We start from the raw sequence: 52,656 nt of genomic DNA on the forward strand, positions 1-52,656 counted from the left end.
GCGTGCTTATTCCCCTATGAGTAATTTCATCACACTGGAGGCCTGAAGGCATCTCAAATATTCCAGCAAAACAAGTCAAACAAATTCCTCGAATTCATTTCAACAAGGGGACACAAAAAGCAAAATGATCAATGGGAAAGGGACAGACGAACAGGACGGAACCCAGCCTAAATAGACTAAGATGGACTCGTTTCCGGCCATGTGATCCGTCAACCAATAGCCATCATGACGCCCTGCTCCGATCGCCCTGCCTCCTCAGCCACCATCCTATCGGTCATGTAGTGAGGAATGAAATAGAAGGTTTTGTTGAAAAAAATTTGGGAAAAAAAAAATGTTGCACAAATATGAATAATATTTGTATTGAGATACCCCACATTAAACAATCTTTTGGCATTTGAATAGCAAATTAAATGGAGACCATTCTTTGAGGAAAATATTCTGTATTGATACTTGTAGATGTCGCCATTTCAGGGGACACCATGTGTGTTGTTAAAAGATTCTGGCAGTTCTTTCCCAAAAAAGCCTTTTGTTCAACAAAACCAAAATAGATGGACTCCATTACTTGCCTAACAATTCTTTTTTTATATTTGTTACAAACACGAAGGTAAACATTCATGCCTACTTGCCACTGGATTGGTCAGTGTTGTGATATACTTCCACCAATGCAGATTTGGGAAATGGTTCGAAAGAAACCTGGGGACAGCCAGCCACTGGATTGCCTAAATTAACATAGAGATGCAGTATGAGGGTCAGAGCTTTCAAGCTGGGTTGAGTGGTACACACCATGACAGAATGAAGGGCCATCTCTTTATTCTGTGTTGAAATAGGGCAGTAGTTTAAGGCCATTATACCCATGTACACCCCCATCCACAATGGAACTCCCTCAAAAACCCTCACTAATCCTCTCCCCAACCTACCCCCTCCCCAATTCCCATTTTCAGGGATGTTAAAGAAAATGTATTTGCACCAAAAAGCTCCTGCATAAACCCCACCACTACTTTTAAGTTATTTCATCCAACAGTTCAGGAGTGCATAAATAAAAACAAGCAGCATGATAATGATATGGCCACAGGTTTCGGGGTCTACGATGAGGAGGGTTGCCTTAGTTCCTCCCGGAATACCGGACTTGAGGCCACCGAGTATGGATAAATCTGCATACAGGCGGATTGCTAATCAACTGCTAACACCAATTAGGTGATCATGTGGCCCAGGGTCCTCCGTCTAATTACTGTTTACCTGGGGTGACGTGGTTTTCTAGCTGGGGAACGCACACTCGATTATGCACTGATCTTACCGTATCTTCATATCTTAATTGGATGCAGCCGAGCAAAACTGCCAGTGCACATCGGACATAGATTGGAGCCATTTAGTTGGGGAATTAAAATCTCCCAGTCCAACACTAAACGCGGACAGTGCTAGATCATTGGAAGAAAGGAGAGGCACAGACAGAGAAGAAGAAGAGTTAAACAATAGGGGGATTGTTTACAATGTGGGGTAGACGAGGAGCATATGGTGCAGTTCAAACCAATTTATTATGTAAAGAAATTTAAATGTTCGGCAATCAAAAATTGTACACGCAATCAAAAAGGTAAGCAAACATGTACAAGGGGGAAATGTGCAAGCAATTAAAATGTACAGCAAAAAGGACAGACGAAGAGTAGAGTTACACCGATCTATCTAACTTATACAATTACCTATCTAGAACCATTACAAGGGCGCACATTCAGAATCATCCGTGGAAGGTAGCGAAAGTAAGATATTAGAGCAGGGTGAGGTGGTTATGACCACTTTGCTTAGAGTGAGCGGGCCGACGAGCCTCAGCCATTCACTGAGGGAGGGGTAAAAAGGAGGAATACTGGTTGGTGTCTATGGTGCGTATTGAAGAGGTGCGGGTGAGGTGTGAGGAGGAAACTGGAAAGAGCTGTGTATCTGTGGGGTCATCCTGAAAAGTATGGTTTGTGGCAGTGCCTTCGTTGAGCTCCTGTGTCCAAGGCAGACAATTAGAAGAGAGAGAAAGAATGTGTGAGGAGAGCTTACTTACTGTGTGAGGTGAAAGATTAACTTTGTGTGTGTGTGTATGTGTGTGTGTGTATGTTAATTTGCTTGACTTTAATGAACACACCCTGCATGGCACCTGGTTCCTGGATTGACCGCTCACCCTGGGCTCCATCCCGCAAACTCCGTTCCACAGTTCCAGGTCCTTTCCATCCAGCAACGACCCACATTCCTCGATATACTGCCAAGCAAAAATATCCTCTTACATCTGGAATACACTACTTGTGTAGCTGCTTGGCGGAGGCGGGGCTTTGGTGCAGATCAAAGGCATCGCTTGGTGTGGTTAGCGGCGCGCCCATTGGTGCAGACCAGATTTCTCCAGGGTTGGCACCGCCCACGTGAGCCTTCAGTCGTGAAAATGCTGCCATTCTCATCAAAATTGTGTGTGTAGTTTCGGAGAAGAAAGCAAATATCTGTTTCGGGGGGTAAACCCCCCACACATCCCCTTAAACCCTGATCTTTTTAATACCGCGAACAAACGTTGATGCATCACAGGTGATAAAGGTTGTGGTCAAGTTTCATTGAAATCATGTGTGTAGTTTCAGAGAAAAGGGCAAATACCTATTTTAGGGGGTGCACCCCATCTCCCCCCCCACCCCCCTGGTAGACCTCTTCAGGACGGTTTGATTCAAGGACCTTCAGGCCTTGATTTTTTTTTAAATGCTGTGAATAAACTTTGGTACAACATGTGTGATAGAGGTTGTGGTGAAGTTTCATTGAAATTGTGTGTGTAGTTTCTAAGAAGAAAGCAAATACCTATAGGAGGGGGGGGGGGCGTTCCCCCACTCCCGTCCCTCCTTATTCCCCACACCCAATCGTACACGCCCTTCGGGCCTGATTTTATTAATGGGTGTTTGTACTGGTGGTGGTGGACTGGTGGTGCACCCTCATCTGGATGTCTTGGCACAGTGCCCGTAGCTCTGGAGTGTCAGGAATATCCAGTAGGCACATATTTGCCTGGCACATATTTCTCTTCCAAGTCATAACAAAGAAGACGAAGTAACATCATTTGTAGTCTGGGTGATGCTCTATGAAGCAGTTTTTCCAACGATGGTCATCAGTGGCTTGTGGTCTGTTTGCACCTCCGTCTTATATCCATATATGTAGTGGTGGAACCTTTCTACTGCAAAAAACACACACTAAGCAATTCCTTTTGTATCTGAGCACAGTTATGCTCTGCCACTGTTAGTGAATGAGAGGCATAGGCAATTTGATGTCCTTGTTGTAGTAAACATGCACTTAGGCCAGTAGATGATGCGTCAACTTGGATGACTGATGGTTTGGAAGGCCCAAAAAAACTTCAGGACTGGTGTGTGGGAAATTGAAAAGAGGAATGAAAGAGTGAAGGTGAGCAGAGAATCTTGATTTTGGCAGTTTAACCAGAAGAGGGTTGCTGGCAGATCTTGTGCGACCTGTAGGAATATTTGGGGGACAGAGCACAGAGAGAGCTGGGGGAGCAAGGCCGGAGAGGAGTCGGTAGAAGACGGAAAGACCACCAACCTGCCTGTGGTGAGTAAGTGAAAGGCCCTCGGAGTTAGCTTCATCGCAGGAGATTCCAATGATTCTGAACGCTTTGGTTTCAACAGCGTGAATACGAGCTCGGTGTGAGGCAGGAGCACCAGCCCAGAGGGGAGAGCAGTATTCCATTGAGCTGCGGATGAAAGCCTTGTATGTGGTGAGGAGCTCAGGTGTGCCAAGGAAGGACCTCGCACGACGGAGGATGCCCAGTCGGCGACTGGCTTTGGAGGCCAGCTTGGAAATGTGGTTTTCCCAAGAAAGATCATGGCAGATAGTGAGACCCAAAAGCTTGAGTGACAGAACTTCTTGGAGAGGATTGTTTGAGAAACTAAATGGGAGGGTTGTCCAGTCGATATTTTCGGAGAGACATTGTGAGAGTGTGAGGGCATTGATGGCATTTCCTAGAAAATAATAAAATGTCAAAACAAAAAACCATGTCATTTCGCAGTACAGTTTACGTACCAATGTCTCCGTTCACCAATTAAATATTGCAATTTAATAAGACTTTAGAATTGACAAACACAAACCCTTATAATCCTAATTAGGTGTTGAGCCTCAACAGGACTGGTGGCACACCACCAGGTGGTTTCCTAAATGTGAGATCAATGTAAGTGGTAACTGCCTTTGGAATGCCTTGTATAAATCAGGTATGTAACGGGTACTCAAGTATTGTCCTGCTCAACAAGCTCAGATTGTGCATCAAAGTTCACGATCCTCCATCGCTGTGATGGGTTTCCCAACCATCTCCTGTTAGAATGAGTATCATTCGATGTTGGAAACAGGTGTCCTGGGTTCAGATTAACCTGTAAGTGGAAGAAGGTTGAGGTCGGTCAATGGGGCACATTTCGCAAAGCCATGTGCCAAGCAGAGTATTTTACAACATGAACAAACCATTCATCAGTCCTTCCATAAAGTTCAAGGTGCTAGTGGTAAATACGATGCGCACGAGGCTGCAAGTTGCAACACAGATTACCACGCATCACCTTCCCAACACTTACTCTTCAAACAAAAATGTTAATATTCCTTTTGCAACAACTACGCAGAATATGCAATGAGAAATTCTCCAGGAAAAGTTCAAATTCAAGCCAAATATTTGGTGCGGATGGGGGAAGAGAGAATCGCAAAGGGAGCGGATAGGTTGACGGAACAAGGTAGGAGTAACAGAGGTAGACAACAGTTGAGATGGGAGGATTGTGTGAAGAGGGATATCAGTAAGGTGGGGGTGCTGGCACAGTGGAGAGAGTTTTTGAGGACAGAGGGGAATGGAGGAGTATCGTGGTCTGCACAAACATCACCAATAGAGCTGTACATAAGTAAAACTTAGTTGTGCGAGGTTTGAATTTCAATGACAAAACACGGCTGGTGCATTTGAATGGCAGTCAGTGGAAAGCTTTGGGAATCCAGAACTGTCATCTATCCCCCACCTAAGTATTTATGTCCAATTTCACGAATTTTGTGCAAGATTCAATCTTTACTTCCACCGCTAAAGGTGTGCGGATGATATGTTTTCACCCGTGAGTTTGTTTGTCTGTTTGTGCACAGGATATCTCAAAAAGTTATGAACGGATTTGGACAAAACTTGGTAGATTGGTTGGGTGTGTGACAAAAACAAGCTGATTCGATTTTGGTTCAGGTCCGAATCCAGATCTGGCCTATCAGTCGATACAAAACGTAAACTGTTCAACCTGGCGGAAGTATGCGCTCTATCGAGTGCCGCTCTATCCAAGCACGTTTCCTCCCATCTTTTATTTCATAGCATTTTCACATTTCACACACCTGGTTGGTCGAGGTTTCAGTTCTGTTGAAATTTGTTATTCTCAACCTGAACAGTAACATCCGGTTGCACTCATGATAATCCTGCTGTTAATTCACGGCCCATCAGGAGCTTGGCGGGTGAGGTCCATCAGGAGCTTGGAGGTTGGGGCCATCAGGATCTTGGCGGATGAGGGCCTTCAGGTTCTTGGTGGGTGAGGGCCTTCAGGATCTTGGCGGGTGAGGGCCATCAGGAGCTTGGTGGGTGAGGACCAACAGGAGCTTGGCAGGTGAGAACCATCAGGAGCTTGGTGGGTGAGGACCATCAGGAGCTTGGCAGGTGGGGGCGATCAGGAGTTTGGCGGGTGAGGGCCATTAGGAGCTTGGTGGGTGAGGGCCATCAGGAATTTGGCAGGTGAGGGCCATCGGGAGCTTGGTGGGTGAGGACAATCAGGACCTTGGCAGGTGAGGGCAATCAGAAGCTTGGCAGGTGAGGACCATCAAGAGCTTGGCGTGTGGGGGCAATCAGGAGCTTGGTGGGTGAGGACCATCAGGAGCTTTGTGGGTGTGTGCTAACAGGAGCTTGGCAGGTGAGGACCATCAGGAGCTTGGTGGGTGAGGACCATCAGAAGCTTGGTGGGTGAGGACCATTGCAGGAGCTTGGCGGGTGAGGGCCATCACATGAGCTTGGTGGGTGATGGCCATCACAGGAGCTTGGTGGGTGAGGACAATCAGGAGCTTGGTGGGTGAGGGCCATCACAGGAGCTTGGCGGGTGAGAACCATGAGGAGCTTGGTGGGTGAGGACAATCAGGAGCTTGGCGGGTGAGGGCCATCAATAGCTTGGCAGGTGAGGTCCATCGGGAGCTTGGAGGATGGGGGCATCAGGATCTTTGTGGGTGAGGGCCATCAGGATCTTGGCGGGTGAGGGCCATCAGGAACTTGGCGGGTGAGGACCATCAGGAGCTTGGTGGGTGGGGCCATCAGGATATTTGTGGGTGAGGACCATCAGGAGCTTAGCGGGTGAGGGCCATCAGGAGCATGTCAGGTGAGGGCCATCAGGAGCATGTCAGTTGAGCGAGCAGTTCTTTGATGTGGTCTGGTGCAATGTTTGAGTCGTACACGAGCTAGACGACATTTAATGGAGCCTTCCTTGACACTGTTTTGACCGTTCTTGATTATCTGAACAGCATGTTCGGCCTGGCCATTGCTGGCGGGTTTCTTGGAGGCAGATGTGTCGGGCTTAATGCCATTCATTTTACAAAAGCCCTGAAATTCTGAACTCGTAAATGATGATCCCTTATCTGACACGATGCGCAGGGCTTCAATGGTTACTCCAGAGGATGAGGATGGCATGACAAGAGCTTCAATCCATTTGGAGTAGGCATCGACTACTAAAAGGAAAAGCCTTTCTTGAAATGAACCAGTGTGGTCAATGTGTAGCCTGGAACCCGGCTTTGATGGCCACGACCACATGGCTAGTGGACTCTGTGGTGGTGTCCTGGCATGGGCCTGACAAGTGTGACAATGGCGTGCACTGGACTCGATATCACTGTCCAAGCTGTGCCACCAAACATGGTCTCGGGCAATGGCCTTTCGGGCCAAAAACGATACAGAGCAGGATATCTCAAAAAGTTGTGGACGGATATGGACGAAACTTGGTGGACCGGTTGGGTGTCTGACAAGGACGATTCGTTTCGATTTTGGTGAAGATCTGAATATGGATTCGGATATGAGAATTATTTCTTTTTTAAAGTGATTCTTCACCATTGAGTGACATGGCTAAAACCAACATAGAGCAGGATATCTCAAACAAGTACAAAAAGTTTTAATTAAAACAAAAGCCGCGTCGATGTTACACAATGCCTAGATGCAGCTGTGCCTATAACGTCGATGTTATAGGCACAGCACATTCCTATTGATTCGATTACTTGATGTTATTTTTGTGCAAAGTGAAAATATATCTCGGCAATTTCCCGTGTGTGGCGACGAATTTTTAATATATCTCGGCATTTTCCCGTCTGTTATTTCAGGCGGTGTATGACTGACCATGCCGCGATTTAAAAAAATATATATCTCGGCAATTTCCCGTGTGTGGCGACACGTGAACGAAGCTATGCTCTTCTCTCCACATTATTGTGACGACGTATAAATTAAATATTTCATCGTGACGATTGTCATCAAATAGACGAATTTTTAATATATCTCGGCATTTTCCCGTCTGTTATTTCGGGCGGTGTATGACTGAGCATGCCGCGATTTAAACAAAATATATATATCTCGGCATTTTCCCGTCTCTTATTTCGGGCGGTGTATGACTGACCATGCCGCGATAAAAAAAAAAAAATGTCAATGGACTTGAAGTTACAGGCCTTTGAGAATTCATTTCGTTCTATAAAGGGCAACTTTCATCGGATTTTCTTCCCGTTTTTTTTCAACCGAGTCTAAAACTATGTTGGCGACTGTGAAAAATGAAATGATATATCGAATTTGATTTGAAAGAAAACTGTGTGAGAGGAAGACACCACGGGCCTACAAAACAGGCCTCAAAGCTATGCGAGTTAATAAAATGGTGGATATTTGTTTATATGAAGGCTCTGCCAGAATGGGTGGAGCTATGGTTCCCAGAATGGGTGGAGCTTTGAGGTTTTGTCTTCTCTGCAAGAACAACAACAGTAAGAAGAAGAAGAAGAAGAAGAGGTGGTAACAACAACAACAGCAGAGTGCACTATATGAGCAGCGTCTGCGACGCGGCTAAAAATATGGACGGATTTGGATGAAACTTGGTGAATATATTGGGTGTCTGACAAGGACTAATCGATTTGACTTTGGTGAAGATCTGAATATGGATTCGGCTGCAATAATTATTTAATTTTTAAGTGATTCTTCACCATTGAGAGATCGGGTGAAAACCGATATACATATAACATGATATTGAAGCACGCGGTACTACGCGTGTGACTTGCTACCAAGGAGGAAGCGGACAACGTGGTGAGTTTATAGTTCTTTATTCCAAAGAGGTCAATGTAGCACTGGCGCGCTCCGGGCTGCGTGCCCGGTGTATATCCTGAGGCCACGCCTACCCCTCGGGCGTGGCCGCCGCCCACTTGGTGCGCGGAATGATGTCACCACGCCAGTGGGCTTTCGTGTCCGCCACACGCGCCCCCCCAGAATTCCCGCGCACCTGGAGGGCCAGTTTTCGGGGCAAACGGATGACCCGGCCGAAGCGCCCTCTGGCGACCGGCGGCGTCCGGGGTGCAGGGATGCCAGGTGGGATGCCCCCGGCTGTACCTGGGATGGGTGCCGGGCCGGGGGGCGGCGTGCCTGCGGGGCTGGGCGGTGCCGGGGGTCCGCCCGCAGGGGGGCGGCCCCGACGCGGGGGCCGAGCCACCAGCGGTGGGTGGTCCACGTCGAGGTGGGCCGGCTTGAGGCGGTCGATGGAGACCCGGTCAAGAGTGCCGCCGATGTCCAGGGTGAAATGTTTCACCCCGGTCTCCAGCACGCGGAAAGGCCCGTCGTACGGGGGCCGCAGTGGTGTCCGGTGGGCGTCGTGCCGGACGAAGACGTACTCCGCGGTGCGAAGCTCCGGGGCAACGTGTGTAGGAGGGTGCCCGTGGTGCGCCGTCGGCACCGGGGCAAACCTCCGGGTGGTCTCCTGCAGCGCAGAACGCTCCTGCGCCGCGGACCAAGGTGCCGTGGGGTCGGGGAGGAACTCGCCCGGCACCCACAGCGGTTGTCCAAAGACCAACTCCGCCGCGGATGCGCGCAGGTCCTCCTTGGGCGCCATCCGGAGGCCCAGCAGGACCCAGGGGAGCCTGTCGACCCAGCCGCCGTCGCGGAGGGTGGCCCGGGGCGCGGCCTTCAACGAGCGGTGGAATCGCTCGCACAGGCCGTTGGCCTGGGGGTGGTAGGCCGTGGTTCGGTGCAGCTGGACCCCGAGCCCCCGCGCGACCGCGGCCCAGAGCTCCGAGGTGAACTGGGGGCCGCGGTCGGACGAGATGTCCGAGGGGGCGCCGAACCGGGCGACCCAGGTGGCGATGAACGCCTGCGCGACGTCTGCCGCCGTCATCGCCGCCAAAGGCACGGCCTCCGGCCACCGGGTGGTGCGGTCCACCATGGTGAGGACATGGCTGAAACCCTGTGAGGGGGGCAGAGGTCCCACCAGGTCCACGTGAACATGGTCGAACTGACGTTCCGGCACCGTAAACGGGGCCAAGGGGGCCTGGGTGTGTCGGTGCACCTTTGCGCGCTGGCACGCGAGGCACGTCCTGGCCCAGCCGCGGACGGCCTTCCGGAGGCCATGCCAGACAAACTTGTCGGCGACCAACCGCTGGGAGGCCCTCGTGCCCGGGTGGGACAGGCCGTGGATGGCGTCAAAAACCTGGCGCTGCCAGCCTGCGGGCACGATGGGGCGAGGCCGCCCGAGGGAGACGTCGCAAACGAGGGCCGTGCCCGCGCCGTCGAAGGGCACCTCGGTGACGCGGAGGCCCGTGACGGCGGTCCGCAGGGCCTGGACCCCGGGGTCGGCGGCCTGGTCCGTTGCCATCCGGGCATAGTCGATGCCAAGGTGGACTGCGTGGGCGATGGCCTGGGAAAGGCAATCGGCCACCGGGTTGTCCTTTCCCGCGACGTGCCGGATGTCCGTCGTGTACTCGGACACGGCCGCAAGGTGACGCTGTTGCCGGGCCGACCACGGCTCGGTGACCTTGCCCATCGCGAAAACCAGCGGCTTGTGGTCGACGAAGGCCGTGAACGCACGGCCCTCGAGCAGATGGCGGAAGTGCCTGACCGCCAGGTGAAGCCCAAGCAACTCGCGGTCGAAGGTGCTGTAACGGCGTTCGGGCGGGCGAAGCTGCCGGCTGAAGAACGCCAGCGGTTGCCAAGCTCCATGCACCCATTGCTCGTACACCGCGCCCACTGCGAAGTCCGAGGCGTCGGAGGTGAGGGCGATCGGTGCATCGAGCGCCGGGTGCGCGAGCATGGTGGCGTTGGCCAAGGCGAGCTTCGTGCCCGAGAATGCCGTGTCCATCTGCTCGGTCCAGGTAACATCACCTTTGCCCGGCTTCCCTCGAAGGGCCTCGTGTAAGGGGCGCAGGAGCTGGGCGATGCGGGGCAGGAACCGATGGTAAAAGTTTACCATGACCAGGAACTCCTGGAGCCCCTTGATCGTGCGGGAGAGCGGAAACCCCTTCACCGCCTCCACCTTGGCCGGTAGGGGGACGGCCCCGTGCCTGGTGACGCAGTGCCCCAAAAAGTCGATTACAGCAATACCGAACCGGCACTTGGCGGGGTTCACGATCAGGCCGTGCTGGCCTAGACGTTTGAAGAGCGTGCGGAGGTGACGAAGGTGCTCTTCGCGGGACGCGCTGGTGACGAGGATGTCGTCCAGGTAGACGTACAAAAAATCCAAGCCGCGCAAGATGCTGTCCATGAGGCGCTGGAACGCCTGAGCCGCATTTTTCAAACCGCAGGGCATCCGAAGAAATTCGAAAAGCCCGAATGGCGTGATGACAGCCGTCTTCGGGATGTCCTCCGGCCTGACAGGGACCTGATGGTAGCCGCGCACGAGGTCCACCTTTGAAAAGAAGGACATATTCGCCAAGCGGGCGGAAAAGTCCTGAATGTGGGGGACGGGGTAGCGGTCAGGGGTGGTGGCGTCGTTTAGGCGCCGGTAGTCCCCGCACGTTCGCCCGCCGGGCTTGGGCACGATGTGGAGCGGCGACGCCCATGCGCTCTCGGAGTGCCGCACGATGCCGAGCCGCTCCAGCGTGGCGAAAGCCGCTTTCGCTACCGCGAGCTTCGTCGGCTCGAGGCGCCGTGCCCGGGCGTAGACCGGTGGCCCGGCGGTGGGGATGTGGTGTTCCACCCCGTGCTTGACGGTCCCCGCCGAGAAGGTCGGCCGCGTGAGGGCCGGGAAACCCGCGAGGAGGCGGGCGAATTCGTCCGCTGCCGGAAGCGTACAGATGAACCTGGCCGGAACGGAACCGCTCAGCAAGCCGCTCGATGAGCCGCTCTGTGAGCTGCTCAACGAGCCGGGCAGCACACACGCGAGCGAGCTGAACGTCTCAGCCTGGACAAGCCTTCTGCGCTTTACATCGACCAGTAATCCATTAGCACATAAGAAGTCCGCGCCGAGCAGTGCCATGGGCACGTCGGCCAAAACGAACGACCAACGGAAAACCTGACCTCCGAACCGCAGGGAGAGACAGCGTTTTCCATACGTGCGTATAGACGTACCATTGGCCGCAAGCAGCGCGGGGCCCCGGCCCGTGGTGTGCTTGTAGGACGTACCGGCAGGAACGACACTCACCTGCGCTCCCGTATCGCACAGGTAACGGCGCCCGGACAAGGTGTCCGTTATGTACAGCAGGCTGTTGGAATTGCCGACGCTCACCGTTGCCACTGAGCGCTGGCTCGCCCGTTTCCCGACCTGCCGAATGAGCACGGCGGGCGACACTGCCGAGCCTCGTGGCCGAACTTGGTGTGGAAGGAACACCAGGCGGGCAGCTGCGGCGTCGGAGGCCGTGGTTTTTTTCGTGGCGGCGGCGGTGGTGGTGGTGGTGGGCGGGGCGTGACGGCGGACACGAGGTGCGGTGCATCGGGGAAAGCTTCGGGAGCCTCGGGAGCGGCAACCGCGTCAAGTCTCGCCTGCGTGTCCAAAACCGCGTAGTATTTGTCGGCCTCGGCAGCGAGCGCACGGGGTTCCGTTAACGCGGAACCAGCCAAAGCGAGGCGGACTTGTGCTGGCAGCTGGCATCGAAACAATGCCCGGAATCGAGCGTTCGGGGTTTCGTCGCCCATGAGCGCTAGCATATGGTCCATACTGACCGACGGTCGCGTGTCCCCGATCTCGGGGAGGTCCAAGAGGCGATAGGCCCATGCGTCCACCGTATGGCCGAACGTGGCGAGGAGGAGACGCTTGACCGCCTCGTACTTGCCATCGGCAGGTGGATTCCTTAGGACCGATACGACGCGGGTGGCCGTGCCGGGCCCGAGGGCAGAGACCACGTGGCAGTACATGGTCTCGTCCACCGTGATGCCTCGAAGTCGGAACTGGGCTTCCGCCTGCAGGAACCAAACTTCGGGTTGTGATTCCCAGAATTCGGGGAGCTTGATGGAGACCGCGTTGGTAGCCATTGTTGCGGCGGTTTCGGGGAGTCAGCGACGGCTGACTCGAATGTCGGAGGTCACCAATGAAGCACGCGGTACTACGCGCGTGACTTGCTACCAAGGAGGAAGCGGACAACGCGGTGAGTTTATAGTTCTTTATTCCAAAGAGGTCACTGTAGCACTGGCGCGCTCCGGGCTGCGCGCCCGCTGTATATCCTGAGGCCACGCCTACCCCTCGGGCGTGGCCGCCGCCCACTTGGTGCGCGGAATGATGTCACCACGCCAGTGGGCTTTCGTGTCCGCCACAATATTAAAAAAAGTTATGGATGATTTATGACTAAACTTGGTGGATGAGTTGGTTCAGTGACAAGAACAAGCCGATTCGATTTTGGTTCAGGTCCGAATCCAGATCCGGCCTATCAGTGGGATACAAAACGTAAACTGTTCACTACCGCCACCATGTTATAAGCCAGACAAAGGTTCGAGCCCAACTGTTTGCTATCTATTTATTATGTATGCAGATATGGTGACGTTTTGCCACTCCTTCCATACGTAGTTTATTCTAAAGTTAACTTAAACTGCCAGGAAGTCCCGGTATATGAGTAGAAATGCAGTTCTAACAATACCATTTTTTTGCTAATGCTTGCTTCAAGGCCTTAAACGCACTCTTAAACATGTCCTCGCCGACGTGTAAAAGTATCGTTGTTATTTAACCGCTTGTGAACGTGGTTTTGATCGCGCCTTAGATCAACACTCTTCGGCTATAGGTGATTAACTTTCACTGGGTGATTATCGCACCTTTAGCGATTCTACACACGTCTAACTCTTAAACCCCTTTAGTAAATTCGGCCCATTGCCTTTTATTCAGATTGACTATCTTCCCTTTCGTTTCGTGTCACACCTATATGTGACGTCAGACAATCCGACGAAGGGACGTGGCTCCGTCATATCTCTGGTACATATTATAGGCATCATGTCAGTGTAGTTAGCGGCAGTGCCTCCAGCGATTTGTCAATCCCCTTTACTTTGTTTTTCTTCTGTCCTCAGCGTAGCAGGCATTTATTTAGTTTCTGTACTTAGTTAATTGTGTACAAATACTTTTAGATGGGGAAAAGCAATTAAATTTCAAGTAAATACGAAGAAGAGTAAAGATGGCTGCTCAGGATGTGAATTCTGAGAAAGGTGAGCTTCATCCCTATAATAAAGCGCATTGACGTTCCTGAGAAATCTACTCATTTACATGACGTCATCATTACATAATTTCGTTGCTTCGGCTTATGCTGTAATACGTAATTATTTACTTTAACAAGTAGGTTACTGCTCTGGTGAAATGGCAACCCGCACTTATCTGTGGAGATTTCTTTTTGTCTCAGTTTTGTTTTTCCGTCGTTGTCGTCTGATCTGATCTTCATCTTGGCTTTGCGTTATGTATATTTTATAGAAAACTTACTAACCCTTGTTTTGCTTTTTTTTTGCATGCAATAGAGGGGTTTCAGTATTCATGGTGCTGTGCGCGGGCGCCATATTGGTTGGCAAGCTAAACAAGCGATAAAACTAAAAGGTAAATGAGGCCAAATAAGTAGCGTAACCTTCCATTTCCGTAAGTTCGAATAACGAGATGGAGGTACAGATGCTATCGTTGCCAAGGAAGTGAATACAACCAACATCGCGGCGCGCACGGCATTATGGGATAGCTGTGAAATCCCTCCACCGCATGAGCAGCAATTCTGGAACCTTGATAAAAGTGCATTGAGCTATACATTTATTACGTAGGCAAATATGGGAGGATATATATATATATATTACTTTTACTTTTTCTCCCCCTCCTTGCAATTCCTTCCCTTTCCTCTCTTCACACCCCCTCCGGCCCACCATTCCTCCCTTTTCCCATCTTACCCCCTTCTGCCCCTCCTTCCTCCCCTCCTTCCTCCCCTTATCGCTGTGCCTCTGTCCATCGTTTTACCCTTCCCACTGCCTCCTCTAACGTCCCTCATTCTTCCCCTTCCCTCTCTTACCCTGCTGTTCCTCCTTGTTTCCCTCTTTCCCCCTCCTGATCCTCCATTTCCCCCTATCGTTCCACCCATCCATCACTTTTCACTTCTCACCCCCCTAACATCCCTCCCCTTCCCTCTCTTACCCTGCTGTTCCTCGCTATTCCTTGCTTTCCCCTTCCTGTCCCTCCCTTTCCCCTCTATCGCTGCACCCATATATCCATCGCTTTTCCATTCTCGCTGCCCCCCTCTAATGTCCTTCATCCCTCCCTTTTCCTCTCTTACACTGCTGTCTCTCCCTTTTCCCCTGTTACCCCCATCCCCTCCTCACCCCCCCACCCCTCCCTCCCCCACATCTTTTCCCCTCTTCCTGACAATTGAATTATATATTTAATCCAAGCGTTTTCTCTCCAATATGAAACTGCTTGTTCTGAAGTTACCTGAGAAATCTATGTTCCACTTGACTTCCTTCATCTCCCTACTAGTATTGCTTAAAAAATTGTATGCAAAGTCAAATCTCGTGGAAGAGCTAGAACATCGAATAAGAATGGCTCAGGGCGTAACAGAACAAAAGGACCACTAACGTTGGGGTTGAGGGACAAAATAGAGTGAGACTTGGAAAAAAATAATGGGTGTGGGGAGGAATGAGGGTAGGGGAAGGTGCATGGGGTGGACAAGATTGATACAGATGCAAACTCTCAGGAAGGAAAAAATGGAAATCTGGAAAGATGTTTTTAGTCCAGGATCCAGTTTTCAAGAGAGGCCTAGAAAATGAGTTTTGTGCAACACCCACTACACAGTTGGTTTGTCATTTCAGGGTGCTTGGGATACATCTGTAGAACAAATCCAGCCCTGATGTACAGTTAAATTGTGGCAGCAACAATAAATGGCAGCCACTTTTCTATTAAAGGGGTAGCGTAAAGCTCAAAATTAACGATTTTTTTTGTATTTTTGTTTTTTCAGCTCTTCCAATAGGGATTCTTCAACATTATCTATATAATAATAGCGTAAGGACTCGACTTTGTTATCCCTTTTACGCCGCACCCAGTGACCCGATGCCCACGGCACTAATGGATTTACGATCTACGAACCGCGCTCTTTGTTTATCACGTACAGCCATACTCGAAAAATCTGAATTAGCCGACGTTGGGGCCCAAAAGCATCCGATTAACTGCCGATACGACGCCATCTTACGACGCCATCGTATTGGCGTCTGCTGGGCGAAGGCGAAGCAAGCCGTCCGCTGAGTGGACAATCCAGAGCATGCATTTGTGCCGGTGTCGGCGATCGTTGTTAATATACGCACTCTTCATTCTCATCTTTCTTCCTGACTCTTACTCGGACAAGCAAATCCCCTATGCCATCCATAATGGTACACTCTATCCATACACCACATCCTCCCTTCCGTGGATGTTCCACGGGTTGCGGCTCGTAAGTAAAAGGATAGTGGGAAGTATGAGGGGATTTTCGTTGTGCTGTTCAAGTATGATTTAAATTTTTTTTTATTATTATACCTTGTATTCTGCCCAAAACACACAAAATCGCTGAAATATGTAGTTTTTGCTTTTCGACTGTAATTATGCAATATCATCTTTATGTTGTTCAAATGCGGTTATGGTTGTAATATGATATATCTTTATGATCTTTTCAAGAAACAAAATTGGACAATCCTAAGTAAAGTCAGAAAAATATAGATTTCATTTCCCCTTAAATCATCAACCCCACTCCTGTTATGACCAAAAGTCCACAAGTAATCTCAGCAAAAATATCTCACCAGGTCAAATTTGGCTGCGTATCATAACCATAGTCATTCACTGAACATTACAATGTTAACATATAACTGTTATTTGTTGTATTCTTAAAATAAACACATATTTTGCTACTGAATCATCCTCTTAAGTGGTATAAAATCACCAAAATGTCATCATTAATCTTCCTCATCATCATCTTCTGAGTCGCTTGTGGTAGGTTCTTTGTTTGGGCTTTTGCATTGTTCACCTCCCATGCAAGTGCAGGCTTCTGTGCATGGCATGTTATCGTTCTTGCAGGCACATACGTGGCTGCGTTGACATGCAGACACTTTACACTTGCACGCGGACAGCTCAACTAGTCCAACTGGAGCAGGGTCTTTGGTCATGAGGGTGGGCTGGAGAGTTCCGTCTTCGATGTTCCATCCATTACCATCTGGCTTTGGTAGTGCTTGGTTGGGGAGCAATGACTTCTTCCAGATGAATGACTGATAGTTAGCTCGATAAATGTGTTGTCTAATACTGTCAGATGTTGGTGGTAGGCATTCACTCTTCTGCCTTTTCTGGCAGAACATCCAATATCTGATTTCGTCCGCCGTGTCACCTGCTGCCTGAGCTGTTGTGTACAGGGAGCATATGAACCGTTCACAAGCACGGACAGTATCCTCTGTCGGTGGGATAATATCTCCCTGTAGCCTGTAGGGGCTAAGAGAAAAAATAAATAAATGAAATCAGTCAAAATCTCAGATTTATGCCTCGGACACCACCCCCCTCATAGAAAAGTGGCTGCCATTTATTGTTGCTGCCACAATTCAACTGTACATCAGGGCTGGATTTGTTCTATAGATGTTCCACAATCACCTGGAAGTGACAAACCAACTGTGTAGTGGGTGTTGCACGAAACCATTTTGAGCAGATTCTGGCTCCTGGACTATTTGGATGGGGGACTATTTGGTAAGAGGCCAAATCTGAGATGGTGTTGAACAGTTATCTTGAAGATTTGAAGGGAAGGATGATATTGAAGAGAATGTGGAAGTTGGTTCCACAGGTGAGAAAAACAGAGGGACGAATGAGTGGAGGTGAGCAGTGATTCAGGATTTTATGAGTTTCACCTGCATGTGCCCTGCAGTTCAAGATCCGGCCTATCTGTGGGATACAAAACGTAAACTGTCTGGAGGAGGTATGTGCTCTATCGACTGCCGTTTTAGTTGAGGAATGGGTTCAGTTGCTATGGCAGAATAGTTCAGACAGAGGTAGTGCACTTGCCTTTTAGTTGTTCAGTTTGGGTTTGATTCCTGTCCTGACTGTACCTGGTGCTTTGCAGGCATGGTGCTGTATCATGGAGTATGCCGTCCTGTCAGATGGAATGTTGTGGAGAACTGTCTGCCAGTATTGGTAGCAGTTGGATGTTAAAGATCACACGTTGTCTTTTGCAAAGAACAATTGCCACCAGCATCATGACCAAGTTTCAAATTCCTGCCATAACTTGCAGGAGGAACTGCATCAGTGGTACAGCTGTGCTCCCAGAAATGATACAACCAGCAGGCAGAGACTGTACACAAATGAGTTGATCAATGTATTTTGTAAAGATTGTTTGCTGCATTTACTCATTGTATTATGGTTGCAGATTTGGAGCCGTCACTAATCAGCTTTGAAAAATTGGACCGTGCATCTCCAGACCTGTGGCCTGAACAGAGTAAGTCGTAATTGTAAAAATCGCTTTTGATATTAACGGAGCATGTTGAATTTTCAAATGCGTGTATCCTTCCGATTGTGAATTAAAACGTTGTGCCTTTTACTTTTGAAACATCGAACCTGTGGTTGATTATAAAAGAAAAGAAAATATCCACAGAGGATACTCTGCAAAAGGGAATGGTCGCTTGAATTGGTGGGGAAAAAGGACTGCATTGGTATACATTCTATAGAGAACAAGAACCAAAACAGCTCAAATCATAATCCTCCACCTGCACGGTTCCACAGGTTGAGGTAACATTCAATCACACGCAATGTTTACTTTGAAAAATCTCAAACATATCCCTGAATGGTATCCCATCCTGCTTTTCTGCAGGAGCAGGGAGTAAGACTGTAAGCACGAGGAAGGATTCTTCTGTCCCATGCCAAACTCTTCGCTCTTTCATTATCTCCCTCTCTCGCCATTCAAAGCTACCTTGCCACTAGAACAAAATGGCCACCTTTCCACAGGTTGAGATCAGACTCTTCCTGTGGCCATTTCAGTCTTTCATTGTCAACTGGCTTGGTTGTGTCAAGGTTCCGTATTTTTATTTTATATTTTAAATGCAAGTTGCAGCTCGTGGAAGAGCAGGGTGGCAGAGGGTAAATTTAAAGGGCAATGCACGAGTAGTGGAGCAGGGTGGCCACAGTTGGAGAAAATGCAAGGTATTGAACGAATTGGCAAATAAAAGAGGGGGGAGGAAACTAGAAACTGCAAGTAAGAGGGCCTAGTTTGGTAGGTAGGGCTTTTCGGGTGAAAAGATAGCCTGTAGGGAGGATGGATGACACGATGTGGCAGTGCACCACTTCCTTGAAGCCCTGGATGTGAAGAATAGGATTGAACAGTCAGTTCCATAAACAAGAGAAAAGAGGAGCTACAGAATTGGAAGTGTGCAGCAAGTCTGCATTGCGGGAGTTTAACCATAAGTCGGTTGCTGGGAGAACATGTGCGTCCTCGACGAGCAGAGGAGGGCTGAGAGAGCATAGCGTCCTCAACAAAAATAGAGGCAGTAAAATACAGAGGCCACCAACTTATTTGCCATATGGGTAAGAGGCCACCAACTTATTTGCCGTATGGGTAAGAGGCCACCAACTTATTTGCCGTATGGGTAAGAGGCCACCAACTTATTTGCCGTATGGGTAAGAGGCCACCAACTTATTTGCCGTATGGGTAAGAGGCCACCAACTTATTTGCCGCATGGGTAAGAGGCCACCAACTTATTTGCCGTATGGGTAAGAGGCCACCAACTTATTTGCCGTATGGGTAAGAGGCCACCAACTTATTTGCCGCATGGGTAAGAGGCCACCAACTTGTTTGCCGCATGGGTAAGAGGCCACCAACTTGTTTGCCGCTTGGGTAAGAGGCCACCCACTTGTTTGCCGCATGGGTAAGAGGCCACCCACTTGTTTGCCGCATGGGTAAGAGGCCACCAACTTGTTTGCCGCATGGGTAAGAGGCCAGCAACTTGTTTGCCGCATGGGTAAGAGGCCACCAACTTGTTTGCCGCATGGGTAAGAGGCCACCCACTTGTTTGCCGCATGGGTATGAGGCCACCAACTTGTTTGCCGCATGAGTAAGAGGCCACCAACTTGTTTGCCGCATGGGTAAGAGGCCACCAACTTGTTTGCCGCATGGGTAAGAGGCCACCAACTTGTTTGCCGTATGGGTAAGAGGCCACCAACTTGTTTGCCGTATGGGAAAGAGGCCACCAACTTGTTTGCCGAAAGGGTAAGAGGCCACCAACTTGTTTGCCGAATGCATAAGAGGCCACCCACCTGTTTGCCAAATGGGTAAGAGGCCACCCACTTGTTTGCCGTATGGGTAAGAGGCCACCAACTTGTTTGCCCTATGGGTAAGAGGCCACCCAAATTGTTGGCCGTATGGGTAAGAGGCCACCCACTTGTTTGCCGTATGGGTAAGAGGCCACCAACTTGTTTGCCCTATGGGTAAGAGGCCACCCAAATTGTTGGCCGTATGGGTAAGAGGCCACCCACTTGTTTGCCGAATGGGTAAGAGGCCACCAACTTGTTTGCCGAATGCGTAAGAGGCCACCCACTTGTTTGCCAAATGGGTAAGAGGCCACCCACTTGTTTGCCGTATGGGTAAGAGGCCACCAACTTGTTTGCCCTATGGGTAAGAGGCCACCCAAATTGTTGGCCGTATGGGTAAGAGGCCACCCACTTGTTTGCCGAATGGGTAAGAGGCCACCAACTTGTTTGCCGAATGCGTAAGAGGCCACCCACTTGTTTGCCAAATGGGTAAGAGGCCACCCACTTGTTTGCCGTATGGGTAAGAGGCCACCAACTTGTTTGCCCTATGGGTAAGAGGCCACCCAAATTGTTGGCCGTATGGGTAAGAGGCCACCAACCTGTTTGCCGTATGGGTAAGAGGCCACCAACTTGTTTGCCGTATGGGTAAGAGGCCACCCAACTTGTTTGCCGTATGGGTAAGAGGCCACCAACTTGTTTGCCGTATGGGTAAGAGGCCACCAACTTGTTTGCCGTATGGGTAAGAGGCCACCAACTTGTTTGCCGTATGGGTAAGAGGCCACCAACTTGTTTGCCGTATGGGTAAGAGGCCACCAACTTGTTTGCCGTATGGGTAAGAGGCCACCAACTTGTTTGCCGTATGGGTAAGAGGCCACCAACTTGTTTGCCGTATGGGTAAGAGGCCACCAACTTGTTTGCCGTATGGGTAAGAGGCCACCAACTTGTTTGCCGTATGGGTAAGAGGCCACCAACTTGTTTGCCGTATGGGTAAGAGGCCACCAACTTGTTTGCCGTATGGGTAAGAGGCCACCAACTTGTTTGCCGTATGGGTAAGAGGCCACCAACTTGTTTGCCGTATGGCTTAAGAGGCCACCAACTTGTTTGCCGTATGGCTTAAGAGGCCACCAACTTGTTTGCCGTATGGCTTAAGAGGCCACCAACTTGTTTGCCGTATGGCTTAAGAGGCCACCAACTTGTTTGCCGTATGGCTTAAGAGGCCACCAACTTGTTTGCCGCATGGGTAAGAGGCCACCAACTTGTTTGCCGCATGGGTAAGAGGCCACCAACTTGTTTGCCGCATGGGAAAGAGGCCACCAACTTGTTTGCCGCATGGTTAAGAGGCCACCAACTTGTTTGCCGCATGGGTAAGAGGCCACCAACTTGTTTGCCGCATGGGTAAGAGGCCACATGCTCGGCGTCATCACGACAGATGCTGATAACATTGAGAGCTTTACATTGTATAGAATCCAAGAGAGACGGATGTGATGCAGGTGCGCCAGCACATTATGGAGAGCCGTACTCCATTGAGCGACAGACAAAAGGACAAAAGCCTTGTGGGCAGCGAGTCATTCTGCTTTCTTTTCAAGGAATGGCAGAAAGATGCAGCGGTACCCAGTCTGCGGCTTTCAATCACTTAGATCATGGTAATGACTAATGTCGGTTTGATGTCTTGGTTAAGACAGATGATGGATAGTTTTGCAGACTGTAGATCTATGTGCCACATTCGTATCACCTTTCTCCGATTGTGGTGCTGAATTTGTAAGCGGTGAACCCGCTTCAATATTTATATTTGGCTATGTCCTTCCTTCTGTCCGTCAAAAATGAAGAAGAACAACCTTTCTAACTGTTGTAATTATAAAGGGTTCTTGAGGGTTCTAAAGGGTTTGGATGGATGGATGGATTCAAGTGAAATTTTGTGTAGAGGTTGGATGTGTGACAAGGATGAACTCATTAGATTTTGGTGAAAATCCAGATCTGGATACGAGAATTTTTTAAATTTGAAGTGATTCTTCACCATCAATTGAGAGATGGAGCCAAAAGCAATATACAGCATGATATCTCAAAAAGTTGTGGACGAGCTTTGACAACTTGGTGGATGAGTTGGTCGGTGACAAGAATAAGCTGATTACCCTCGCCAGAGGAGACGGTATTGCATTCGAGTCCATTTGTTACTTGCGATTACATTTATATTGGTTGGTCTTGTGTGTTATTCTGTCTGTCTGTATGTCGGTTGCCTGCAGGTCACAATTTTCAACCGATCTTCACGAAACTTCACCAAAATTTCTAAAATCCCTAATTTTCATCCGATTGACTTGATATTTCAAGAGGATTTGCATATTTGGACGCTGAATTCAACCACCAAGTATTTTTGAGGTCAACATTGTCCAGAAGGTCAAGATAAGCCAAAAGGTCAACATAGGCTAAATTTCTAAAATCCTCTTTTCATCTGATTACTTGAAATTAACTTGAAATTGAAGAGGATTTGCACACCAGGTCACTGAATTCAACAACCAATTATTTTTGAGGTAATCATAGGCCAACAACCTATATTATGGATTTTGCAACTATCGTGCTATGCACGACATATTTCTTTTTTTGAATGTTTGTTTGTCTGTCTGTCCGCACAGAATAAATATTATTTTCTCTTCAACCATTGGTCCGATTGACAGGAAATTTTCACCATAGGTGCACCTCCTCCTGTAAATTTTTTTTATCAAGTGTGACATCATAGGTCACGTGACATGGGCGCCATCATGGAAAAACCAAACAATTTGCACCTCTATCTCCGAAAACGCTGCATAAAAAAATTGAAACATGGCACATTGGAAAGAACTCTCCATGGGGAATAACATATGTTAATAATGATGTCATAGGTCCATCCATTTTGAAAAAACTTCATTACAAACCTTCATCCGATCAAGATGAAATTTCTTGAACGTCATCTATGGATAAATTTGTGGAGGGGAAAAAAATGACGTCATCAGTCACGTGGTTCGGCCGCCTTATTTGTTTAAACACAAAAGCCTTAAAAGCTACTAAAAACATCCTGGCAAGGGTCTGCAATCTCTGATTACTCATTCTTGTTAAATTTTGGTTCAGGTCCGAATCCAGATCCGGCGTATCAAGTGGGATAGAAAATGAAAACTAATCAGCTTGGTGGAGGTATGCACTCTACCGAGTGTCCTCGTTTTTATTTGTAAGCATTTTAAAGGAAACGAATCAAGTGCATTCGTGTAATGAAACTTTTAAAAATTTCCCTGATAAATCACGAACCTCCGTGAACCTATCCCCCTTTTTCCCATTGAAACATTGCCCCGACATTCGCGATAGTTTTCAAGAGCATAGTAAAAATGTTATACGTTTATGTATAAAGGAATAAAAATAACCTTGTGGAAAAGGAAATTTGTTCCTTAGTTTTTTTTGGACCTCCCTAAAGTTTTGAATTTTTTTATTTTTAACGTTTTTAATGTTTATCATGTTTTTGAAAAAAAAATGGAGGAATATTTAAATCTGCTGTCTGTTTGTCTCACTATCTCGTCCTAAAGCTAAACAGTCGAACAGAAATTCACCAAACTTAGTAGTTATGACTGTTCAAGTCGTTTTGTGATGCCATCACAATGGAACTGAGTGACTTAACCAGCACTTTACAGTGGCCTTGACATCATCATGGGAAGGATAATGTTCTCCACTAAGGTGTTCTTTGAGTTTGGGGAAGTGATGAAAATCTGACTGAGCCACGGCGGGTGCTGGAAGGTGGTCATACCGAGGCAACAAATCACTTCAGACATTCGTGCACTCATGTGAGGCCGTGCATCGTCATGCTGGAAGAGAACCATCAGCATGTCAGGACGAATCCTCCAAATCCGGGCCTATAGTTTCAAGATTGAGTTTCAATGTAGCGCTCAAAGTTAATGGTGGTACCTTTTGGCATGAATTCCAAATGTACTATCCCCTTCACGTCCCACAAAGCTGTGAGCATGACTTTCCTGGCAGATGTTTGCATATTGAATTTTTTATTGCTGGTGATCCTTTGTGGCGGTACTTCATTGACCGGCTCTTGCTCTCGGGATCATATTGGTGCACCCAACTTTCATCTCCAATCACAACATTGAGCAGGAACTTGTCTGCACGTTGATCTTCACGTTTCTCAATTCAATAACTGCACGCTGCTTTATCTTTTGGCATGAATTCCAAAAGATAAAGCATGTATCAATGATAAAGATAAAGATAAAGCATGATAAAGATAAAGATAAAGCTTTTCAAAAGATAAAGCATGTATCTGAGTATAATGTATCAATCTTCAGAATAGGAGGCATTTATTTTCAATATGTCTTCGTATACTAATTTACTTGTTTTTTTACCTTTGGAGTAAAAGGTCTTCAAAAGTCAGTCTCTCTCGCTGTCTTTTTTCTCGCTCTCGCTCTCTTTCTCTCTCTCTCTCTTTCTCTCTCTCTCTCTCTCCCTCTCTTTCTCTCTCTCTCCCTCTCTATCTCTCCCTGTCCCTCTCTCTCCCTCTTTCTCTTTCTCTCCCTCCCTCCCTCTCCTCCTCTCTCACTCTTTTCCTCTACTTCTCTCTTTCTCTCTGAAAAAACTGTATCAATGTCTGTTTTAGCAGAAGGGTTGGGGGGATATTACTGTTACTTGGTTGGCAGGGTAGGTTGGTGGGAAGGAAGGGAATAAAGAGGGTTTGCAAAACGCTCTAAATTACTGTCTGAGTATGTGTGTCTTTCTCTAAATTACTGTCTGAGTATAATGGAAAAGCAAAGTGTGTCTGGAGCCATGGATTGACCATTTGTGAAAGGTATTTGTGCTGTGCCAATATCACTTTCGACATTTCCTCTCCTCTTTGCAGTACCTGGTGTTTCGGAGTTCGCAGCATCTTTCAACACTGTAAGTCTCGGTCTATAAATGTTTATTTACTTCTTGATGCTCAAAATTGCATTATTATGTTCATTAAATCCTATAGGTTTAATTGTGTGCATCAAATAGTTCTGAAAAAGCTTTTTACATTGTTACTTGGTTTCGTTCCACTATTCCCTTTATCGTGTTGGTGTTGGGTTAGCGGCTAGGGTGCCAGCTTAGGATCCTATGGATCCTGGGTTCGAATCCCGTTCGATCGCTGAATTAACGCCAGGGGGGTTGACTCAGCCTGTCATCCTTCCGAGGTCGGCTAATTGAGTACCAGTTCACTGGTAATTCCCTGTTTGTCGTTAAAGGTGGCAAAAAGGGTTGGCGTCAGGAAGGGCATCCGGCCGTAAAACATTGCTTCAAAAAGGGGACCAAAAAACAACAACAACCACGGTTCCCGAAAAAGGCCAACCCCTGCTTTGCGGGGAAAAATGGCCTCTAAACGGTGGTTTTATTCCCTTTATCGATGGACTGCTAGAAAGGCACATTTCTAATGTTTATATTTGTACATAATGAGGTTCAATGACACCTTTTCATACTTTCCACAGTATAATAACACAGGTGGTTTTATTTTTATTGCACCTTATAACAGATAAATTTCCTTTGAATAGATACCTGGCATGTTCTGGGCCCCAAATGAGCCTGTGGCTTTTATCTCTTCTTCATTTTTGTTGTCCCTTCCCCTTCCTTGGTGTGCAAAAGATCATGTTCCCACATCTGTGGTTAGCTTTTTGATGAAGGCACTTTTTCTACCAAGGGTGAAAGCAGCTGTTGTCTTGTTTACCAAGACTTACTTGCAGCAATCCATTTTAAATAACGTATTACCTCCAGGTAGTGGACAAAAAATGGAAATGCCAATCTAAAGTCACTTAATAGGGTGTTGGGCCACCACATGCAGCCAATACGGCCTATATGCACCGTGAATAGAGTCCACCATCGTCTGGAATTCTGCAGGAGGGATGCGGCACCATTCTTCCACGAGAAAGTCAATCAGCTCTCACCTGTTTGATGATGGGGAAAACGCTGTCTCACGCGTCATTCCCAGATATGCCATAAATGTTCGATTGGGTTCAGATCTGGTGACTGAGAAGGCCATGACAAATGGATAACATCAGTGTCATGCTCATCAAACCATTGGGTGACTACAAGTGCTCTGTGGATAGGGGCTTTCGAGTGTCTCCTCTTGCAGCCATGCTAGCCATAATTATAGGCAACCAGGCATGTGCAGCATTCTTATACATGACCCAAAACATGCTGGGATGTTATTTGATGAATTAACACATGGGCCACACCTGTGTGGAAGCCGTTGCTTGGTGTCCCTCATTTTTGTCCCCTTCCTATTCGTGTACAGTGAATGAAAGAATCTGTTTTGTTGAAGCAAAAAACACGTTTTATTTGTTTCAAGTATGAAGTACAGAAGAGGGCCTCACTTGGACCTTAAGAGAATGACCTTGGTAAACAAGGGAAGGGAATGAGAGCCGACCATAATGAGTGGATTAGTGTCAGTAGACCAAAGTAGTTAAAGCAAGCAGATCATCTCCATTCTGAAGGTTGTTGAGTCAGTTGGAATTTTTTTGAAGACATTCTGAAAGTGGCACAGTAGTTCTCTGCAAACTAGCTCTACTTCCCAAAGCTTAGAATGCAGTTCGCCAATATTGCTGCAATGAGCAGGATTTGAACATACATCATTTGGGATACCAATCTTGTATCACCACCAACACCATTACCAAGGAGGGAAAGTTAATAGCTAGTGTTTCGCAAACCGGCTGGCCAGGCTTGCCATTGAACTGGTGGGGATGGGAATTTGTAATTTGTTCAGGGTTCTGCTGAAAACTTGCTTGCTCTTCCAGAAAAACACCGTGGGAACTTTACTATCCACGAAATATGCCAGTAGACCGGTCACCCATCTTGATGTCCATCGGTGGCACACTTTGTGATGCACCGCCCGACCTGCAAAGCATCAATCTGACAGTTTATGGTCGGTCAGGAATCTAACCCAGACGAGATGACTCAAATGAGAGTGCACAACCTCTGCACCATTCTATGGAACTCTATTAAGCCACCATTGTACCCCTTAACACTCTGAATTCATGCAATTGAGGCTTGCCAAAGCACCCTTCATATCAGCAGTCCAATACATCGGCACTTGTATCCTCAATCAAATTTCTCCATCACAACCCCTCCCACCACCCCCCTCCACTACTGCTCCATTTGTTCTGTCAAGTCCAGATCCGTTATATTCTCGCTCCTCCACGAACCTCGACTTTGTATCCAGAAAAAAAAACCGCAATGCGATGTAGTGCACTGTCATCGGATGGTCATCTCATGGATTTTTTTTTATGTTGAAGATTCCAGTCACGGACTCTAAAGTCTAAAAGTGGTTCATTCCAGTCACGGACTATATAGTCGTCATCTGGGCCAGGCCTTAAATAAAAGACCTGCACTGATAGAAAAGTGAAGAAAGAGAGAATAGGCTAAGAGTTTTTGAGGAAGTAAAAATTCTGCTTTCTGAAAAGGGGAAGGTCGTAAGGGTTTGCAAAGACATGAGAAGGTAAAGCGTTCCAGAGTTTGACAGTGGAGGGGAAGAAACAAACACCATTACGGCACACTCTTGAGTTGCCAATGGCCACACAATAATCAGGCGATGTAGTGGCTTGTTGAGTATTCCGCGGTCTCGCTAATGACAGAGATACACAAGCAGCAAATTTATGGGAGCAGAAACTGAAGTAATATCTGTAGAAAAGAGAAAGAGAACCAACTTTGTGTTTTTGTTCCAGTGGGTCGAGTTTTGAGGTCAGATTGGTAGAATTTTTCAGTCTGATTGCTTTGGATTCAATTCTGTCCAGTAAGTATGTGGAGCTCGAACTGCCCCAGATGTGAGAGCAGTACTCTATACAAGGATGAATCAATCCTTTATATAGTTGAAGCAACTGTTGAGAGGAGAAGAATCTTCGACATCTGAACAGGACTCCCAGTTTCTTCGAGGCAGATTTAGCTATTTGTGTAATGTGTGGATTCCAGGATAAATTTGAAGTTGGGGTAATACCTAGTAGGTTTATTGTATTCACATGGTGTAATTGTGGAGCTTTCAAATTAGATTGGAGAGTTGAGAGGAGTTTTAGAGAGAGAGAGGTGGGAAGAAATTGAGTTTTAGAAACATTAAACTTAACCTGGTTACATTTACCCCACTGGGAAATCTTATCCCACTCCGAATTTAAAGAGGTGGCTGTGATCAAACGAGATGTACTGCAGATCGAGTGAGGGAAGATGGGGCAGATGGAAAAAACATGGAGGAGTGTAATGTCGAGTCATTAGCATACGAGTGCATTTGGTTATTTGTAGAAGAAAGAAGGTCATTGATAAAAAGAAGGAAGAGTGTTGGAGACCGGACAGAACCCTGAGGGACACCGCTGTTGATAGGGAAGATAGAGCGGTCCATCAACAATTAGAGATAGAGCAGTCGGAGAGAAAGCTTGATGTGAGAGAGCAGAGTGAAGGAAGAAAGCCAAAAGAGGGAAGCTTGGATATCAGACCCCGATGCCAAACTCTGTCAAAGGCCTTTGAGATTTAAAAAAGCTTTTGCGTTGCCAAAATATCCCAAGTTGGCTGCTATTTACACCATAAAGGTGCAGACTATGTGGAGTGACGTTCTCAGGCATGGTCATGAATGATTACGGAATCTGACGGTGTGGCCTGCATTTCAAAGAGGATGCCTTCATTCTTTTTTTCTTTTTTTTCCCCTTTGACCCTTTTCATACAAATGGTAAGCTGTTCTCAAGCACCCAAGGTCCAAGCTGTTTGATTGAAAGCCAGCACCATTTATTAGGAAGTATTATACCAACTTTACTCTGGTGTTGTCCATGCCAGGTAATGTGTTAAGCCGCCTGGGACAAATTGGGAATATCCCTACCGGGCCTGTATGAGAGCTCACTCAAAGCATGCTGAAATGCTCTTTTGTTTTCCCATAAGAAAACGTGGTCTATTTACAACACCAGTAATGCACATTGATAAACTTGTATGAATCATCCTCAACATTGCAATCGGTGTTTGCAAAATCCGAAGTGCCATCTCCCACCCATTGTGGCTAGCTTCTGGTTCAAATTCCAATGCTAACTCATTAGTGGAACCTTCTTGGATTTGCCTTTGATCATTCTTTTCATATGAACGGTAAGCTGTTCTCAACATACAGGGGTCCCAAACAGTTTGATTGAAAGCTAGGGCCACCGTGACGCCATTGTATAGGGTTGCCTGAAAATTGTTTTATGTCTCCCCAGTAAAACATTCATTCCTGAACTATTTTAATATACAGGTTTTTTGTAGTACTTACAATAATTAATTCGTAAGCTTGGTGTTGGCTTAACGGTGAAGGTGGGTGCCTTAAGATCTTAGGGTCTTGAGTTTGAGCTCCTGTCGTGCCGTTGAAATAACACCAAGTGGGTTGACTCAGCCTGTCATCCTTCCGAGGTCTGCAAAATGAATCCCAACTTACTGGTGGTGACAGGGGGCACAGCATCAGCAGCACAGCCGTGCTTTCAGAAATGATGCAACCAGCAGCCATAGGCTGCATACAAAACAACAACAATAACAAGTACAGATACATTCAAAGTACACCGCCCCCATGCCAAATATATAAATAACATCCTCTTGCACATAGAGACTGCATTGGGAGGGAGAGGTGTACAATAATAATTGATTGATTAATTGCATAATTAAAATCAATAAATAGTGATAATAAAATATTTTCTTAATCAATTGGCTAATAGCATACCTAAACCACCAGTGCTTCTTCCGAAGCTGTAACTTTTTGAAAATTAATTAAAGAAGTCATTTGTGGAAAAAATTAAATAATTAATTGATCAATAAATAATTATTAATCGATTAATTGATCTACAAATCAAAATACCCTTTACAGCCACTGAAAAGTAGGCTCGGGAATCCTACGGTAAAGGCTAGCTAGTACGGAGGATAATAGAGAACAGTGGATACAGGAAAGGGGCCGTGATGAAACGGTTCGGACAGGATGAGACACTAAACTCCCTTTCGGCACAACATTTAATAAAACAAGGCAAAGATGGCGGCAATCAACTCGCTCACATGAGCCATCAGCAAGAAGCCGGAAGTCTCCTCCCTTTCCGGTGCAAATTATAAGAGAAAAAGGTAAGAATTACAGGCTCGCACTACACCAACATGGCATCAACATATTGCAAGAAAACATTCATAAGCAAAGCAGGAAACATTCACGTATATCGTACGCATAACATCAGAGACTTTCTAACAGCCACATCACTTGGTCACTGTCATGTCCAAATATCAGCTTCATCGCTCAAAAGGTGCCTGAGATATTTCCCAGATTAGAAAGAAAATAAATAAATGATTAACAATGAAAATAAAGAAATAATAATTATAAATTAATTAATTAATTGGCTAGCAGAATACCTAAACCACCACCGTTTCATCCGAATCTGTAACTTAAAAAAATTAATTAATTGAGTCATTAATCAAATAATTAAATAATTAATTGATGAAGCAATAAATCAAAAATAGCCTTTACAGCCAAATCACTTGGTCATTGTCATGTCCAAATATCAGCTTCATATCTAAAAAGGTGCCTGAGATAATGCCCAGAAGAGAAAGGAAATAAATAAGTACTTAATTAATCGATAATAATTAAGTGAGTCATCAATTAATTGATTAATCAAAAAACAAAAAATGCCGTTTTTGACAAAGGAGTTGCTCACTATTCTGGCGAAATTTCAGCTTCCTAGCTCAAAGGATGGCTGAGATATCGCCTGGAAAAAACAAACAAGTAAAACAAACAAACAAGAAACCAGAGTGAAAACTGAGTTCAGCCTTTCAGCGTGCGTCATTTCCGGGCCCCCTTTGGTGCCCGGCAATGATGGTATGCAGCACCTGGAGATGGCATAGGAAAGGAGCGGTGTACAATTAGTCATTGTATCTGTGTGTTCCATAATTCTCCTGAGTCAGTGTTACTTCATACCGCAGCAAGAGAGGGTGGAGGCGGAGGGATGGAGGGAGGTGAATTCAGCAGGGGGAAAGTGACTTTCAGGCCACCCTGTACATGCGATGTTGCAACGTGCCAGTTGCGAGTTACCGAAGTTGGAGATTTCCTTTTGGAAAATCTTGGAGATACTATTTGATTGTGGGAGTGGAGTGGAGTGAAGGAGGAAGAGGTGAAGGAGGAGGAATAGGTGAAGGAGGAGGAATAGGTGAAGGAGGAGGAATAGGTGAAGGAGGAGGAAGAGGTGAAGGAGGAGGAAGAGGTGAAGGCAGACAAGTGATTTCTTCAAAATTGAGCAGCAGCCGAAAAATTCCTTTAAAGAGATGGTTTTCTGAGACGTACTCTATCAATTGACACAGTCTTGGGCAGCTGCATGAGCCTTTTAATATCAAATCAGTGGTACAGACAGGGCTGACAGGATGGCCTGGGCCCTACAGGTATGCACACTGGCCTCTAAGCTGTGTAGCCTGGGTTTGAATCCTGACCCAACTACAAACTGTCATCCTGGTGTTTCGCAGGCAGGGTGATTCATCAACATGTGTGCCGTCCCTCGGATGGACGTTAGACGGATGTCCCATGTATCGGCATTAGTTGGTGGACGTTAAAGATCTCCCGGTGTCCTTTGCAAAGAGCAGACGAGCTATCATCGGCACCAGGAACAAATGACAAATTCCTGCCATAACCAGCAGAGAGCATTGCATCACAGCGGCACATCCATGCCCTCCGCCAACTATGCTTCCCTGCAGCCTCATGATGCACACGAAGAAGAAGTGGTACAGTTGCATGCCATTGCACAAAACACCAAAAAAAACAACTAATAACATTAGTTTTTAGTTTGGAGGTGAACTCAGCCACAAGGTTGAAAGTTGGTACAGGTGTAGATCAGATAATTATTTACCCAATACACTGAGTCATGATCGGCATTATTTGTCACATTTTTAAAATTGTGAATCTATCTTTTAATCCCAGCTTGCATTTCATAATTATTTGACTGATTCATGCTTGGAGTTCTGCCTGTAACTAAATTTTTATTTTATACTTATAACATGGAATTCCTCCGACCGCTTGTACCGTGCATTGGGTGAACTCCTGAAATTCATTCGATCCTTATGACAAAATGTTTGCTTTGAGATGCCTGTACCTTTAAAATAGCAAAAGAAGGGCCGAATCGGAAAGGTTTAATGGCAGATTCTGAGAGCTTTCGTCAAATGTACCAAAAATTCAAGGTTTCAGCTTCACATTATTACGAAAATTACTTGGGGATTAATTATGGGTTAATTGTTCATCACTTGTCTCTTGATGAATGTTCACATTTCGTGTTTGTAACCGCAATTAGTAACCACCTGAATAAGATATCTAGGTAGGTCTCCATCACCCTCGACCCCCGTTTCTGTCTGGTCTCCCCATTTTCTCTCTCTGTTTAGCTTTTAAGTCTCCCCCATTGTCTTTTCACACCATATGGTCCAGGAGCTATTTCCTGTAAAGGTCTTAGAAATAGGTGTTTGCTCAACCGACGCCACACACAAGGTTTTTTTTCTACGAGTCAATATTTTAATGGGGTTACCCGAACAGGTTCTTATGTCATTATGACTCCACCGACTTCGTCGCTGTGACAGGTTTTCGTTACCGCGATAACTTGAGAACGGCTGAAGGGATCCAAGTCAAAGTTGATACAGGTTTGTATAATGAGGTAAAGATGAACCGGTTCGATTTTTGGGGTCAATAGGTCAAAGTTCAGAGGTCATGTCAGGTAAAAATGTGATACTTGAGAACAGCTGAATGGATTTAAATCAAATTTGGTGCAAGTATGTATCGTGATGTAATACTCTTATTATAATAGAGCAAACGTATATGGTTATGTATGTTTATATTGGCTTAGCGGTTAGGGTGCCGGCTTGGGATCCTAGGATCCTGGGTTCGAATCCCGGTCGATCACTGAATTAACACCAGGGGGGTTGACTCAGCCTGTCATCCTTCCGAGGTCGGCTAATTGAGTACCAGCTTGCTGGGATGAATGATCCCGGTGTGTACCCCGGTTTAGAATAGGTACGCCGTATCCCTGCGCATCGTAAGAGGCGACTAAGGGGTTGGCGCCAGGAAGGGCATCCGGCCATAAAAACATTGCCTCAAACAGGGAACCATGATTGTCATGGCGCCCGCAAGGCTAACCCCCGCTCTAGCGGGGAAAAAATGGCCTTAAAACGATCATTCATTCATTCATTCATATGCGACCAAAATGTCGTCTTCTTCTTCAAATAAGATTAACACCAAAACACAGTACATGAACTCTTAATTACGTTTAGACTGCTGAGACCCCTCAGACCTTTGATGACCCTTTAAGTCCCCCAAGTCCCCCAAGACCACGAAGACCCAAAACACCCCGAAGACCCAAAAGACCCAAAACACCCCGAAGACCCAAGACACCCAGAATACCCAAAACACCCCGAAGACCCAAAACACCCTGAAGACCCCAAAGACCCAGAGTAACCAAAAGCCCCTGAAGACACCGAAGGCCCAAAAAACCCCGAAGACCCAAAATACCCTTAAAGGCCCAGATTATCCAAAATACCCAGAAGAATTAAATGGCTCCGAATAGAGTCCCTGTATAGAGAGAGTTACGACAACCCGGAATTAGAAGCCATTTTGTTTCCATTGTTTGCGCCACGCACTAGTGCACTGCCCGCTAGTGTGTATACATTGTGCGTAACCTAGTACAAAATTTGAGTGCCTGCATTGTGTAATTTGTGATTTGCACCGTGCCCCTCGCTTTTGATATGATTTTCTCTTAGTAGTGGGGCAACTTAGCATAACAATTGTGCATTTTGTGAGGAAAGCACCAAATTTGGCACACTAGTAGACGATCCTATTATGAACAGATTTGGATATTGGGCCATCTCAAATTCAGCCCCTGATGGCTGTGGCAGCCATTTTCCAAAATGACACCTTCAGCTTGTTCTGACGAATTGCATCATCAATTGGCTTGGTCCTTTCCACCAGGCATTCTCTGGTGAAAGCCTGGAACTGCTCTTGGCCAATCTTCTTCACATTCCTGATAGTCTCAACTGCAGCAGGACCTGCAATTTCCTTTGTGTCAAGGACAACCAGATCCATGCTCTCTTCCTCAAAGGGGTTGCCAAGCTCTTCTATGACGCTGACAAGGGCGTGGACATCCTTGGCGAAAGAGGTCTGCACACTTGGTGTCTGGTCATGATGACGTGTGTCCTCTCACCTCCCCCAGTGTTGATGGCCATCTTGGAACTCTTCTATGGCCCTGGCAACTTCTGGCCCGGCAATCATCCAACGCCGCAGGGCACTTGGGTTGTCAGTGAGGCCGACTGCTCCACCATCTCCTTTGATGCAGGCGTTATTCTGTTCATGCGCCTAGTCGATTGGGATCGAAGAGAACACCTTCTTCGTCTTCTGTACAGTGAAGTTGCCAGCCCTGAATTATCTGGCTACATCTGGGTGCTTCATTGGGAGTGCAACCATGTCCCTCAGGTGAACAGGGACCCACCTGGCATAGTGTGTGTGGTCTAAGGCATGGAACCATGGGACCAGCTCCGTCAGGGCATCAAGGTACATCGTGAATGAAGCCTGCCGCAGAGAACGCACGTAGACCAGTACCAACATCTCTAGTTCCAGCACAGTTGCCCAGTACTGAAAGTTGGGAATGTCTTCTCCTCTCTGGTGACACCAGTCTTCGAACTCAGGCAGGTCTTCTGCATCATCAGCATATGTCATACAGTGGCGTTCATACGCACGGTGTTGCAGGATGTGCAGTGCCACTGCAGTGATTTGATGAGCTCTTCTTGTGCGGGTGACGTGGGCAGCTCGCAGGAAGGAGTCGGCCGTCCCTGGCGTTGCAATCTCAGCTTGCAAATCTTGCAAAAATCAAATCTCTGAATCTGAGATGGCCCAATATCCAGATCTTTTCATAATATGATAGTCTACTAGTGTGCCAAATTTGGTGCTTTCCTCACAAAATGCACAATTGTTATGCTATATTTAGCTTAGCTGCCGGACAATAGCCCAATATTAGAATCGGATTTTGTTTATTGCAATAATCTTTGTTCAGAAATGTAGTTTTATGTGGAGAGAAGAGGGAGGAGAGGGGGAAAAGGAATAAAAGGGAAAGAGGGGACAGGAAGTGCCTATCATTTTCTGGACTACCTTGCTCTCTTGCGTCTTACTTTCTTGACCAGCATGTATGCACACAAAGCCGACAATGTGAACATTTTCAAATCTCTGTTAAAGACTCATTTATTTGAAAATGCCTACATCTGATTATATCTTAGGTTTTCTTCTTGTATAATTTGTATTTGTATATTCATCTCGTTGGCTTTCTTCTCTTTTCTAAGCGTTTAGAGGCTCCTGCAATTTACGCTATATGAATTCCTATTATTATAACAAGATTGCCTTAAAACTATCTTGACAAATGACAGAAATGTTGATTTCAAATATTAAAATTAAAAAGTAATTTAACTTTTCATGTCGGCGCACCAGGAGAAATACATATGCACAATTAAATTGTAATTATATAAAAGGCCCAGAAATTGTAATCCAGACTTGCAATGGAAGAGTATGCATGTAAAACATACCTGTTTTTCATAGCAATGTACAATTAGTTGTATGGTGTACATCTAAACTATTCCAAATTACATACATGTACATCTATCTATAATTCCAGCAATCTCTGTGTGTGTGTGTGTGTGTCTGTCTGTGTGTTTGTTTGTCTGTGACCGCTGTTTCTCGACAACCACGGGTCCGATATACTTGAAACTTGCCAGGTATATTGCTGGGGACCCGAGGATGTGCCTTTTCAAGGTTTCATATTAATCGGACAATTACTTACCGAGATATGTCCAAAAAACGCTTCAACCAATCAGAGAGCAGCGAGCTATCACGTGTGCCGAACGTGGCGATCAGACTCTACCTCGGACGGCACATTTGAGAGCGTATTCATTTATTTCACGTTTGCAAACTATGTTGGCGTTAAACTATGTTTTAATAAAGTTTTAAAACTAATAAAAACGAATTTGCGATTCATTCGCTTTCCTGCGCATTTGTGCACGCGATGGCGATTGCTTTACCAAACTCCGGAAGCCGTTCGCTTTGGACCAAACCATTGCATGTAAATAGAGGGGGGGGTTCTGTGGTCGTTGCGAATGGACCAAACCATTCATGTAAATAGAGGGGGGGGATTGTCACTGTACTCGCAAGCCGTTCGCCGTTCGCTTTGGCGTTGCGAATGAACCAAACCATTTCATGTAAATAGAGGGGGGGGGATATAATTTTAGATAGATATATAGTACGGGCATATATATAGTACGGGCATGCCCTAGTAATAATAATAACAATAATAGCAGTATTAATATAGCGCCTTAGCATGAAATGAACAAAGCGCTTCACAACATATCTTGAAGACTACAACTTACATTACACAATCTTAGAATAATACGACTTAAAGCTACTTTTCAAAAAATACCATTAAGTTACTTTGGAAATAAATGTGTTTTGAGTTTTGATTTGAAAGTTTTTATGTTGTGTGAGGTCCGAATAGTTATAGGTAGTTTGTTCCAGAGGGCAGGTACTGAGTAGCAAAAGGCTTTGTCCCCGTATGGCATATGAGTTCTATTACAGACAAGGAGAGTCTTATCAGCGTGTGATCTTAAGTATTTGGCGTCATTAGAATGAGTGTGAGTATTAAAGACAATACTCACATTATTAAGTATTATTAAAGACAACAAACAAAGCCAGACAATAAAATAGAGCGTTCCTCGTATGTATTCAATGCAAGGCCAGAAACGCGCGAAGGTCGGACAGGAAACAACATGGCGTCCACAGACCACGTGACCAATTTTTTTCGGACTCTTCATGTCGCAACTCTCTATACAGGGACTCTAGCCCCGAAGACCCAAAACACCATGAAGACCCAAAACGACCCAAATGGGCCCGAAGACCCAAAACACCCCAAAGACCCAAAACACCCTGAAGACCCCCAAAGACCCAGAGTAACCAAAAGACCCAAAAGCCCCTGAAGACACTGAAGACCCAAAAGATCCAAAATACCATAAAGGCCCAGATTATCCAAAATACCCTGAATAATTAAATGGCCCCGAAGATCCAAAACACCATGAAGACCCAAAACACCACGAAGACCCAAAACACCATGAAGACCCAAAACACCATGAAGACCCAAAACACCATGAAGACCCAAAACACCATGAAGACCCAAAACACCATGAAGACCCAAAACACCATGAAGACCCAAAACACCATGAAGACCCAAAACACCATGAAGACCCAAAACACCATGAAGACCCAAAACACCATGAAGACCCAAAACACCATGAAGACCCAAAACACCATGAAGACCCAAAACACCATGAAGACCCAAAACACCATGAAGACCCAAAACACCATGAAGACCCAAAACACCATGAAGACACAAAACACCATGAAGACACAAAACACCATGAAGACACAAAACACCATGAAGACACAAAACACCATGAAGACACAAAACACCATGAAGACACAAAACACCATGAAGACACAAAACACCATGAAGACACAAAACACCATGAAGACCCAAAAGACACCAAAATGGTCAAAGATACCTATCCCTCTGAAACGACTTGTGGTGAGGTGCGCGGAGAGCGCCGAGTCACGCTAGTGTGTAATAACTAATAACGTCGAAGGTGCAGTTCTAGTTTTTTTTTGAGAAAATGTTTGGCTGGTAGGGTCATTCATATAGCTCTATTTTTCTAACCGGGACGTCAAGTATAAAATATCAGCCACCGATGGAAAGAGGCGAGACCACCCAATCACACTGATTTTGTTGTCCTTTTCTTAGGGAGCACTACAGTATGCAAAGATGCACGGAATCTCGTCATGTGGTACAGAATTTAAAGAGACCAGGTCACAGAATTTGGCGTTTTCAGTTTTGCATTAATTCTTGCTCTTTTCAAGAAATCTTCATCAGATTAAACCTACATATGCCTTTTTTGAGAAGAAAAGTTTCTCATTTCGTTTGGTTTTCAGCGAATGTATTCAGATCATTTTCTCAGAAACTGACATTTAGTTCCTGAACAACGAATATTTTGTCCAATAGTTAGCAGAATCGATCTTGTTTTTCTTTTCAGATGATGCCTGTAGCTAACCAGTTCACGTGGTAGGTTTATCCAGACATGGCTAGGAGGTAGTCAGTAGTTGCTTCTTCGTTTTAGCTGGTGTAATGCGTTGTGCCTGCTATTATCAAACGAATCAGCATTGTATTATTGTGTTGCAGGTCTCCGCAGGTATGATTAAGACATATGGCCAGTAGAGACTCAGAGGATGAAGCCAGCGGCACTTGATGTATCCTGCCTGTTCCGCCCCCGACAAAACGAAGGAAAATAACAAACTACGAAAAATGTTTTCTTTGTCAAGAAGATATGGAGGAGGTTCTTCGAAAGGCAAAAACATCTTCCATAAGAGTTTGATTCCTGCACTACATCAACGGCAGGATGAGTGCTATGAGCATTTGCTGCCAGATTTAGAGGCACTGAAAACTACAGATATATACAAGCACTCAAATTGCTACAAGGCATGCACGAGCAAGCACAATCTGGATCTCATTTAGAAGAGATGTAGGCCATCTCATTCTCCTTCGGAAGCATCACGATTTGACATGACATTATATGATTACCTGCCAGGGAGACAAATCTGTGCTCCTTTCTTTTTGAGATTTGGTGCCAGATGGGACAAGCAGACCCACAGCAAGGTCTTCACCTAGTACTTGGTGGAGGTTTTAAGGATGGGGAAAAGTGTGTGGACATCACTAAAGGCAAGTGTGACATATTCCATCCAGACCCTGGCATCTGACCATGAAGAGAGAGACACCAGTATGCTGCTGCATGGCAGGCATGCCACCTCTGAAACGGACAGACTTATTATCCAGTCTCTGGATACTTATGTGGTCGAATACTTTGTGTTACCAATTTCAAGGACCTAGGATGCAAAGAGCTGTGGTTCTGACCTGGGGCAAAGGACAAAATGTTTTTCACCCCTCAGCCCAAATTGGGCTAAGGGGTATTGTCGTCACGAGCGTCGTCCGGGCGGGCGTCCGGGCGTCCGTCAACTTTTCGTTTCCGTCAATTTCAAGGAAAACGGCTTGTCCGATTAAATCCATTTTTGCAGTGTGTGTTGGGGTTGAGTAGAGGAAGGTTCCTTTCGAAAATGGGCGCGCTGCAATTTTCAATATGGCTGCCACGGCAGCCATCCGGGCGTCCATCAACTTTTGGTTTCCGTCAATTTTGAGCAGAACCGCTTGTCCGATTAAATCCATGTTTGCAGTGTGTGTTGGGGTTCGGTCGAGGAAGGTTCCTTTCGGAAATAAACGCGCTGCGATTTTCAATATGGCCGCCACGGCAGCCATCTTGAAATTGGTTTCCGTAAATTTTGAGCAGAACGGCTTGTCCGATTAAATCCATGTTTGCAGTGTGTGTTGGGGTTGAGTAGAGGAAGGTTCATGGGCACGCTGCGATTTTCAATATGGCCGCCACAGCAGCCATCTTGAAATTGGTTTCCTTCAATTTCGAGCAGAACGGCTTGTCCGATTAAATCCATTTTTGCAGTGTGTGTTGGGGTTGAGTAGAGGAAGGTTCCTTTCGAAAATGGGAGCGCTGCGATTTTCAATATGGCCGCCACGGCAGCCATCTTGAAATTGGTTTCCGTCAATTTCGAGCAGAACGGCTTGTCCGATTAAATCCATTTTTGCAGTGTGTGTTGTGGTTGAGTAGAGGAAGGTTCATGGGCGTGCTGCGATTTTCAATATGGCCGCCATGGCAGCCATCTTGAAATTGGTTTCCACCATGCATGGGCTGAGGGTGTTACGCCCGCCTTGCGGTGCTATTTATTGTACTATTGGAATGGGTCTGGATGGCCTGCCCCACTGTGGTATGAGGCAACACTGACTCAAGAAAATAATGGAACAGATACAGATACAATGACTGATTAATTCTTGTTGTTTCGTATGCAGCCCGTGGCTGCTCATTGTATCATTTCTGGAAGCACGGTTGTGCCGCTGATGCAGTTCCTCCGTTACCAGTAACTTGGTACTCATTTGCCGACCTCGGAAGGGTTTTATCTGCTAATTACGTACTATTGGAACGTGAATATGTCTATTAATTGCGTACTATTGGAACGTGAGTACATCTACTAATTACATACTTTTGGAATTTGAGTACGTCTACTAATTATGTACGATTGGAACGTGAGTATATATATTACGATATATTGGAACATGAGTACATCTACTAATTATGCTCTATTGGAATGTGAGTACATCGACTCATTACGTACTATTGGACCATGAGTACAGATGCCAATAATGCACTATTGGAATGTGAGTACATCTATTAATTGCATTGTATTGGAACGTGAGTACATATACTAATTATGCACTATTGGAATGTGAATACGTCTACTAATTACATGTTATTAGAACGCGAAGACTTATCCTAACTAGATGGTATTCATAGAATACATACCCACGCAGTCGACTTGCTGTGAGCCAACTCGTTTTATTTTATTTTATTTTTATTTTGATCCAATATGGCTGCCAGACCATGTGACCAATGATGTCATAAATTTACATTCTCCAATATAATTGTTGAATAGATCACGATCAAGAAATTTCAAACTGATCAGACTAAGCATTATACTTGTCGAATTATGACGTAATCGCTATCACTGATTCTCCATGTGGTGTTCTTTACAATGAGCCCAGTTTCAATTTTTTCCATGGTGTGGTTTCGAGATGTAGAGGTACAATTTTTTAAAAATTTTCAAGATGGCGCCCATATTTCAAGACCGCTATTTGGAGGTATATGATGCCATAATTATCACTAAAATTTCCTACACGAGGAGATGCATACAATGGTGAAAATTTCGTGTCAATGGGACCAACGGTTGCCGAGAAAATGAATTTACAAAATGCAGAAGCTTACGTACGTATGACGACATGCGTACGTACTCGACCGATCACTTAACCCTGCTTTTCGCTTCACGAGCGCAGGGTAATTACGTACTATTAGAACGTGAGTACATATACTAATTATGTACTATTGGAACTGAGTACGCAACGAAGGCTGGAAAGGGTGGAAATGCGAATGGTTCGGTGGATGTGTGGTGTATCGTTGAGAGAGAGGAAGACAAATGATGAATTGCGAAAGATGATGGGAATAGAGCCTGTGATGGATGCTGTGAAGAGGAACAGGTTGAGATGGTTTGGTCATGTGTTGAGGAAGGATGAAAGTGACTGGTTGAGAAGAGTGATGGAAATGAATGTGGAAGGAAGTAGAGGACGGGGAAGACCGAGAAAGACTTGGCTAAAGATGGTCGAAGAAGAAATGCGGGCATGGGGGTTAACAAGGGGAGATGCAGAAAATAGGGCAAAATGGAGAAGATTGTCATGGGACCGCAAGGCTAACCCCCGCTCTTGCAGGGAAAATGGCCTTAAAATGCCTGTTGTTGTTGTTGTTGTTGTTGGAACTGAGTACGTCCATTAAGGTATGAATTACATATTTGAACCTGTTTAGTACCTATATTATTAATTACCAGCATACAAACACCAGACAAAATATTCCACACAAAACACCTGACTGGTGAGGATCTGCAATCTGATTGCTCCATCTGTATTTTTTATTATTATTATTATTGGGCAAAGTCTTGGACTCATCGGTATTTGTATGACTGAAGTTGAGTTTGGTTTACCTTTTGCTTTGATCTTGTTAGTTATCCTCTCCTCTCCAATCCTCTCCAATATCCAATCCTCTCCAAGAAGTTCTGTCACTCAAGCTTTTGGGTCTCACTATCTGCCATGATCTTTCCTGGGAAAACCACATTTCCAAGCTGTCCTCCAAAGCCAGTCGCCGACTGGGCATCCTCCATCGTGCGAAGTCCTTCCTTGGCACACCTGAGCTCCTCACCACATACAAGGCTTTCATCCGCAGCTCAATGGAATACTGCTCTCCCCTCTGGGCTTGTGCTCCTGCCTCACACCTAGCTCGTCTTCACGCTGTTGAAACCAAAGCGTTCAGAATCATTGGAATCTCCCGGAGATGACGCTATCTCCGAGGGCCTTTCACTTACTCACCGCAGGCAGGTTGGTGGTCTTTCCGTCTTCTACCGACTCCTCTCCGGCCTTGCTCCCCCAGCTCTCTCTGGGCTTTGTCCCCCAAATATTCCTACAGGTCGCACAAGATCTGCCTGCAACCCTCTTATGGTTAAACTGCCAAAATCAAGACTCTCTGCTCACCTTCACTCCTTCATTCCTCTTTTCTCCCACCTCTGGAACAAACTCCCTCACTCTCTTCAATCCCACTCCTCCCTCCAGGTCTTTAAAACGGCTGTTCACCACCATCTCTTATCTTCCCCAATCCAAAACCTTGATCTTTTCTACCCCCGCTAATTTCACCCCAAATCCACTTTTTTGAGGTGACTTTTGTCTTCTTTCCTGGAAGTCCTTGGTGTCCTTGCGTTTTATACCTATCCTGCCTCCCCCCAGGCCCTCTCCCTCCCACACATCTCCCGATGTCCCTGCTCTCAAATGTTGTATTTGTGTGCTTCCTCCCCTTCTCTCCCCATCTTGTCGACCGCTCCCCTTTTTATATACTTTGTTTGCTTGTTTGTTTGATTTGTTTCTTTGATAAATGTTAGCTCTTTCACGAGCCTCGACTCTGTATACAAAAAAATATATATATTGGGGAGTACTTAATTTGGCCCTTCCTGCGCCAGGGAAAATAATGTGTTATATTCGGGTTATAATCAGTTATATTGGGGAGTATTTAACTTGGCCCTTCCTGCTCCGGGGCAAAACAGTGCTGCCCATTCTTGTATGAAACATTTTTATGGTTTTATTATTGTGTTAGTTTTATTCTATGTTGAAGTGAAACCTACTGTGGCTCATCGCAATTGACATAACTCAACTATGCAATGCAGTATCGAGTTTCAGTTTGCAACTTTTAAAAGTCTTTTACATCAGTGCAATGAAAAAACATAGGGGCAATACACCTGGCACTCACCTGGTAGAATAAACATTTTACTGCACCGGCTAAAGGTATTTTAAACCAATTTCAATGGTTGCTAGAAGACAGGGCAACATATAGAATCATATGAACATAATCATAAGACTTTAAACAGACAAACAAAAAAATACTTATTTCAGGGGGGCAACTCCTCCCCCCCTCCCCCAACCCCATATACCTCCTCAGACCCCAAATTTTCTAATACCTTGAACTAACATTGATACATCATGGGTGATTAAGGTTGTGGTGAGATTTCATCGAAATTGCATGTGTAGTTTCTGGGAAGGAAGCAAATACCTATTTTGAGTGGTAACCCCCCCCCCCTCCCCCACGTAAACCCCCAAAGGGGCAGATTTTTTTTAATGCCGTGAACAAACTTGTACAGCACTGGTGGTGAAGGTTGTGGTCAAGTTTCATCGAAATAGTATTTCTGGTTTCAGAGGAAAAAGCAAATTCCTCTTTTGAGGGTCAAACCTGGATCCACTTTGACCCCGGTAAACCCCCTTAGACCCCGATTTTTTTTAAAATGCCGTTAACAAACTTTAGTCACAACACAACATATATCATTTGTGCCAAGTTTGGTCACAATCCCTTCAGCGGTTTCGGAGAAGTAGTTGCAAGTGTTTACGGACTGACGGACTGACGGACTGACGGACTGACGGACTGATGGACGGATGATGCGCCATCGTATAAGCTCCCCTGAACTTCGTTCCAGGTGAGCTAATAAAACTCTATGTGATTGAAATGTAAGGTGGCAAGCCAACATTCGGCTTTAAGGTTTTACATTGATAAAGCTGTGCCTTTTAATAAAAGCCATTGCAAGGCATTGATTGCTTTTATCTCTGAATGATCATGCAATTTTTGATGTCAAATTTTTTTCAAACTTGATTGCATTTCAATGGTTGAAATATACTGCAGAAAACGATGTGATGAAGACGAATGTTATTATTTATTTGGCGAATGAGAAGGAAACGTGAAACTGTATTGATTAATAATGCTCTCTTGTCTGAACCCATTTTGACCTTTTCCAACAGCCAATCACATCATCTCCTCCAAAGTGGTTGGCTGAGGTGGAGAAAAATGATCTTGACATGTTGCAAGGCAAGTTAAATATACATCACAACACATTTTGCAAAAGAAAAACGTAAATGTTTCATTTAAAAAAAAAAAAAAAAATCCCTTTTTAAGGCCATTTTCCCATTAGAGCGGGGGTTAGCCTTGTGGGCCCCATGACAATCATCATGGTTCCCTTTTTGAGACAATGTTTTTATGGCCGGATGCCCTTCCTGACGCCAACCCTTTAGTCGCCTCTTACGACACGCAGGGATACGGTGTACCTATTCTAAACCGGGGCACACACCGGCAAAAAAAAAGGAGATGTTGCATATTATCTGTATATTGTATGCAGCATGCATGATTTTTTGATCACCTTCCTCCCTTCATTCTCTGTTCCTCTTTGTCTGTGTTTTAATTGGTATCTGTTCTTTCATATGCAGCACAAGGCTGCAGATTAGCAACATTGGCTGAGGGCATGGCTGTGCCGTTGATGCAACACCTTCTGTAGGTTAGGGCAGGCATTTGGAACTTGGTCAGGGTGCCGGGGATAGCTCACCTACTCTTTGTGAAGGAGGCCGTGGGATTTTTCATGTCCACCAACTAATGCCGACAGACGGGACTCCAAGTTTAACGTCCATCTGAGGGATGACATACACATTGCGGCCTCGCCCTGCCTGCAAGACACCACGATGACAGTTTGCTGGGCTGAGATTCAAACACAGTCAAGACTGCTCAGAGGCGAGTGTGCACACCTTCAGGCTATCCTGTCAGTCCTAATTAGTGCACCTTATTAGGGCAGAGATGAACGAGCGCAAAGAGAGAGTAAAACGGGCAGAATTTTTATGAATGCTTGTGTTTTGCAAATGTTGGGGGAAGTGCGGGGTTGACATGGGTTGTGATGTGCTCCTAACACTACATGTTTCTAACCTTTATAATCCTCGTCATTTATAATTGCATTCACCTCCCTTGCATTGGCTTTGCCTCAGATCAGATATCTGTTGAGCAGACTGCAGATCATTTTTTTCTTTGTTTATCTTCAGGGGGATAGAAAATGTAGGTTCAGTGAAGAACAAAGTGAAAGAATGTTAAAAAAAAAAAAGAAAAGGCAATGTACTTACAGTGGTACCACAGTTGGGTACAACAAGCATGGGAATGAATGAACAGGAAAAGAGGGTTGGGTTCAACAGATAGAAGTGGAGTAAATGGTAGCCTGAAAGTAAGTGTTAGGTAGGGTCAATGTGGATATACTGTCGTGGGCAAAAAATATTGGCACCGTTGCATGTTTTGCAAATAATGCACCATTTCTTCCAGAAAATTGTTGAAATTGAAAAATGTTTTGGTGTCCACATATGTATTTCTTTGGTTTGCAGTGGAACAAAACAAAAAAAGCTGAAAAAATTACAAAATCTTAGCTTATTCCACACAGAAATCCTAAAATGTCCCAGACAATATTATTGACACCTTTTTGAAGTTATGAGAAATAATTAGATTTCAAGCAGGTGATTCTCCTTTACTTTGGAAGTGAACTCACCTGTGGTGAGTTGCAGGTGCCTGCAACATAAAAATCACTCATTTAACCAGTTTGAACAGAGAAAAGGTGTCATTCTGCTATTTTGTGTCACTGTGTGTACCACAATGACAATGGCAAAGAAAGAAAACCAGAGAATTGTCTGAGGAGGTCAGACACAAGATTGTAGCCAAGCTTGGACAATCTCAAGGCTACAAGACCATCTCCAGAGACCTTGATCTTCCTGTGTCCACCGTACGCAATGTTATCAGGAAGTTTAAGGCACATGGCACTGAAGCCAACCTCCCTGGACGTGGCCGCAAGAGAAAACTTGATCGAAGATTGCAGCGAAGGATTGTTGGAATGGTGGAGAAAGCACCTCGATCAACTGCCAAACAGATTCAAGCTGACCTTCAGACACAAGGTACCATCAGTTTCAACTCGCACCATCCGTCACCAACTCGATGAAAGGGGGTTCTATGGTAGGAGACCCAGGAGAAAGCTGAGAAAGCTGAGAAAGCCCAACTGGAGTTTGCCAAAATACACCTGAACAAGCCAAAATCTTTCTGGGAGAATGTCATGTGGACAGATGAGACAAATTAGAGCTTTTTGGTAAAGCACATCATCTCCATCTTTACAGAAAATAAAATGAAGCCTTAAAACAAAAGAACACCTTCCCTACAGTCAAACATGGAGGATGTTCAGTGATGCTTTGGGGTTGCTGTGCTGCCTCTGGCACTGGGTGCCTTGAATGTGCGCACGGCATCATGAAATGAGGAGATTACCAACGCATTTTGGAGCGCAATGTTCAAACCAGTGTCAGAAAGCTGGGTCTCCGTCAAAGGTCATGGGTCTTGTAGCAGGACAATGACCCCAAACACACTTCAAAAAGCACCCAGGAATGGGTTCAAGACAAAACACTGGACTGTTCTGAAGTGGTCAGCAATGAGTCCAGATCTAAATCCCATTGAACACCTGTGGGGAGATCTGAAAACAGCAGTTGGGAGAAGGCACTCTTCAAATCTGGGAGAACTGGAGCAGTTTGCACAAGAAGAGTGGGCCAAACTGCCAGTAGAGAGGTGGAGGAAGCTCGTTCATGGCTATAGGAAGCGCTTCACTGCAGTTATTGTGTCCAAATTCTGTGCTACCAAATATTAAGTCTACGGTGTCAATAATTTTGTCAATGCCATTTCTTTTTATTTTCCGATTTAAATGGATATATTAAGTTCTAAATCAAAAACAAAGGTTCTGTAATATTAACAGTGAAATAAAGAATTGTGGAGAAAAGGACTTGTCAATTTCAACTTATTTTTTTATAGAAAATTGTGAGTTATTTGAAAAACGTGCAAGGGTGCCAATATTTTTGGCCACGACTGTAAAATACCACATTTGGGGATGGAAGATGACATGAGAACATTGTGCACCGTGTGCTTGAAGCCATGGAGGTTAAGAAAACGACCGAGCAGTTGTCAGAAGGCAGTTCCACAAATTGGAGAAAGAGGATCAAAGGATTTGAGGTGTGCGGTTACCTTAGATTTAGGGAGTTGAACCAGGGTGGGGTTACTGGGAGAACGCCTGTGTGCAGCAGCTGGGACGGCCTGGAGGCCTGAAATAGCAGAGGAGGAAGAGTGGTGGTAAAAAACGAGATAACATTGATCTGCCTGTCGTGTGAGAGCTGCAGGCCTTGTGCTTCTGTCTCATCATAGTACGTGTCAATAATGTGATTGGGCTTCCACACAATGCAAGAGAGACAGCTGTGATGCTGAGATGCAAGCCCTTAGGGGAGAGCAGCACTCCATTCAGTTACAGATAAAGGCTTTGTTTGCTATGAGTAGTTTTGATTTCTTTTGGAATGATTTTGGATGTTCAGTCTGTGGTTGACAATGGAAGCTAGCTTTGCTTCTGGTCAGCCAAGGAGAAGTCATACTTGACGTTGAGGCCTAGAAACTTTGAGATTGAACCTTTTACACTTACAGTGACTGACCATGAACATAGATTTGATGAATCTTCCTGACTGAGATTTGGCAGTATTGAAAGGCATGCTCCATTTGTCAGACAAGCTTCTAATTCATTCCAGGTTATCATTGTGATGCAGCTGTTGTATTTCAGTCAGTGGGATGGGGTCATGAATAACAGTCATATTGTTACGTTTATGGGGGGGGGGGGGGGGGTGGGGTAGAGATCACCTTAGAAAAGATAGGACTGTATAGAAAAGTATAGACCATGTATGAGTAGGAAGCAAATCTCGATGTAAGGATGTAGGGACCTGTTAGCTTAAGGATTGTATTTGAATGTGCACGATATGAGGGTCATGTTGGTGATCAGAGAGTTTAAAGTTAAGGAAAAGTGTGTTAAAACCTCTTGTAAACATCCACTGGGCATGCCGGGTGACATCTCTGTATAACAGAGTTCGCACCAGCCCAGAAGAATGAAGAAGAAAGCTATGGGATTCTGCCAGGCAAGGAGAGAGGGGGAGGAGCCCAACGCCTGGAGGGGTGGTGGGTTGTCAAGGGAGACTACGGAGGAGCTGACAAAAAGGCACATGAGGATTTAAGCGAGATCTGAGGAGAAGGGGGAAGAGCCAGGAGGAGCGGAAACAGTGTGCTGAGGAGCAGAAACAGTGTGCTGAGGCGCTCTCGGTTCAGTGCTGAGGAGCTCGTGTTTTTGGTGAGGAGAACTGTGGTGTTCTGAGGAGATTGTTCTTGCGAAGAAGGAGGAGAGCTTCAAGGAGGTCATCCTGCCTGCCTGCTTTTGCCCTGGTGCTGTTCTCATCCTCCCCCATTGCCGGTTGATTGTCTTTTTCGTCTCATCACCTCTTCGTCATCTTGCTGTCACCTCATCACCTCGTTCATCGTCTTGCTCATCTCATCGCCTGCTCTGCGCCAGTTTTATCGGATTTATTTTCCCGCTCCGGTTATTTTTCGGGAATAAACCCATTTAGTTTTAAAAGAGATAAGGTCCATTTCATTCCCCGAGCCTGTGCGCGAGCATAATAATCATCATAATTCGGAATGCCTCAGAGATTAAGCCTGTTCTTGCATTCTAAGTTGAGGCTCATGCAAGAGCTAACACGTAGAACATTTCATAAAGGGAGTGGGCGATCAGAGGGGGAGAGAGAGGGAGGGGAGCACACCAACAGTAGAGAACAGGGACATCGGGAGATATGTGGAAGGGAAGTGGGCTGGGGTGGGGTACTCGTGATAAAAAGATGGACACTACAGGGGCTTTCAGGAAAGAAAACGGAATTTCAGGGAGGTGGGTTTGGGGTGGATTAACGGGGGTAGAAAAGATCAAAGTTTTGGATGGGGGAAGATAAGAGATGGTGGTGAACAGCTGTTTTGAAGACCTGGAGGGAGGAGTGGGATTGAAGAGAGTGTGTGTTTTTTTTTTGTTTTTTTTCAGAGGCAGCAGACTCCACCCTCTACCATGACATTTGTCATGTAGCAGCCTCTTCCCTCTCTTCGGGCATTGAAAAAAAAGCACAAGATGGTCAAACACTTGGAATATGCCTTTAAATCCTGACAAATCTCACACTCTCACTATCTCTCTCTCTCTCTCTGAAAGGACCATCTATCATACCCTCCCATCTAATTTCTCAACAATCCTCTTGAGAAAGTTCAGTCATTCAAACTTCTAGGTCTCACTATCGTCTATCAGCCATGTACTTTCTTGGGCAAATCACATTTCAAAGTTGGCCTCCAAAGCCACTTACAATGCCTGTATCCACAGCTTGATGAAGTATTGCTCTCCCTCCTGTGCTCGCTCCCCTGCCTCACATCTTGCTCAACTTGATTCTATGGAAACCAAGGCCTTTAAGATTATTTGAATCTCCCACGATGAAGCTGAGTCTATGGGTCTATCACTTCACCATCACAGACAGGTCGATGAGACAGGTCTCTGTCTTGTACTGCCTCCTTTCTGGTATTGTTCACTCTGCTCTTTCCATGCTTTGTCCCCCACCTCCCCCAGGTTTCTGCAGGGCACATACGGTCCACCATCAACCTCCTTCTCGTGAAACTACCAAAATCTAGGATCACTGCTCACCTCCACTCATTTGTTCCTCTTTTTTTTTGTGCCTATGGAACCAACTTCGATATTCTCTTCAATCACATTCTTTCTTTCAGGTCTTCAAGACAGCTGTTCACCACCATCTGAGATTATCCCCAATCAAAAACCTTGATCTTTTCTCCCCTCATCAGCCCTACCCTATCCTTTCTTCCAAATTTCCAGTTTTCCCTCCTGAGAGTTTCCTTCTGTATACATCTTGTCCACCCCATGCATCCTCTCCTGCCACCCATTCCTCCCAACACCCATTGTCTGCCTCCCTCTGTCTTGGCTTTTGTCTCTGTTGTTTATGTTCAACCCCTCTCTCTCTCTCTCTCTCTCTCTCTCTCTCTCTCTCTCTCTCTCTCTCTCTCTCTCTGCTGTTCCTTTTGTCCTGTTGCCTCCTGATCTGTTCATTGTACTAGTACTAGCTCTTACACGAGCCTCGACAATGTGTATATATACAGACTTGGCATTTAATATGGAATATATTTTTTGTGGGGGTGAACTTACTTTTCAAGATGACTTAGAACCAAAAGTTCATTGTAATTATGTTGAAATTATTCTAGATTTTGTTAATGTGACCTTTAAAAGAAACAAAAACCACATTTGACATTTCGAAGCAAGTAAATTGATCCTTGAAAGTGATGTAAACTGATATGGAACTCAATTCACGGACAGAACTGTGTTAAACCTCTGTGCGTTTTCCAGAAGTATCTCTTTATTTTGCACATTAGCCAAAAAAATTTTTAAACAAAAGTGAAATAACGACTGGGATTACGGACAGTAAAATTACAGTTCAGTACTTCGTGTAACCCCCATGAGCATTCAGGAGAGCACGTACACATTGAGGCATGCTGTTCACGAGATTTGCCAAGGTTTGGACAGGAATCGCTTGCCATGCAGTTACAATAGCCTGCTGCAATTCACGCACAGAGGTCGGCTGCTGGTCCAAGTTGTCGATTTGACACGTTAATTCCGCCCACAAGTTCTCTATCGGATTCATATCCGGGGACATGGCAGGCCACTCCATATGCTCTACACCACGGTCAGCAAGAAAGTGTTGTATCATGTGAGCATGATGAGGCCGTGCATTGTCATCTTGGAAGACAAAGTTTCCTCGATAGGCTGCACAAACAAATGGAAGCAATGTTTCTTTCAGAATGGCCCTGTGCTTGAACTGGTTCAGGTTTCCATTCAGAACAACCAGGTCAGTTTTGCCCCCTGCATGAAAAGCAGCCGAAACGGTCACCCCACCACCTCCAGCATGGACTCTTGGCACTATACAATCTTCGTTGTAGGCTTCATGCACTTGTCTGCGCACTCGGACGCGGCCATATTGAAGATAGACCAGAAACCTAGACTTGTCACTGAAGATCACATGATTCCAGTGTTCTGGCTGCCATTGACGGTGCTCTCTGGCCCACTGCAATCGACGCTGGCGGTGTTGTCTGGTCAGACGTGGCTTTCTCAGGGGACGCCTGGCACGATAGCCTGCTTGAACCAGTCGTTGGTTGACTAGCCTTCTGGATACAGGCACATTTGTCAGTTGCTGCCACTCAGCCCGAAGCCGATTAGCTGACTTGGTACGGCCATTGCGGACTAACCGGTGCAGCTGGCGATCATCCATCCTTGTGGTTCTGCGGGGACGTCCTGACCTCGGTATTGGAGTAGGGACACCCCTCTGAGCATTTCGTTTCAGGATCTTTGACATCTGACCTTGAGTGATGCCATACTGCCGAGCAATAGCACGCTGTTTCATGCCGGAATTTCGTAAAGCCACCACTAAATGGCAAACAGCATTGTCGAGTTGACGGACCATCTCCAGGGAAAGTGGCAATAACCTTTGTAGATGTGCAGCAGTTGTTTTCCACGAATACAGAACGCAACAACCCTTATATACCCGATTGTGAAGCCAATCGTCAAATGTACCTGTCCGTACATTTTGTCACGCCACCTGTGATATAATCCTGTTATTGACTTCTTGCTGGGACAGACAATCAGTGACATGGTTATTTTAACAAAGAAATCACCGAAGCGTAAAAGAAACTCACCAGATTGATATACCGAGTTCAGAAAGTAAACCCAAGTCCAAAAAAAAAAAAAATATTCCATATTAAATGCCAAGTCTGTGTATATATATATATATATATTGTTACGGGTCGCGGACAAGATGTTACTTTGGGCCGAGCGGATGGTCAACCGCGACCGTTACAGGATCCCCGATTGGCCCGACTCCCCCAACATTGACCAGATCGCACCACAGATATTCAATTTGGAAACCTCTAAAGCGACCGAAAGAGAAGGAAGAGAGAAGAAGACAGAGTACGGAGGAATAACAGGATTTATTATACACACAAGCAAAAAGAAGGAGCGATCAAAGTTATTTACAAGCAATGGATGGAAGAAGCAGTCACACAGTGGATCGTTAGCTTATACTAGTCAATTTACTTAACCCCAGGACAACGATTAGGACAGACGACGTTCACACTTACACGGGGGAAATTGCAGGCAGGAATGGCGGAGGTGGGTTGCTGGAGAGGGAGGCAGGGTCAGGTCCCTGCAACCGGCAGGGCTGGAGGTAGCAGCTCCTTTTTGGCGGGAAAACCCTCGGTCGCGTCGACGCTGCTGATGCTGTGGACGTCACGCGCTGGCTCGGTCACACCTGCTCCTCTCCTTCTGGTGGAGCCGTCTCCCTCCTCTCAGCGCGTCTCTCCAAAGCTTGTTTCATCTCCAAGTACCTCTCCTTTTTGGTTTGGAGCGTCTCTCATCTCTCATCTCACAGCTCACAGCTCATCTCTCCTCTCATCTCTCATCTCATCTCTTCTCTCATCTCTTCTCTCCTCTCTTCTCTCATCTCATCTCCCCGAAGCAGTCCCTTCCAGTCGCTTTTATTACTCGGGTCGGAATCAAGCCGCCGGCTGCGAGGGCACGCCTACCGGGTCGCTCACCGCGGTGCTGGTTGGCTGTTAGGGCTGTCCGATTCCCCCTTTGATCATGACGACGTGCCACGCCTGTGAGTTGGCGGCTCCTACCCCCCTCTTCTCCGAGATTAGCACATGGGCAATGGCGGCTTGCGGGATTGAACACCACTCGCACCGCTTTTGAAAGGAAACTTTGGAGAGCGGAGATGATTGGGGAAATTGAAAGGGGCCTACGCTTATTTCGTTTGATACAATGCAGAGTCAATCTAGTGGAAACACATATTTAGCCTACATAGAATAAGGAAATAAGCTATTTAAAAAGATATATCGTGGCCTGTGTGTAAGTTTCATGAATTAACTAGGAGGACGGGCTGCGACCATTATTTACATTACGAGGGTGTTACACACAACAAAACCATACTTTTCACATTCGTTACACTTTCTCAAAATTGTT

The 52,656-nt window shown here is 46.0% G+C and overlaps 1 protein-coding gene across 1 annotated transcript; it reads left to right on the forward strand.

Annotated features, from left to right (window-relative positions):
- Nucleotides 1-13,463: 13,463 nt before the first annotated feature.
- LIN52 (lin-52 DREAM MuvB core complex component) lies at nt 13,464-43,772 on the forward strand (the record flags this gene model as incomplete). The annotated part of the gene is given in 4 exon segments (XM_068100113.1): nt 13,464-13,615; nt 17,800-17,868; nt 24,526-24,563; nt 43,706-43,772. Coding segments are annotated over 4 exon segments (205 nt in total), but the record flags the coding sequence as incomplete, so codon positions are not given.
- Nucleotides 43,773-52,656: the final 8,884 nt, after the last annotated feature.

The sequence above is a fragment of the Myxine glutinosa genome, unplaced genomic scaffold (assembly GCF_964187855.1).
Source record: "Myxine glutinosa unplaced genomic scaffold, kmMyxGlut1.1 SCAFFOLD_1846, whole genome shotgun sequence".
Taxonomy (NCBI): Eukaryota; Metazoa; Chordata; class Myxini; order Myxiniformes; family Myxinidae; genus Myxine; species Myxine glutinosa.